Source organism: Bombus huntii, chromosome 10 (genome assembly GCF_024542735.1).
Source record: "Bombus huntii isolate Logan2020A chromosome 10, iyBomHunt1.1, whole genome shotgun sequence".
Taxonomy (NCBI): Eukaryota; Metazoa; Arthropoda; class Insecta; order Hymenoptera; family Apidae; genus Bombus; species Bombus huntii.
The window spans coordinates 13,998,118-14,070,206 of NC_066247.1; the positions used below are offsets into that span (position 1 = coordinate 13,998,118).

The following is a 72,089-nucleotide window of genomic DNA, read 5'->3' on the forward strand; positions in this document are numbered from 1 at the left end:
GATGCGGTCGGCGCCAATGGAGCTCCTTGGAAGAGATAGAGTGAAGGGAATCCTGGATGACCTCTTTGTCACCAGGCAGGACGATCATGAGAAGGGCGCAAAGGGCAGCGTTGATCCGTACGTCTACCGCCTACCGTACGGTGTCACATGGGGCTTTGTGTGTGCTTACCGGTAGCATGCCGATTTACATCAAGGCATGGTTGCGGTGGAAACAGTATGGAGTGAAGAGGCGGATCAACGAGAGCCCTGAAGAAATGGCACATGTTGGGCAAGAAGAAATGAAGGATTTGGAGACGGAGGCAGAGGACAGGTGGAGATTGGAGTGGGCGCTCCACAGCCCTTACAATTAGATTAAGAGACTCGTAGAAGATCTGCTGATCTTCTACAAAATAAGGAGGAGGATCAACTACCATACAGATGCAGATCCTTACGTAACACGGTATCTTTAACTGTTACCGTCATAGGATCGGCAAAGAGTCGCACACCAGCTGTTGGGATTACGGTGCGGTGATGGATGACGCCGAGCATGTGCTAGTTTGGTGCCCTGGATGGACGGAGGAGAGAGCGGAGTTGGAGGTCGAGATTGGTGAAGATTTTAAATTGGGGAACCGAGTCGTTGAGAAGATGGCAGCAGAGGAGCGGCTGTGGAACAGGTTTCATGACTTTTGTACAAAGGCGATGAAATGCCGGCTTTCTAAGGAAAGGGAGGTGGAGGACAGAGGAAGAAGGGAAGGAAGGAGGAGAAGAATGACCGGAGTCGAGGAGAGAGGATAAAGGATTGGGTACGTGGTATAGAGGCCAACCTAAAGTAATGTCGAATGACTGTACCGGGTTGGTGCCTCGAGTACCGTAGCATAGGGAGAATGAGGAGGGGTTTTTAGTGGGTATGGCGATGTCATCTGCAGAGTCTTACATAACCCGGAGACGTGGGTCTTTGGGTATGTGTAAAAGCATTTTCCCCTCCTCCCTAAAAAAAAAGAAGGTTATATGTCCATATCCATAGAACACAAGGTATGACAGCCAACTGAAACAAATGGAAGAATTAACTTCAATTGTTTCAATATAAAACATAATACTACTAAATGTTTATAACAATATTGTGCTTAAACCAAAGGAAGTGTGACAGCGCTCTCATGCAGATAGTACAAAATGTAAAAGAAAAAGGAGAATTACTATATGTGTGTTCTAACCATCATTTAAATACTCAACATGTTAATTCAATAAAATAGTTGAAAGCAGTGAAAGTTAAAAGTATCTGGTGCACAATTAATCATCGCAGAAGGAAGCGTACATGCAGGCATTTCACAGAAACAAGTTGTGGACCCACTCCATAGAACATAGTATACGACTGTCAGCAGAAACGAATGGATAAACTAACCTCAATTGCCTTAATATATATGGAAGAGAATAATACTATTAAAGACTTACAATAATATCTCAATTAAACTAAATGAAGCACGATAACAATCAATAACTGATGCTCAACAACAGACTTACAGTTGGCCAATGGAAAATAAAACTGAAAAAATCAAGAAAATTAATGACATTATAACGAAATAACTCAGCGTTGATACAGTAGTCTTTAATAAGAAGAAATAAAATCAGTTAATAAGTGCAGAAAGAGTCAAGAAATAACTAAGATAGGTTAAGTGAATGACAACGATAATTCACTACTCACATCGAAGAAGTTTATACAAGGGTCAACGCAGTTATGAGAAACCAACTACCAAATTGGAATAAATGTGTACGAAGAATCGAAGTTGATACTACCGGAATGGTCTTAGCAAACAAGAAAAGGTACCTTATAAGTTAACGAGGTCTGTATGCAACCAATCATCGTAGAAGAAAGTGTACATGCAGGAACCCCACGAGAATTGGCTACGGATCCAACTTTGCAAAACATAATATACGACGGTATGAAGATATCGAAGGTAATAAATACCGAGGTAACCAATCATAACCTAAAAAGGGGAAGAATGTTGTAAACCATCTTGGAATAGAAATTGATAATAATAAAAAGCTTGTTACTCACATCTGAAGATATACATTAAAGCCGACACAGTTACAAGAAGCCTACTACCAAACTTAAGTGAATACTTATGGAATACTGAACCAGATACTACCGAAACAGTCAAGGCTGCAACAGGAAACTGGAAAACCAAGGAAATATTCTGACACTATAGCAAAACAATTTGATGCTAACGAAGCGGTCTTAGCAAACAAGATAGTGGACGGACTATTTTACTATACAGATATTTATAAAAAATATAGTGTTTTATATATATCTATATATATACTTACAATTCTAGGATAAGTAAAAGTAGTCCTGATAAGTGTTAGACATGTAACGAAGAACCAGAAGATACCAAACGCGCACCATGTAACCGTTCTAAGTAAAGGACTCAGCGTTGAAGGATTAGAATTGTAGAACCAATAAACAATAAAGATTTTAACTAACAATGTATAGATTAGCACCAAAATTCTATGTAAAGGCGGCAAATTACACTCACAAGGTAACGACAACTTCATAACAAAGAAACAGAAAATAGCCAATAATATAGGAATAGGTTAGAAATTAATCAAGACCGATTAACCGAGTATCATCGATAAACACGATTAAGATAAGAAGTTATTATATTGTACTAAGTTATTATAGTATAATTGTATTAAGTCTGGCATAGAGAAATATGGTTATGTTACGCAGTAGAACTGGTAATAACATACTATGCACATATTACTATCAAATTAATTAAGCGAACACTCTATAAAAATAGACCACTCGAAACACAACAATAAAACAGTGTTATTTATAAATTATAAAATTTAACAATAACACAATCCACATGTTATTATATTAAAATAACACATAGTATATATACACATTATAATGATTACACAAACAATACCATTGTCATTTAAAAAATTCTAACTGCGCTAACATAGAGGAAACTAAGCGACGGACGAATAATTATTTCTGTATTAAACAAATTAAGAACGCGTCACTATACTTTTACTGGAGACATTCACGAGCGACCATCTTAGATTGTCATGAACATAAGATAGCTCTTACACGTGCGCATCGGAATACATGCAATAATTATACACATCAAATAAATGCAAAATAATATTATTCCGACTTCAATTATACGTCAAATACTAAAATAAATCACAAATAATTAACAAATAAATAATAGATTCGACATCAATAAAAATCACCATATACTAAGGACATTCACAGGCGGCCATTTTGGATAATCAACACATATAGTAACTGTTATGCCTTACAAAATAAATTATATTTTCGATGAAAAAGCAAATATTTAATACAAATAGAAGATCGTAACGAGAAAAGAATAAATAATAATTAATACAATATAACACATTATTATATGGTAACAGGAATATTAGAAATTAATAGAAACCAGCCGTGAGAAACAAATCATGAAAACACATTATTACGATTAATTAACATTTTTAAAATTTGAATAAATCCTATGTGTAACTACATTATCAACTACAAATATATATATATATATATATATATATATATATATATATATATATATATATATATATGTCGGAGATGAAAGAACACCGGAGTCTGTAATTGAATAATTGTAGTTATTCAACCCGATTGTAATTGTTCGAGAGTTGTGATAATGAGCTTGGGCTCGAGGCGACAGTCAGTCGCCGAACGTAGCCGCGGTCACGGGATGAACGCTTTGTCTAACAAAGGTATGGAGTAATTCTATAGCTCTCCTTAAAAGAGATATTCGTGGCGACACGCGACAGTAAACATTCCAACGGTTTCTGTCCTGTGGCTCGCCACACGCAGACCCTATTCTTCGAGTAAGATGATTGCCAGATGTCGATGCGTCTCCGCAGTACATGTTCGGCTAGCTCGAGGGCCCGTTATAAATCTTAAGATTTAGTCAACTAAAGTCCTTCAAACAGACAAACAGTCTTTGTCCCAACTACAGGAAAATAGGGGAGACTTATTTTTCAACGAGCGGCGTCTCCCACTAGCAACTTTCCCTCGAGGGCGGCTAGCATCTTTTTCTAACCACCGATATGGAGATTGACCAATTAGCAGCAACGCCAATTTCCCTTACTTTCTGAACGAAGGCTTTTCTCGACGAATCCGATGATCTCGTGTCCTTAGACACACCCCATTATAGTTTTCCTCTGTGGCATCATCGGGGCGGAAAAGACATTCTCGCTCGCGACCTCATTGATGAAAGGAGTAATTCTTTACGACCAGTGAATATTACGCGTCCGACTTAGATTTTGTGAGTACGTTCATCTAGCATCCCGTCGACCGCGGATTCGTTATTGAACCTAGGATCATTGTCATTAGTTTCTCGAGCACCTAACTACCGCGGTTACTTGTCCGGTTCTATAATAATCGTATTTGCACTAGTCAATGTCTTCTCCATTGCATAATGACAACGTGTAACCCAAACGAAGATTCGTTTCACGCCCCTAACCCTAATTCTAATGTAAATATATATATATATATGTCGGAGATGAAAGGAAAGCCGAAGCCTTTCCTTGGAAATTTTGGGAACATCCTCTAGTACCTTAGCCTAGATTTTATTATAGTTGTAATTGCTTAAGATTTGTAATAAGCGAGATTGGGTTCGAGGTGACAATCGGTCGCTGAACGTAGCCACGGTCACGGGATGGATGTTTTATCTAACGGAGGTCTGGAGTGGTTGTATGTGTTTTCCGAGAAATGTGGTTGTGGCGGCATGCGGCCTCGAGAGCGGGCCGAGCCACGTGTGATGTTGCCTCGGAGGTGCCGATGCAATGGGACATACATTGTATTAGTAATCAAAACTCCAGGCAGAAACTGCCTAGCAACGGCGTTTGGAACTTTCTCGATGCTTCCAACGAGTGTGCCTAGCAACGGCGTTTGGAACCTTCTCAATGCTTCCAAACGGGTATAGAAAACAAAATGCAATCGTACAGGGAGAAAAATCTCCACGAGGCTGGCATTCTTGCGACTGCCTTGGAGAGTGATACATCGAGCATTTTCGACGATCGCATTTGCGTCTAAGTTAGTTTCGCTTAGTAAGGAGTTATCCCGGTGACCGTGGATTCGTTTGAACTCAAACATTGCTAATAGTATTATTTAATTTAATTATTCGTAGATCGTATTGTTCATTAGGCTTAGTGTTTGTTAGACTTATTATTAGTTGTACTTATTATTTGTTAAGCTTAGTGATAGACCTGTATATACGTGTAAATAAAATCTCGGCTTTGTGAAACGATGGCTAGTCCACATGAAGAGTCGTCGCGCGCCCAAAATTCGAATCGTGACCCGACATCAGAAGTGGGATCAGAACCGTTTAAAGTGCTACAAGAGCAAATGGTCCTTATGCGCGAGTTAATTCAGACGCTAGCGCACAAACCGGAGGAGCAAAGACCGAGTACGGAATCTAAGGATACAACGTTACCACGTTTTGACCCCGAAGGTGCGGGCGCCGATCCATCCGCGTGGTGCTCTCATGCTGATTTGATTTTGAAAGACCACCCGATGCAAGATAGTGCGTTACTTTCCGCTCTAAATCGCGCCCTAAGGGGTCCTGCTGCGCATTGGCTTTCACAAATGGTGCGCGGTGGAAAGCTTACCTGGCCAACGTTTAAGGAACAATTTCTTTCGCGTTTTGGTGGCAGAGAGACAGCCGCTTCGGCGTTAATAAGGATATCCAGAGAACGACCGTCGGAAACTGAATCCCCGGGAGCGTACGGTAGTCGCCTCCGCTCCATGCTGCAGATGAAGTTGCAAGATCTAACGATGCCCGAAGTGATCAATGCCCTCGCCCTTTATATACTGAGTTCACAAGATCGACGCTTTCGGCGACTAACGCTCGCGAATAATATCAGGACGGAGGACCAATTTCATGATGAAATGAGGATTCTCCCTTACAACGATCAGCCGACATTTTCGCCAAGAAATTCACTAACGGAACCTGAAGCTAAACGAAGCAGGCTATCAGTTCCTCGGATTAAGTGCTACCGCTGTGGTGCTCTCGGACATAGGAGAACGGAGTGTCGCCTGCAAATACAAAAGGGGAAGGAGCAGAATATACGAAACCCGAAGGAAAAACGACCAGCCGCATCGTCGAAGGTGACCTGCTTCAAATGCCACGAGGAGGGACATATCGCGCCTAATTGCCCATCATCGCGGAAAAGAAACTACGATTCCATTGACGAACGCCGGATCGACTCCTGTGTAGTGGAAGCTCCGGCTGGTAGATTAAGCCATCTGGGTGAGTCGTATCCATTTTACTTTGATTCTGGGGCCGAGTGTTCGTTAATCAAAGAGTCCCTAGCCTCGAAATTTTCGGGTAAAAGAATAACCGATGTGGTAGTGATGCGGGGGATCGGGAATACTTGTATTAAGAGTACACTTCAGATTTTGTCCACTGTTTGTATTAACGGTCTTACATTGGAGATAGTTTTTCATGTCCTTGCCGACGATTACCTAAAATACGACATCATGATTGGTCGCGAGATTTTGAGCCAGGGATTCGACGTAAATATCACGCAAAATAGCCTCGTTATTTGTAAAACAAAGGTCGTTAATGCTTGTGGTAAAGTCGCGGAAGATGCGGTCAATATTAACGAGGTTGACACTGATGTGATCGGTAACGACAAAGATCGATTAATCTCTGTTCTCGAAAAATTTAAAGAATCATTCATTACGGGTTTCCCGCGTACTCGCGTCAGTACGGGTCAGTTGGAAATACGGCTAATTGATCCCAACGTCACCGTGCAGAGAAGCCCTTACAGGCTTAGCGAGGAAGAGCGAAGAATAGTACGCGAGAGAATAGACGAATTAATGAAAGCACAAATCGTAAAACCTAGTAATTCGCCGTTCGCGAGCCCTATGATACTCGTGAAGAAGAAGGACGGCTCAGACAGATTGTGTGTAGACTTTCGAGCGCTGAATAAAAATACGGTCGCGGATCGGTATCCCTTACCCCTTATTGCTGACCAAATCGCGAGATTGCAGAGTGCGAAATACTTCATTAGCCTGGACATGGCTAGCGGATTTCATCAGATTCCCATTCATCCTAACTCGACGGAATATACTGCGTTCGTTACCCCCGACGGTCAATACGAATACGTGACGATGCCGTTTGGGTTGAAAAATGCACCAGCCGTTTTCCAGAGAGCCATTTTCAAGGCCTTAGGCGACCTCGCTTATTCGTATGTCGTTGTTTATTTGGACGACGTTCTAATAATCGCCGACTCAATAGATCAAGCTCTAGAAAGGTTGCACACTGTACTAAACACTCTCGTAAACGCCGGATTTTCTTTCAATTTCGCTAAATGTTCTTTTCTGAAAACGTCGGTACTTTATTTGGGATATGTAATTCGTAACGGAGAAGTTCGTCCAAACCCGAGAAAAATACAAGCTTTGAATTCTTTACCTGCACCGTCGACCGTCACACAGCTTAGGCAGTTTATAGGTTTGGCCTCTTACTTCCGAAAATTTATTCCTAAATTTTCACAAGTGATGAAACCCTTGTACGCACTCACTTCTAGTAACAAGCACGTAACTTGGACGGACAGGCACGAAAAGATAAGACAACAGATAATTTCCGTTCTGACCGACGCGCCGGTGTTAATGATATTTGATCCCAATCGTCCCATAGAGCTACATACCGACGCTAGTTCGGAGGGGTATGGAGCTATTTTAATGCACAAAGTCGAAAAGGAAAACAGAGTCATCGAATATTATAGTAAAAGGACCAGTCCCGCGGAATCTAGGTATCATTCGTACGAACTGGAGACACTAGCAGTAGTAAGCGCCGTCAAGCATTTCCGACACTACTTACATGGACGGAAATTCTTAGTAGTTACCGACTGTAATTCTTTGAAAGCCTCCAGCAACAAAGTAAACTTAAACGACCGGGTTTATAGGTGGTGGGCTTATTTGCAAACATTCGATTTTGACATCATGTATCGAGAGGGTAAACGAATGGCCCACGTAGATTTCTTTTCGCGAAACCCCGTAGACTTGAATCGCCGTATGATAGACAAGGTCGCAGAGAAAGAGATTAATCTGGCCGAGATCTCCGAAGATTGGCTATTAGCGGAACAACGTCGCGATCCGCAAATCTCCGAAATCGTTAATAAATTACAGAACGAAGAGCTCGCGGAAGATGTCGCGAATACCTACGAACTGCGATCCGGTACACTTTACCGTAAAATACAACGAAAGGGCAGAACCCTTTGCTTACCCATTGTTCCAAGAGGTTTTAGATGGTCCGTCATCAACCATGTGCATCAGTCAATTATGCACTTAGGATGGGATAAAACGCTCGAGAAGCTCTATGAGTATTATTGGTTTGAGGGAATGGCGAAGTACGTTCGCAAATTTGTCGAGAACTGCCATGCTTGTAGAGTTTCGAAGGCTAGTTCAGGTAAAATACAGGCTGAACTGCACCCTATACCTAAGACCGGCATACCGTGGCATACGGTGCACATGGACATAACGGGCAAGCTGAGTGGCAAGAATGACTCGAAAGAGTATGTCGTCGTCTTGATCGATGCCTTTACGAAATTCGTGCACTTACATCACACACGCAAATTGGATTCGCTTAGCGTTATCAAGGCACTTAAGTCCGCCGTGTTTTTGTTCGGTAGTCCCTGTCGGATAATAGCAGATCAGGGTAGATGTTTCACGGGCCGGGAATTTCAAGAATTCTGTGCAAGCAAACAAATCAAAGTTCATTTGATCGCGACCGGTGCAAGTAGGGCCAATGGCCAAGTAGAACGTGTTATGAGCACGTTAAAAAATATGTTCACAACGGTAGAAACGACCGGGCGTTCATGGCAAGACGCGATCGGGGAGATGCAATTGGCTTTGAATTGCACCATCAACCGCGTAACCAAATCGAGTCCTTTAGAGTTATTGATTGGTAGAGCAGCAAGACCGTATGACTTATTACTACCTGATAACATCGAGGAAAAAGAAATAGATATCTCCAGTGTAAGACAACAGGCAATAAAAGAGATGGAAACTAGTGCTAGGTATGACAAAGAGAGATTCGATAAAACCAAAGCTAAAGTAGATAGGTTTAATCCCGGTGATTTGGTACTACGCCAAAATGAAGAAAGGAACCAGACAAAATTGGATCCAAAATTCAGGGGTCCGTTTGTAATATCGGAGGTCCTGGAAGGAGACCGATATACCCTGAAAACACTGGATGGGAAAAGGTCATACAAGTACAGTCATGACAGGTTAAGGAAAATGCCGGATAGTTGCATTCCTGCGGAGTTGGATGTCTGTTGTGATGACGAGAACAGTGACCATGGCGATGTGAGTACCCCGATCCCAGAGGATCGTAGAATTATATGAGCCCAGGTGCGGCCATGGGATGGAGTTCAGTGCGGTCAGGCACTGGAAGTGACGATGTCACGAAGCTGGGAGCCGGTTTAGTACCGACAGCGACGATGTCACGAAGCTGGGAGCCGGTTTAGTACCGACAGCGACAATGTCACGAAGCTGGGAGCCGGTTTAGTACCGACAGCGACAATGTCACGAGGTTAGAGCTGGTCTAGTACCGACAGCGACAATGTCACGGATTTGGAGCTGGTCTAGTACCGACAGCGACGATGTCACAAGGCTGGAGGCGGTCTAGTATCGGCAGTGACAATGTCACGAGGCTGGAGGCGGTCTAGTGTTGACAGCGATCGTGTTACGAAGCTGGTTACGAACTTTGAGAGTATGTGCGATTCGAAGGATGAGACCCATTTGGGTGTGAAATCGAGAATGGTCCGTCATGTCATTACGACCCGACTGAAAGCACGCAGAATGCAACTGGCACTTTGAATGCTAATCACAATGATACTAATCCTGTTTCCTTTTGTTTTGTTGACGAAGGTACACCCGAGGACGTGTGATAGTCAGGATGGCCGTGTCGGAGATGAAAGGAAAGCCGAAGCCTTTCCTTGGAAATTTTGGGAACATCCTCTAGTACCTTAGCCTAGATTTTATTATAGTTGTAATTGCTTAAGATTTGTAATAAGCGAGATTGGGTTCGAGGTGACAATCGGTCGCTGAACGTAGCCACGGTCACGGGATGGATGTTTTATCTAACGGAGGTCTGGAGTGGTTGTATGTGTTTTCCGAGAAATGTGGTTGTGGCGGCATGCGGCCTCGAGAGCGGGCCGAGCCACGTGTGATGTTGCCTCGGAGGTGCCGATGCAATGGGACATACATTATATTAGTAATCAAAACTCCAGGCAGAAACTGCCTAGCAACGGCGTTTGGAACTTTCTCGATGCTTCCAACGAGTGTGCCTAGCAACGGCGTTTGGAACCTTCTCGATGCTTCCAAACGGGTATAGAAAACAAAATGCAATCGTACAGGGAGAAAAATCTCCACGAGGCTGGCATTCTTGCGATTGCCTTGGAGAGTGATACATCGAGCATTTTCGACGATCGCATTTGCGTCTAAGTTAGTTTCGCTTAGTAAGGAGTTATCCCGGTGACCGTGGATTCGTTTGAACTCAAACATTGCTAATAATATTATTTAATTTAATTATTCGTAGATCGTATTATTCATTAGGCTTAGTGTTTGTTAGACTTATTATTAGTTGTACTTATTACTTGTTAAGCTTAGTGATAGACCTGTATATACGTGTAAATAAAATCTCGGCTTTGTGAAACGATGGCTAGTCCACACGAAGAGTCGTCGCGCGCCCAAAATTCGAATCGTGACCCGACATATATATATATATATATATATATGTCGGGTTATCATTAGGATTTAAATCAAGTAATGTTTCTTCATTTGAATTAGCCATTGTTTTACAAAACAGAGAATATATTTACACGAATAAACAAGATTTTACAAAATATTATGAATAATGAATTTTATAAATGATATGATTGATTAACAAATGATAAGTTAAATTAATAATTAGGTTAAAGAATAATAAGTTTTATCGAACAATAAAAGGAACGAATAATATATCTTACCAATTACTAATTTAACGAATAATAAAAATTAACGATTGATAAATTTTACAAATATTGAATTTAATTTACGCTATTAACAATGATCCGGGGTTCAAACGAATCCACGGTCAACGGGAAAACTTTAAACAATTTTATAACACAAAAATACGTTCGCTGAATCACTCGGTAAATTACTCGATGTATCACTTTCCAAGGCGATCACATGAATGCATAACTGATTAAAATCTTTTTCGTTATACGACTGCATTTGTTTGTTATATTCTCGCTGGAGACATCGAGAAGGTTCCAATCGTTGTTGCTAGGCAATATCTGTCAAAAGTTTGTTGTATACTTGTTACGACGCCTAAAACATCTGCACGCCAGCCCGCGCGACCGGACAACAACCGACCTGCGTAACGGCACTTCGACCCTCAATAAACCTAAGGACCCACCATAACTTTCACTTCCCTGCATTGTTTCGCCATATGTCTTCAATCCGATTGTCTTGAAGAATTGCTAAAGCCTAAAAATATGCTCGAAACACAGTCGGTTTTAGAGGTGTCCTTGGGTTTATTAGTCGCCTTTAAAACACGGAGAAAGCGAGTATGCACCCATTAGGAAAATCCGAATAGCCCTGTAATAAAACAGGCTAGGTTTTTCTCACACACACAGTCATTTACGCACCACGATGGTAGAAGACTCCCTACTCATCCCTTCGTGCAGTAGTGCAGCATGACCAATCGACACCGCGGTTCGTTACCCTCACTTTTCCTAACGAAAGTGGGACCAACGAATCCGCGTTCTTTAGGCACAGGGGCACACCCACACCGAACTTTTCTTCCGTATTAAAAAAAGAGCGACAAACAGTCTACCAACTAACGCCTAACGCGGCAGTCTACACATATCGCGAGAGTCGCATACTTCACGCAAATCTTTTTGTAACTAAGTGTTTGGAAATATATACTTTATAATACTGTGAATCCCAGTGTTATACCAACTCAATCACCCCTTATTATCTCAACGGAAATCAGGGGATCGATCAATTCGTGGCGTCGATTGTTATAATCGTAACGGGGATTTACGACCCCCGTTGACGTTTCTCCTAGCGACTACGTCTCCCCGCGATTGGTCGAACAAACAATACTCTTTGAAAACATCGAGAAACATCCAAACGCCGATACTAGGCAATTTCTGTCTGGAGATTGATTCCAAATACAACGTGTCCCATAATATCAGCATCTCTAAAGTACAATTCTATGTGATTTCTAGGGAGAACAATACAGCCGATCCACACCTTCATCAGGCAAAACGTTTATCCCGTGACTGTGGCTACGTTCGACGACCAGTTGTCACCTCGAACCCACTTTCGCTTTTCACAAATGTCAAACAATTACAGATGACAATTACTTAATTACAGTTATGATAAAATCTAGGCTAAAGCATTAGAAGGCTTCCTCAAAATTGCATAGGGAAGGCTCCGGTTTTCATTTCATCTCCGATATATATATATATATATATATTGAACACAAAACAAAATACATCTAAAAATAATAATAATAAGGAACATCAAACAGTGTACCAACGAAATTGAAGCAGCTACACTAAATCAAAATCGTAGCAAGGAGCTCCGGGACAAAGTTCGCTGAACTCACGCATACACCAATAACGCACAACAGGGGAAATTCCCTTTCACCCAGAAGCATGGTAACGAAGATATGCCTCCAAAACCTCTCCGGGAATTTCATTTGCAAAACGAACTTTCACACAACGATCGGTATCAACGATTTCAACCAGAGGGGGTTCCCACTCCAATACGACGGTCTCTGCATCGAAGAAACTCTCATCAAAAGTAACCAAATCGTCAAAGCTCAATTTCGACACGGCCTCGGCACCAATGTTGAATAGTTCCTCCAACCACTCTGATACTTGTGGTTTATCACAGGGCCGCAATGCGTTTGATGGGTCTTCCCGAGTCGCTCATGGGTTCTTCGGAATCCCTCTTTCGCTTGCGCTGAAAACAATACAGTATATTTTAAATAAAACAAAACAGAACGAATCAAGCGGACTAAAAACAAGACTAAATACGTACCAGGGAAGTCTGGATAGGAACCTCTGATGGAAATGACTCCGCAAACATAGTTCGAACGACGATTGCCGAAGCCTAGGGAAATAACAAAAAGGAAAAACGATCAAAATCACAAAAACAACCATAATATGAAAACATTCAAACTTACGCAAAACGACTCGAAAGAGGACGTCCTTGTTATGGGAGAGCAGCGGAATTGTGCGTGTTGCCCGAGCAAACATTGAAATGATAATGATGCTGCAGCCACCAGCCCTTCCACGCGCCGAAGAAACACCGGTAATTCCCACGGTACAGCACGTGGAAGTCTTTCGCGGAAAGGACTAGATCAGCGTGGAATGCTTCAAATCTCCTAGACGCTAGCTCAGCAGAAACACAGGACCGATAAAAACTAAGTCGAAATACGGAACTTACATTTTGTCACGTACGATTCCAAGAAACCCAAACTGCAACATCCCGATTCCCACGGAAGCCTACCCCCAGCGGACCACCACCCCGTGGGGGATGGTATTATAAATAAGCGAAGCAACATAGAGCAGCATTCATTCTTTACGGCTCATTAATTTGGTGTTCGTTCTTTATTATTGCGATCTTCGGTTCATTATTATTTTGTTACTACGTTCGTTATTGCGCTCATCATTGCGTTTAGAAATTTTGTATAGTATTTTGCGTTTCGGGGTATTTAGTTTTCCGGTAAAGAAAAGAGAGTCGCGATTAAGTAAAAGAAAATTTTATCTTTGAAGTCCTCATTTCATCGCTTAGACACAAACGCGCATTGTAATTGCGGTATTAATCCAGTTAGTAAATTGTCCAGTCTGTATCGAAATAGATAAATAAAGTAAAAGTTGATAGAAAACTATATTCGAGTTCAAGTAATAAACCCAACAAAACTTCGACGACCACCGGAGCAGCTGAGGTAATGGCACCAGACAGCACCTACTCCTCAAGGTAAGAAAATTAATTTTGAAAATTTCCTTCTTCTCTGATAATCTCGTTGCCCTCGAGAATCGAATTAGAACTTCCTATCATTGATCTCGTTCTATTTTCGTGAACGGTTTTGAAGATAGAATCATTGTTTAAACTTTAAACAAAGGAGTTGTCCGCTGTGTCGGCTTGTGCGAACGGTGTTTTCAGCTACTGAAACATCCACTGATCTTCGCATTCTTCCTCCCACTGTTGGTAAAATATTACCCGTCTTTGGGCAAGGCTTGCGAAATCACACGAGTCCCACACAGAGAGGATCGTTAGAATCATCCTCGATTATTAAACTCAAAATGCAAGAAAATCGTGGTAACAGAATCCATCGTAGTAAATGAATTGAGTTTCGGTTCTAACGGCAAACTACTACAGCGAAATTAAAAGAGACGAAGAAGTCAAACGTAAAAATAAATTTATATAAAACAACGAAAAATCTCACATTCCTATCCAATCCAGCAACGCTAAAATATATATATATAGCTAATAAAATATATATGGGTAATAAGCTAAACAATTCTACATTCAAATAAAAATCCGTTCAACGAGGAAAAATATTTATTGTACCCAGCTTTAATCCTCTCCCGTGCTAGTATCCCTGCGCATAGCAGGTTAGCCGAAAAGTGCGGAGGTATAAATATATATATATATATATTTTAAATATGATATCTATTTCATGTTTGTTAAATATATGTATTTTAATTCTATGTTTCCTCCTTTTTAATTGATTATATATATATTTTTACATTTGTAGTTGCGCACATTTTTATTAAAGAAAAGCGTTAACAATATGTTTTCATGATTCATTTCTCGCGCCTGACTTCCATTAATCCTTAATATTCCTGTCGCCGTGACGCGTGTAAATCTAACATGGCTGCTCATAAATGTCATCAGCAAAGTTATAGTAACGGGTCTTTAAATTTTGTTTAATATCGAAGTAATTGTCTGCCGCTCGTTTTCCTTATTCTACCGCAATTAAACATTTACTTATTAATACTGCTTTAAAGTATTGTTCGTGTGAATATACGCATATATATATATATATATATATATATATATATATATATATATATATATATATATTGTAATATCGTGATATAATGTGTTTACAAAGAGTGGACAATAGAGATGTTAATCAGACAGAAAAAGACGATTGTTGTTGGGACAAAGACTGTTTGTCTGTTTGAAGGACTTTAGTTAGCTAAACCTTAAGATTTATAACGGGCCCTCGGGCTAGCCGAACATGTACTGCGGAGACGCATCGACATCTGGCAATCATCTTACTCGAAGAATAGGGTCTGCACGTGGCGAGCCACGGGACAGAAACCGTTGGAATGTTTACTGTCGCGTGTCGCCACAAATATTTCTTTTAAGGAGAGCTATAGAATTACTTCATACCTTTGTTAGGCAAAGCGTTCATCCCGTGACCGCGGCTACGTTCGGCGACTGACTGTCGCCTCGAGCCCAAGCTCACTATCACAATTCTCGAATAATTACAATCGGGTTGAATAACTACAATTGTTCAATTACAGCTATAGTAGACTCTAGGTTACAATGTTGCGGGGTTATCCAAAATTCCAAAGGCTCCGGTGTTCTTTCATCTCCGACATATATATATATTGTAATATCGTGATATAATGTGTTTACAAAGAGTGGACAATAGAGATGTTAATCAGACAGAAAAAGACGATTGTTGTTCAACCTGAACTATTCACGCCAAATGTACAGAAAACAGCGCAATCCACACTCTCTCGGCAACGCCACTCGCAACCTCCGTCTCCACGAGGGGCGAGTCCATGGGGCGAGCCACGAAGGAACGATACGCCGAATCGCCCAAGAGTACAGGCGGCAATCGGGCGACCGGCGCCGACGGCAACAAACAGAACAAGGGCAGCCACCCACGCGAGATCGACTCCACCACCCATAACGAGAGACAGAGCGAACGCAATGCCGACTATAAGATCGAACGAACAACCACTAAATACTGTGGGGGAGTCATCCCACAACCAAACAAGGTCACAGACAGAGAATCCAGAATCTCAAGACAAAAGGGAAAGAGTGAAGCACAAGCAACCGGCGAAGGAAAATCATCAGGAGTTGAATTCAGATTCGGAAGGCGACCTCTCCGAATTATTTCAGTAAAATTTAACGATTCCCCAACGACCCCAACTGCACGAATAGTTTCCCCAAATCTAAAAACTAAGACGAGTTTATTATTAGACTCTGGATCGGAAATCAATATTATCAAGAAACCTGCTTTACCCGATTCAGCCATCATCGACGAGTAGGAATCAATCGAAGTGCGAGGAATTACGGCAACGAGCCTGGTCTCCCTAGGGCAGACGGTAATACAGGTTGCGGGCCATCCGGTTGTTTTTCATGTAGTCGATGATTCATTGCTAATCGATCAAGACGGAATCCTAGGATCCGAATTTTTTGCAGGTTGTAAGGCTCGTTTAGATTATGAGGGAAAACATATCAGATGGGGAAATATTTATATTCCCTTCGATAGTAAAGAAAAAATAATTATACCGAAGCGAAGTTCAATAACGTGTTCAATTAATATCGCTAATCCAGAGATAAAAGAGGGATTTATTCCAAGAATCGAGCCGAGCAAGGGAATCTATTTTGGAAATGCAGTTGTGAGGAATCATAAAGGAAAAGGCTATATAAGAGTAATAAATACTACTTCAAGAGATTACAATACCGACGATGGTAATTAAGGAATTTGAAAATCCCTCCCCGCTTCCTAGGACAGCGTGTAATACAGTTCTAAAATCGAAGGAAAGTAGATACGAAAAAATAAATGAGTTACTACGACTCGAACACTTGAACGAAGAAGAAAAGGAAAATGTTAAAAAATTGATTCGTAATAATCAAGATAGGTTTCATATTCCAGGAGATATATTGGAAGCAACCGATGTTCTAGAACATAGAATAATTACTACGGATAATATACCAATCAATACCAAACAGTATCGATATCCACCAATACATCGAGAAGAGATAAATCGACAGATTCAAGAATTACTAGATACGGACGTAGTGGAACCATCAATATCTCCATATAACTCCCCGTTATGGATCGTACCCAAAAAACCCGATTCTCAAGGAAATAAACGCTGGAGATTAGTTATCGATTATAGAAAATTGAACGATAAAACGAAAGGCGATGCCTGCCCACTACCCAACATTACAGAAATATTGGATCAATTAGGAAGTGCAAAATATTTTTCCACGTTTGACTTAGCATCAGGCTTTCACCAGATCCGTATGTCACAGGAAGATGCCCACAAAACTGCATTTTCGACACCATACGGACATTTTCAATTCAAAAGAATGCCCTTTGGATTAAAAAATGCCCCAGCAACATTTCAACGTTTGATGAACTCAGTATTATCTGGTCTGCAAGGAATAGAACTATTCGTCTATCTGGATGACATAGTGATTTATTCCAGGTCTCTCCAAGAACACGAAATTAAATTTAATAAATTAATGGAAAGACTGAGGACAGCTAAATTACGATTACAACCTGATAAGTGCGAATTTTTACGACACGAGGTGAATTATTTAGGACATATAATTAGTGAGGATGGCGTGAAACCCGACCCAAAGAAAGTCGAAGCCGTATCAAAATTTCCACGACCAAAGAAGGCGAAAAATATCAAACAATTTCTGGGACTAGCAAGATATTACAGAAGATTTATACCCGATTTCTCCAAGGTCGCGAAACCATTGACACAACTACTAAAGAAAGATACTCCCTTTAAATGGACAGAAAATCAAGAAAATGCATTCAATAATTTAAAGACAGCGTTAATGACGAAACCCATTCTACAATATCCAGACTTTTCTAAACCCTTTAACCTTACCACAGACGCATCAGGATATGCAATAAGCGGTGTACTGAGTCAAGGGCCAATTGAAAAAGATTTACCGATTGCGTATGCCTCAAGACTATTAAATTCCGCCGAACAAAATTACTCTACCATAGAAAAAGAGTGTCTGGCAATTGTTTACAGCGCAATGCACTTCCGACCGTATCTTTACCATCGTAACCGATCATAAACCTTTAGTGTGGATGCATTCTATCAAAGATCCTACTTCAAGAATTTGGAAATGGAAATTAAAATTATCGGACTTTGAATTTGATATTGTATACAAAGAAGGCAGGGCGAACGCAAACGCAGACGCATTATCTAGGAACCCTCCGGAAGTTTGTTTACCAATCAGAAAGAGAGAGGAAGTCTCACCGATTCGCTATCCTGTCTCAAAAAGATTCGAAATAGATACGTCAACGGAAGACTCTCCCATATTCGAAGCCAAACCACGCGTCTTACCTCAATCCACTGATCTTACAAAACAAGGAAAAATTTCTACTCGAAAGCATCTTACACTGGAAGAAACATCCGTAAAATATTTTGACGAAGCACTAACCGAACTCGATGTAAACACAAATAGAAAAATAACTGATCAAGGAAAAAGGCGCATGGACACAACAGGCGAAGAAGAACCCTCCGCCGTAATTCCAGAACTAACTCCACAACGAGAAAAGGATACGCATGTCTCAAAAAGATTTAAACTGGATACGTCAACCGAAGATTCTCCCATATTCGAAGCTAAACCACACGTCTTGCCTCAATCCAGTGATTCTAAAAATCAAGGAAAGGGTTTTACCCGAAAACATTTTACAATAGAAGAAACCCCTATAAAATATTTAGACCAAGCATTAGCAGAAATCGATGTAAGTACAGATAGGGAAATAACCAATCGAGAAAAAGAAGACACGGATACAACAAGCGAAAAAGAGACCTCCACTGTAATTCCAGAACTAATTCAACAACAAGAAAAGGACACAAGACCTACGATAATTGCGGAACTAAAAATTTCAGAAACCAGAGACTCAATTGCGAGAGTAAATGACCATAAAGTAGTATTTATAGATATACATGGCAATCCGATAGATAAAGGAGCCTTAGAAATGAAGGAAACGGGAAAATTGCCTCACTATGAAGATTTAATGTTAGAAAAAGCAAGATTGAATTACGATTCTGGAAAATACATTGTATTCCTACCGATAAAGGAAAATAGAAATATTCCAATAACACCAGAAAATTTATTAAACTCGCTAAGGTCTCTATTAGACGTAGTAAATGAAAAACAGTTAAATTCGTTTAGCATTAGCAAAGGAAACTTGGAGGAAATACCCTGGCGATATACAATCAGAAAATTAAAGGAAATGTTTATGGAAAAAACCTTAACCATCACCATTTGCACCAGGGAAGTAATTACCCCACCTGTGGAAGCGCGGAACAACATAATACGGGAAAAACATGAATCAAGCGTAGCAGGACACAAAGGAATTACAAAAACTTATCAAAGAATACGACAACACTACTATTGGGAAAATATGAAAAAGGAAATTCAAGATTACGTAAGAACATGTAAGGAATGTCAATTGAAGAAACTCACAAGAATAAAAGCAAAACAACCAATGGTACTTACAGACACACCAGGTAAAGCGTTCGATAAGATTAGTATGGATATTGTAGGTCCATTACCAAAAACTCAAAAGGGAAATGAATATATATTAACTATCCAAGATTTATTAACAAAATACTCAATCGGGATTCCACTAGGAGGAATCTCTTCAGCCGAGATAGCGGACGCTTTTGTAAAGCGATTTATTTGTCGTTTCGGGTCACCGAGAGCTATTCTCACTGATCAAGGAACGAACTTTACATCATCACTAATGAAGAAAGTAGCAAAGAGATTCCGCATCAAACAATATACTACGACGGCATATCATCCACAAAGTAACGGTTCAATCGAAAGATCTCACCACGTGCTGATAGAATATCTCAAATTATACATTGAAAATTCCAAAAATTGGGACGAATGGGTAGAATTAGCTATGTTTTCCTATAATACCTCTGTACACGAAGGAACGAAATTCTCCCCGCACGAATTAGTTTTTGGACATCTAGCCAGAGAACCTACTGGTGAAGTAATAATCGAAGAGAACATGGAACCAACTTACGCAGAATATCTCGAAGATCTGTTCGATAAAATTAACACCGTACAACGAATGGCGAGAGAAAATTTGATAAAATCCAAACTAAGGTCAAAAGAATATTACGACCGACGAATCAACCCCCAAGATTTTAAAATAGGAGATTCGATATATTTACTAAAAGAACCCAGTAAAGGAAAATTCTCCGATCAATATACTGGACCATACAAAGTGCTAGAAATCTTGCAGAACCAAAACGTCAAGATCGAAGTAAAAGGGATTCCGCGAACGGTGCACTTAAACAAGTTAAAACTAGCGCATAATCGAAATAAGCAATGAATAAAGCGATTTCAGTGGGCAACGTAGTGCAGTAGTGTATGTTGTAGTGCTGTTCGTCGAATAATACAGATATCGAACACCTAAAAGGAAAAAGGAAAATTATTATATGAGTTTCAATTATTGCTTAATTATAAAACGTGTTAACTCAATGAATAACTAGTGAAAGTGAAAGTTACCTTGTGAACAAGTGATCAACATACAAGAAGGTGTACGTGCAAGTATAGGTTATGGATCGTTGTTCGTGGTACATAATGTACGACAGCTACCTAAAATAAGTGAATAAATTAGTTTCAATTGTCTCGGTGTAAAATACAAGGTTACTAAATGTTATAACTATATTGTGGATAAATCAAAAGGAGGTGTGACACTGTTCGTCGAATAATACAGATAGCGAAAACCTAAAAGAAAAAAGGAAAAATTATTATGTGTACTCCAATTATTGTTTGAATATAAAACGTGTTGATTCAATAAATAATTAAAAGAGTGAAAGTGAAAGTTACCTTGTGAACAAATAATCATCATACAAGAAGGTTTACGTGCAAAATAGGTTATGGATCTCTGTTTGCGGAACACCATGTACCAGCTGAAAATAAATGAACAAATTAACTTCAATTGCCTTAATGCAAAATACAACAGTACTAAATGTTATAACAATACTGTGGAAGCATGGCACTGTTCATCGAACAACACAGGTAGCGGAAACCTGAAAAGAAAAGAAGTTTATTACGAGTGCTCCAATTACTGTTTGAATGTAAAACGTGTTAGTTCAAAGAATAACTAAAACAGTGGAAGTGCAACTTACCTCGTGAACAATTAATCACCATACAAGGAAGTGTACATGCATGAATGTCGCAGATCAACAAGAAGAAATAAAATAGCCGATAAGTGTAGAAAGTGGTTAGAAAATAATTAAGATAGATTAATTGAAAGTAAAAGGTTATTTTATTATGTATTAATCTACGTAGTATTGTTATATTATTATATCTAACATGTAGAAGCGGATTTTGTAATGCACAATAGCGGTCGCACACACAATGCATTATACACATATTAAATTAAATAAATTAAACAGTACCTTTATAATCACAGATATAAGACGATTGAAGGCAACCGTAGTAAGTATCCAAGGCATATCGAAGAATCGGATGATGTGGGAATTATCCAGGTAAGTGACGCAGCATCGAAAGAATAGAATCTGAAGAATTACAGACAATGTTAATCTAACAAATAGATTTTAATCACTAATAAGAAAACTAATTCATATCATACACAAAATAATAACAAGTAGCAAGTACAAGCAATAATAAATTAATAGGGAAAATAAGAAAGGTCAATAAACACAGGAATAGGTTAGAAGTTAATCAAGATAGACTAACTAAATATTAACAACATGACTGAACTCGGTGCAAAAGAATAAAGTTATGCTACACAAAATAACTAGTAACACAATACACAAAAACATTAACTAAATTAAACAAGACTTATATAAATGCAAGTCACGTATAATCAAAACAATGACTATTGAAATTCGGTAACAACACAATCCATGCTATCACATTAAAGTAGCACACGGTATTGACACACACAATATCATGAAACACAAAACAATATTACAGAAACACTACTAGATAAAATTATAATGATTAACAATTAATTAGCTATTTCAACAACACGCTACTGTTGACATTAAACCAACGCCATACCAAAGAGACACGCGAGCGGCCATGTTGAAAAATTCGTCGCGCGCACATATACATAATAGCCAATACAATGTAATACATCATAATAGCAATGTTAGGTACTGAAAAAAAAAAATATAATAAAAAAAAAGAAAAAAGAGAGAGAGATAAGGAAAATATATATAATAAACAACAACTAACATAATCATAACACATTATATATATTATACTACATACAGGGGTACAGTATTCGTACAAAGGGTCCGAACGAAACTTATAAAAATTATAAAATATATATATTAACTGTTTTCGTATGTATGTACAGAACAGGTGGCGAGTTCATCAACCCTAACATAGAGGACCCAGACGGGCCCGTACCCGCATTCAATCTGGAAGCGACGGAGGATGTTCAGTCTTGCCTCTGTGTTCGGTTGATACGTTCCGTCTACCATTTAGATAACGGTCATCTTTGTCAAGACTGTTTCGATAACTTAGATCCAGACGAACAGGACCTATGTGACGACCCACCCACTCATTTCATATGCGGAGTATCTGCAAGAACACGAATATCATACTGTCGTATGTGTGATATAAACCTAGCGGACCTACAACCCGCTATATCATGCCTCCAATGCATGATCGTTTACACTAATCTAACTCACCTTGAAAGAAACCTTTTAGCTCAAGGAATAGCAATCTGCGCCGTAGAACTATAAAGCACTTGTATGCTACGCACAAAACCAAATACTGATGCTATCCACCTGTAAACAAACAACATTTATAACTATGCATATAATTTTCACTTATATTTACCAATATATATATATACACGCATGTTGTAAAGTAGGCGATATCTATGATACTCACTTCCATTGATAATGCAAGTGACTCGTAAAATAAGTCGTCATATTTACCATTACACACACACACACACACACACACACACACACACACACACACACACACACACACACACACACACACACACACACACACACACACACACACACACACACACACATACATACATACATACATAGATATATATATATATATATATATATATATTCAAAGACAAGCTATATTTGTAATATCTATTCCTATTAATGATATATATACTTATATATTTATAACAATAAAACAAATCTCATCTATACTACTTACCAATACGTATGCATATATGTATATAATTATAACCCAGGTAGCATTCATGATATTTATTTTCACCGATAACATGTACGTAAAACCTAAAATAAAACAAGGTCTTAACAATAAAAAAAAAGGGAGAAAAAAAAAAGAAAAAAGAGAGAAAAAAAAACAAAAAAAGAAATATACATATAAATATAAAATTTTTTCTTTTCTATATATATATATTAATAAAAGGTTATTCTTATTTCCAATAAACTCGAGAGTAAGAAACAATTTAATAAATTGTTAATAAGAAGATGAATCGCCTGGTCATCGTACTTACCCTCATCAAAATAGCATACGGCCTGGTAGGATATGACTGCAATGGCAACCACCTCAACGTTACCACTATCTCTCTAAACTCCATCGGGGACTGCAGCATACAGCCTGCGATGACTGAAACCCAAGATATTTATATTCAACTACTCTCAGAATTCGAATTTACCAGCGTAAGGCAATGTAAATAACTCGAATTATATATTACTGTGGCATGCACTCCCACACGTCGGCAGTGCATAACGGATTCGCCGAATACCTCCATGAAACAACCGCCCAACAATCTGCAAGGATGCACCAAGACGGCACGTTTTCACTCGGACCACAAAACCTTATAGTTGGTCTAAAGGATAATGCAACAGAAACAAGGTCGCTTGTCCTAGCCGGCAAGTTAACAGACGACGGCAGCTGCCAGGGAACACAGTATGTAGACCCATACGGGAGCGGGGAAAAGGTCGTCGTACAAGCAACAGTGAGGATAAGTATAAAATCAGCAGTCGTGCCAGTACGGATCGAGGCGAACAAAATTCTACTGAAATCAGGAACGGTATGTACCTTTAGCGAAGGAAACTGTCTAGACGCTGAAGACGGATACACTTATTGGCAACCACAACCACCCTCACCATGCAAATTTGATCAGTACGATGTGCTATATGAAGGAATTGCTACAAAGATCCAGGAAATAAAAACCAACAGGGAATCAGCACAACCAGTTTACGCACTAACAACGCAGGAAGTAACATTTGCATTGACTAAAACTGGAGAACAGTCACTGTATGGATATACCCTACTATCCACTGAACACCCCAAATTGTTCCTGTTAGAAACGACAAGAGGAAATACGTTTATCTCCAAAAGCAAGACAGCAGTCGAAAACTTGGACATATTCGCATACGTCAACTCAAAATTCATTTACGTAGAGAAACATATTAAACGACAAATGACAACATTATACCATGATATACTGACACAAAGATGTACCACGCAAAAGAAACTAATAGAGAATGCTTTAAGCTTAGCAATCTTACTGCCCGATGAATTTGCATACACCATAACCAAAACCCCAGGACACATGGCTCTGATCGCAGGAGAAGCAGTCCATATAGTCAAATGCATTCCGGTACAAGTAAAAGTACGATATACAACAGAATGCTACTCGGAGCTACCCGTTCGGCAAGGGAATCGCGCCGCATTTTTAACGCCAAAAACATACATCCTAACGCAACACGGAAACCACAGAGAATGTAGCACGGTACTACCTACGCTATACAATATCGACGGACTCTGGCACAAATTCATACCAAAAACCATGGAAACAATTGCACCACAGGAACTCCGCCCGGACGTGCGCCAAACGTGGCAATATTCAGCACCATCGTCGTTGGCAACGAGCGGAATATATACCCAAAAAGACCTCGACGCACTACGGGACCACGTCATGTTCCCGGCAGAAAAATCTGCAGTCTTGAACACATTGGCCAGAGGAGCAACAGGAAAAACAATCGTCCCTGGAACAGTAAACATCTTGGGAATGATGGACGAAAACACATTAACGACAATAGCGAAAAATACCGTATCAAGCTTATGGACTGGTTTTATGGAATTTGGAACTGTCAGTGCAGCAATATATGGAATACTTGTAATATTTAAACTAATCAAGATGATAATAAATATAGCCATACACGGATACCAGTTACGTGAAACTTACGGATGTGGAATCGCCCTATTAGGAGCAATATGCGGCTCAGTCACCCACCTGCTACTATACCTCAAAAGAAGACGAAATATCGATGATCAAACAGCACAACCTCAAGGGATATCGATAACACCGGTAGTCACTCAATAACCAACGCCATCTACGTCCGCCTTGAGCGAACTCAGAGACACCATCAGTCAAATTTCCTTTGGAAATTTGAACTCCAAGGGCGGGGGTGTCACGTCCCGCGCTCCGCACGTGCCGTAACAAGAACAAGAACACTATTCTATACAAAACGCGCGAATAAAGATTTGAATGCACAAACGAACACACGGCGCTACGAAACTAAAGGAAGGATTAACAAAGCGAGGGCGACTAATAAATCCAATCAGTATAAAATAAAATAAATGAAACCAGCTAATGGATTGAACGAGTTACGAACCAAACAAATAAACCAGGAAATAAGAATAACTACAAAAAGGGAAATAATTGAAACGCCAGGAATACATGTATATATAAATATATTTTAATCAATCAACTTGGAGGATTACATATAAATATAAACATATATGCTAGACATGTAATAAACTAGTAAATATTAGAGTTAGTGCTTATAATACTATGCAACAAATACAATATTATCAATTTATGAAATATAAGTATATACGAAGTTAAAACTTAATAGTCTAACGAATACATAAAAGATACAATATTGTATTATTATTAAAGAAATAAAAGTTACATTGTCAGAAACATATATATATGTGTGCGCATTCTATTAAACAGATACATACTTGAAACTAGCCTACGTTCCGGTAAAGAATTATAAAATAAGAACTACATTACAAAACATGCATGTCTATATATAAATATATAAATTATATTCTAAACTAAACTACTATTAATGTATGCTCTTTCTACATTATTGATTCAAATCGACAATCTAAAATACATACTTAAAACTAGCCTACGTTCCGGTAAAGAGTTATAAAATAAGAACTACGCTACGAAACATGCATGTCTCTATACAAACATATAAAAATCTATATTCTAAACTACTACTAATCTATGTGCATTCTACAATCTAAGATACATACTTAAAACTAGCCTACATGCCGGTAAAACATTATAAAATAAGAATTACATTATGAAACATGCATGTCTCTATATAAACATATAAATAATCTATTTTTATAAACTAAAACTACTATTAATAATCTACAAAAGAAATAGAACACACAACGCAACACTTGGGACTAAGCGACAACCTGTCGATAGCCCAACGCTCAAAATAATTAACACCGCAACGATTTGAGGAATTACATACAGAAATTCTACCATCAAACACAAATATGTAAACACACATTAAACGCACAATAATCTAGAAACAAAACCTTCAATACTATGTTGTCACAATACAAGATATATATGTATATATGAAATCAAATGATTGACACATAACCTCAAATACACAACACTATATCGCTAAAGAATCTGAATGAAAATCACTTTGCCAGAAATATATACATATATACGTGTGCGTGTGCGTGTTTTCTCTTATTAAAAGAAGTTAATATAAAATAAATAATTAACATTTTATTTCGTATGAATACTACACGGCCAGGAGAAATATGCATATAAATACGTATATAAATATATATATATATATATATATATATATATATATATGTGTGTGTGCGTATGTTTTATATTATCAAATACTCTATAAAATAAACTACTCAAAACAATAAATAACGCAATCGAAGAATTACAAAACATTAGCCATATTGAAATGACACACAACATAAACATATATATATATATACGTATATTCACACGAATAATACTATTGTCACTTTAAAACAATATTAATAAATAAATGTTCTAATTGCGGTAGAATAAGGGAAAACGAGCGACAGACGGAAAATCACTTCGATATCAAACAAAACTAAAGACCCGTCACTATAACCTTACTAATGACATTTATGAGCAGCCATGTTAGATTTACACGCGTCATGGCGACAGGAATATTAGGGATTAATGGAAGTCAGGCGCGAGAAACAAATCGTCAAAACACATTGTTAACACTTTTCTTTAATAAATTCTATGCGCAACTACAATTGTAAAAAAATATATATATATATAATTAATTAAAAAGGGAGAAATATAAAATTAAATAAATACACATATATTTAACAAACATAAAATAGATAACCTAACACTATCACATTTAAAATGTATATATATATATATATATATTGAACACAAAACAAAATACATCTAAAAAATAATAATAATACGGAACATCAAACAGCGAACCAACGAAATTGAAGCAGCTACACTAAATCAAAATAGTAGCAAGGAGCTCCGGGACAAAGTTCGCTGAACTCACGCATACACCAATACGCACAACAGGGGAAATTCCCTTTCTCCCAGAAGCATGGCGACGAAGATGTGCCTCCAAAACTTCTCCGGGAATTTCATTTGCAAAACGACTGGATAGATAGATTTACAAAAGGACTAGATCAGCGTGGAATGCTTCAAATCTCCTAGACGCTAGCTCAGCAGAAACACAGGACCGATAAAAGCTAAGTCGAAATACGGAATTTACATTTTGTCACGTACGATTCCAAGAAACCTAAACTGCAACATCCCGATTCCCACGGAAGCCTACCCCCAGCGGACCACCACCCCGTGGGGGATGGTATTATAAATAAGCGAAGCAACATAGAGCAGCATTCATTCTTTACGGCTCATTAATTTGGTGTTCGTTCTTTATTATTGCGATCTTCGGTTCATTATTATTTTGTTACTACGTTCGTTATTGCGCTCATCATTGCGTTTAGAAATTTTGTATAGTATTTTGCGTTTCGGGGTATTTAGTTTTCCGGTAAAGAAAAGAGAGTCGCGATTAAGTAAAAGAAAATTTTATCTTTGAAGTCCTCATTTCATCGCTTAGACACAAACGCGCATTGTAATTGCGGTATTAATCCAGTTAGTAAATTGTCCAGTCTGTATCGAAATAGATAAATAAAGTAAAAGTTGATAGAAAACTATATTCGAGTTCAAGTAATAAACCCAACAAAACTTCGACGACCACCGGAGCAGCTGAGGTAATGGCACCAGACAGCACCTACTCCTCAAGGTAAGAAAATTAATTTTGAAAATTTCCTTCTTCTCTGATAATCTCGTTGCCCTCGAGAATCGAATTAGAACTTCCTATCATTGATCTCGTTCTATTTTCGTGAACGGTTTTGAAGATAGAATCATTGTTTAAACTTTAAACAAAGGAGTTGTCCGCTGTGTCGGCTTGTGCGAACGGTGTTTTCAGCTACTGAAACATCCACTGATCTTCGCATTCTTCCTCCCACTGTTGGTAAAATATTACCCGTCTTTGGGCAAGGCTTGCGAAATCACACGAGTCCCACACAGAGAGGATCGTTAGAATCATCCTCGATTATTAAACTCAAAATGCAAGAAAATCGTGGTAACAGAATCCATCGTAGTAAATGAATTGAGTTTCGGTTCTAACGGCAAACTACTACAGCGAAATTAAAAGAGACGAAGAAGTCAAACGTAAAAATAAATTTATATAAAACAACGAAAAATCTCACATTCCTATCCAATCCAGCAACGCTAAAATATATATATATAGCTAATAAAATATATATGGGTAATAAGCTAAACAATTCTACATTCAAATAAAAATCCGTTCAACGAGGAAAAATATTTATTGTACCCAGCTTTAATCCTCTCCCGTGCTAGTATCCCTGCGCATAGCAGGTTAGCCGAAAAGTGCGGAGGTATAAATATATATATATATATATTTTAAATATGATATCTATTTCATGTTTGTTAAATATATGTATTTTAATTCTATGTTTCCTCCTTTTTAATTGATTATATATATATTTTTACATTTGTAGTTGCGCACATTTTTATTAAAGAAAAGCGTTAACAATATGTTTTCATGATTCATTTCTCGCGCCTGACTTCCATTAATCCTTAATATTCCTGTCGCCGTGACGCGTGTAAATCTAACATGGCTGCTCATAAATGTCATCAGCAAAGTTATAGTAACGGGTCTTTAAATTTTGTTTAATATCGAAGTAATTGTCTGCCGCTCGTTTTCCTTATTCTACCGCAATTAAACATTTACTTATTAATACTGCTTTAAAGTATTGTTCGTGTGAATATACGCATATATATATATATATATATATATATATATATATATATATATATATATATATATATATATATATATTGTAATATCGTGATATAATGTGTTTACAAAGAGTGGACAATAGAGATGTTAATCAGACAGAAAAAGACGATTGTTGTTCAACCTGAACTATTCACGCCAAATGTACAGAAAACAGCGCAATCCACACTCTCTCGGCAACGCCACTCGCAACCTCCGTCTCCGCTCAATTCGCACTCTGCTTCTCGACTCGCACTCTGCTTTTCGACTAACGCTCTGGCCGTTGCCGCATTCTGTTGTCTTTTTCCTAGGCCCACCGCACACGTGTTCTGCAGGCGCTCGTGGCCAGGGTCACGTAGGTCTTTTCCACGAAACTATGCACTTGAAAAGACCGATGACACATTGATGGGCCCGACGACGCCTCGGCTCTCGCGACATTGTTCATAGTTCGCCCGATATTTCTTAGGCCTTTCGTCCACGATACTACACTCGGCCATCCTGCAATAACATCTGCCCTCAGATGTTGCCTTCTATCTCGCTGTCATCAGATGCGTCACTTTCGGCGTTTAGGACCCAAGGTTTCATAAAATCGAGGTGTGTGCGGGTCCTTCCTTCGGTACTGCTTCGCACGCTTTCTTCTTTTCTTGTAACTTCGACGATTCTCCTCTTGAGTTGCGGCGATCTTCTTCTTCGCGTCCTCACGTAGCTCGCGACGTTGTTCTTCAAACCTCGCGGCCCACTCTTCGTCGATCAGCTTTCTAATCTTCGCCTCTTCCCTGACTTGCATTTCGACCCCGACCAGTAGCTGGAAAGGAGTCTTCCCTGTGCTTCTGTTTACGGTGGAATTCAGGTATTTCTGAACCTGGTCGACATGCTGCCCGTTCCCCCTCGGCGCCAGTCTTCGCGGTCTTCGCGCTACCGGTTTGTCGCTTTTCAGAACTATTTTCGCGGTTATCCCGACGTCTCTCTTCTTCTCCGGCCTATACCCTTTAATAATATCCCGAATCGCTTCACGATAATGCGGTTCCTGTACGTGTGTTAGGTCTGTTTCGTCAGTCTGTTCTACTACGTTAATTCTAAACACATCCGACACGTCTTTGTTAGTCTGTTCGTCAAGCCGCAAGAAAGTCACTTCGCCCCGTTTAACCCGTAACTCTACCTGATCCAGAAAATCAGTGCCTAACAACAGGCCGTGCTTCGTCAATATTTTGTTTGAAATAACGTGCAAAGTGATTGGCAGTTTACACCCATCAACCGTCATTACCTTAATGAATTCACCCCAGGTCTCATTGCCAGCGGAACCAAAACCGTCGAACTTAAACTTGCATTTACCTAGCGGTGGTGACCCTAACCTCGCATACTCGTCTGATCGGATGAACGTGAGATCACTACCCGTATCCACTAATGCCACAAACCTACAGTCATCTATCGCCACTTCTTTCACATACTTCCCTTTTTCGGATCTTGACACTACGCAAGTCTCTTTCGGTCGTGCCGTACACCTCGCTGCAATATGTCCAAATCCGCTGCACTCGAAACACCTAACACCTTCTCCCCTCTCCGGACACTTAACACTTAGATGATCCTCACTATCGCAAATGAAGCATCTTCTTTTCTTCATTGCGTCTACAGATTGACTGGGCTTCCCGTTCTTCTGGGTTTTAGCCGGCTTCACAATCGACTTTGCTCTGCGACTCTTCTGCTCTTCGTACGTCACTAACCTCTTCCTCAACTCTTTGATTGACGTAGCGCCGTACAATATAGCCTTATTGTTCTCGTCGTCTATTATTCCATCCACTATGTATTCCACCTTTGCTTCCTCCTCCATGTCCACATGGCTGGCTATTTCGAGCATGCGGTACATGTAAGCCAAACATGCTTCATCACTCTCCTTTTTTGTTTCTTCAAGTTTCTGATGTACTTGCCTACTGTTGACTTTCCTCGAAAATTCTTTCACTAGCCCCCTCTTCAACTCATGCCAAGTCCTGGCATGACACTCGAAGCTCGCAAATATTTTCGCTGATCCCTTCAGCAGCTTCCTGGCATAGACTGCCTTCTGCCCATCCGACCACATGCACGTATCAGCGACTTCCTCGAACGACTCGAACCATCGTTCGACATTTTCACCTCTGTTGCCACTAAACGACTCTAATGCATCTTCGACGTCTCTAAAACTCAGTGTCGAACCAACGCATGTCCTTCGACAACATTCGTCACGATCCTGATACACCCTTCGCGTATCTCTCTTGTATCCTCTTGCGTTTTTCTTGTCATCTTCATCCTCACTTTCGTCGTCGCTTTCTTCTTCCGACGATATGTCGTTACCATCCATGGCCGCTTGTAGCCGTGTGCGTAATTCTACTTTTCTTCCCGTCGTTTTTAAACCCAAACTAGCGAGGCGCTCCTTCAACTCCTTCGTATTCATTTTCTCTACATCTTCATCTTCGTTACAATCACGCTCAGCTCTCTGTACATTTTCTAAATCTCGTTGACCGGTTAGCTCTTCACCGCCCGTCGATCCCTTACGATACGATTGTCCAGCCCTACACGCCCGATTCAGCCTTGCAATCAGCACTGACCTCGCACCCGATATAGGGAGGTTCATTCGCGCGAGCTTACTCCTCAGCTCCTCCAGCGTCGAACCCTCTTCACCCGACAATCGTTCGTTCCCGACGTTTGCCATTTTTCACACTACACGAACTTAAACCGTCAACGATATCGTCTTTTACCGCACCGCGTACCGGTAAATTCACAACTAGCTCGAATAGCTCTGTTAAACCGTTTCGTTTTCTGTCTTGTCCAATCCCGGCTGAGCCCCGAAAAATATGTAATATCGTGATATAACGTGTTTACAAAGAGTGGACAATAGAGATGTTAATCAGACAGAAAAAGACGATTGTTGTTCAACCTGAACTATTCACGCCAAACGTACAGAAAACAGCGCAATCCACACTCTCTTGGCAACGCCACTCGCAACCTCCGTCTCCGCTCAACTCGCACTCTGCTTCTCGACTAACGCTCTGGCCGTTGCCGCATTCTGTTGTCTTTTTCCTAGGCCCACCGCACACGTGTTCTGCAGGCGCTCGTGGCCAGGGTCACGTAGGTCTTTTCCACGAAACTATGCACTTGAAAAGACCGATGACACATTGATGGGCCCGACGATGCCTCGGCTCTCGCGACATTGTTCATAGTTCGCCCGATATTTCTTAGGCCTTTCGTCCACGATACTACAATATATATATTTTATGTTGTGTGTTTGTAATTCTTCGATTGCGTTATTTATTGTTTTGAGTAGTTTATTTTATAGAGTATTGGATAATGGAAAACATACGCGCACACATGCATATATATATATATATATATATATATATACGTATTCATATGCATATTTTCTTGGCGGTGTAGTATTCATACGAAATGAAATGTCGATTATTTATTTATCCTTTACCGGAATGTAGGCTAGTTTTAAGTATGTATCTTAGATTATCGGTTTGATAGAATTAGCACACGTATATATATTTCTGACAACGTAACCTTCATTTATCTAATAATAATACGATATTCTATGTTTTATGTATTCGTTAAACTATTAGTTTTCGACATCATGTATACTTATATTTTATAATTTGATAATTTTGTATTTATTGCATAGTGTTGGAAGCACTGCCTCTAATATTCACTAGGTTATTACATGTTCGGCATATATGTTTTATACTTATATGTAACTCTCCAAATTGATTGATTGAAATACATTTATATATATATATTCCTGGCGTTTCAATTATTTTACCCTTTTGTAGTTATTCTTATTTCCTGTTTTATTTAGAATTGTTTGTATTATGTATTTTATTTATTGGTTGGATCTGTTAATCGCCCTCGTTGGTTAATCCTTCCTTTCGTTTCGTGATGCCGCGTGTTCGTGTGTGCATTCAAATCCTCACTCGCGTGTTTTGTATAGAATGGTTTCTTATTCTTGTTACGGCGCGTGCGGAGCGCGGGACGTGACAACGGCAGTGCATTATATTTGCAGTGTAAAACGAAGTGAAATGAGCGCTTAAACGTCGAAATATCTCCAACGGGAAGGAAGTGACGGCTATTTTTCGTCAAAATCGACGAAATCTTTGCGATTTGCGATCTATTTTGCTTGTTTCGACGCTTAAACGGTAGTGCATTACATTTGCAGTGTAAAACGGAGTGAAATGAGCGCTTAAACGTCGAAATATCTCCAGCGGAAAGGAAATGACGGCTATTTTTCGTCAAAATCGACGAACTTATCGCGATTTGCGAGCTATTTTGCTTGTTTCGACACTTAAACGGTAGTGCATTACATTTGCAGTGTAAAGCGGAGTGATATGAGCGCTTAAACGTCGAAATATCTCCAACGGGGAGGAAATGAGGGATATTTTTCGTCAAAATCGACCAAATCATCGCGATTTGGGAGCTATTTTGCTTGTTTCGACGCTTAAACGGTAGTGCATTACATTTGCAGTGTAAAACGGAGTCAACGAGTGCTTAAACGTCGAAATATCTCCAACGGGAAGGAAATGACGGCTAGATATCATCAAAATCGACGAAATATTCGCGATTTGCGAGCTATTTTGCTCGTTTCGACGCTTAAATGGTTGTGCATTGCATTAGCACTGTGAAATGGAGTTCAACGAGTGCTTAAACGTCGAAATATCTCAAACGGGAAGGAAATGACGGTTATTTTTCGTCAAAATCGACGAAATCATCGCGATTTGCGATCCATTTTGCTTGTTTCGTAGCTTAAACGGTAGTGCATTACATTCGCAGTGTAAAACGGAGTGTAATGACCGCTTAAACGTCGAAATATCGCCAACGGGAGTTAAATGGGGGCTATTTTTCGTCAAAATCGACGAATTCATCGACATTTGCGAGCTATTTTGCTTGCTTCGACGCTTAAACGGTAGTGCAATACATTTGCAGTGTAAAACGGAGTGAAATGAGCGCTTAAACGTCGAAATATCTCCAACGGGAAGGAAGTGACGGCTATTTTTCGTCAAAATCGACGAAATCTTTGCGATTTGCGATCTATTTTGCTTGTTTCGACGCTTAAACGGTAGTGCATTACATTTGCAGTGTAAAACGGAGTGAAATGAGCGCTTAAACGTCGAAATATCTCCAGCGGAAAGGAAATGACGGCTATTTTTCGTCAAAATCGACGAACTTATCGCGATTTGCGAGCTATTTTGCTTGTTTCGACACTTAAACGGTAGTGCATTACATTTGCAGTGTAAAGCGGAGTGATATGAGCGCTTAAACGTCGAAATATCTCCAACGGGGAGGAAATGAGGGATATTTTTCGTCAAAATCGACCAAATCATCGCGATTTGCGAGCTATTTTGCTTGTTTCGACGCTTAAACGGTAGTGCATTACATTTGCAGTGTAAAACGGAGTCAACGAGTGCTTAAACGTCGAAATATCTCCAACGGGAAGGAAATGACGGCTAGATATCATCAAAATCGACGAAATATTCGCGATTTGCGAGCTATTTTGCTCGTTTCGACGCTTAAATGGTTGTGCATTGCATTAGCACTGTGAAATGGAGTTCAACGAGTGCTTAAACGTCGAAATATCTCAAACGGGAAGGAAATGACGGTTATTTTTCGTCAAAATCGACGAAATCATCGCGATTTGCGATCTATTTTGCTTGTTTCGTAGCTTAAACGGTAGTGCAATACATTTGCAGTGTAAAACGGAGCGAAATGAGCGCTTAAACGTCGAAATATCTCCAACGGGAAGGAAATGACGGCTATTTTTCGTCAAAATCGACGAAATCATCGCGATTTGCCAGCTATTTTGCTTGTTTCGACGCTTAAGCGGTAATGCAATACATTTGCAGTGAAAAACGGAGTGAAATGAGCGCTTAAACGTCGAAATATCTTCAACGGGAAGGAAATGAGGGATATTTTTCGTCAAAATCGACGAAATCATCGCGATTTGCGAGCTATTTTGCTTGTTTCGACGCTTAAACGGTAGTGCAATACATTTGCAGTGTAAAACGGAGTGACATGAGCACTTAAACGTCGAAATATCTCCAACGGGAAGGAAATGAGGGATAATTTTCGTCAAAATCGACGAAATCATCGCGATTTGCGAGCTGTTTTGCTTGTTTCGACGCTTAAACGGTAGTGCAGTACATTTGCAGTGTAAAACGGAGTCTCCAATTGAAAATCTTCACCGATCGCGACCTCCAACTCCGTTCTCTCCTCCGTCCATCTAGGGCACCAAAAGAGCACATGTTCGGCGTCATCCAGCACCGCACCACAATCCCAACAACTGGTGTGCGACTCTTTGCCGATCCTATGACGGTACCAGTTAAAGATACCGTGTTACGTAAGGATCTGCATCTGTATGGTAGTTGATCCTCCTCCTTATTTTGTAGAAGATCAGCAGATCTTCTACGAGTCTCTTAATCCAATTGTAAGGGCTGTGGAGCGCCCACTCCAATCTCCACCTGCCCTCTGCCATCCATCTCCATCTCCGAAACCTTCATTTCTTCCTGCCCAGCATGTGCCATTTCTTCAGGGCTCTCGTTGATCCGCCTCTTCACTCCATACTGTTTCCACCGCAACCATGCCTTGATGTAAATCGGCATGCTACCGGTAAGCACACACAGACCCCCATGTGACACCGTACGGTAGGCGGTAGACATACGGATCAACGCCGCCCTTTATGCCCTTCTCATGATCGTCCTATTTGTTTCTCTTCCCAGGGAGGAGGCCCATATCGGTGCGCCATATAGAACCACAGACTCCCAGATACCATAATTCAGTCTCCTGACTAAATCGTTGGGCCCGCCGACGTCTGGGAGTAGGCTCCGTATGGCGCCCAAGAACCGTTCCGCTTTATCACAAACTGCTTTGAGGTGGGGGAGAATCCCCTAGCACTGTCCAACACTACCCCTAAGTACTTCACAATACGGCTAGTGGAAATCTCGCCCCCATCCCCCAAGTCGAAGTTAAAAATCGTCGGTGTCCTCTTCCTTGTTAAGAGGATAACCTCCGTCTTCTCCCTGGCCAGGTGCACTCCAGGCTCGCAGCACCACCTAGTGGCCAAGGCTATGATCGCCTTTATCTTCTCATTGACGCCGTGGAACCCTCAGAGCTTGAGTAGAACCGCCAGATCGTCGGTGAACGCTACTGCTTCGGTATCCTTCTCCCGGTCCAGCGCCTCCAGCACCTCGTCATACACGAGATTCCACAGTAACGGTCCTAAGACCGATCCCTGCGGAACCCCCGCGTAGACGTTCCTCCCTACGACACCGTCACGACAGTGTACCAGTATTCTCCTCTCAGCCAGATAGTCCGCTAACAACTCCTGTAGCCGTCCCGGTAGCCGTCTCCTTCGATCCTTCTCCATTATCCTCTCCCACCTTAGAGTGTAGAAGGCGTTCTTCACATCAAGGGCGACCAGAACACACGCCAGGCCCTTCCTTCTGCACTCTTCAGCAACTGCGACCGTCCTATCCAGGGCTTCAAGAGTTCCCCCTCCTTTATGAAGAAAGCCATACTGGTCCCTATGAAAGGGATCCAGACCAACGCTCCTCTCGATGAGCATTTTCAGCGTGTGCTTCCACACATTTCTCAACGCCGACAGTATGCTGATCGGCCTATACGCCGATGACGTCGCAGGATCTTTGCCAGGCTTGGGTATTAGTACCACCCTAGCCTATTTCCATACCGCCGGTATTTTTCCATAGGTATTTATTCCGTTGAGCACCGTCAGGAGAACGCTAGGCTTTTGCTCCGCCAATAATCTCACTACAGTGCCAGGAATCCCATCCACTCCAGCCGCCTTCCTGGAATCGCATTTCCCAACGGCCATCCTCATGTCTACTTCCTCGATGCCTAACCCTCCTTCTTCGCCAGGTAGGATCGATGTCTCTTCCTGTGCAGTTCGCTTCTTCCAACTCTCCTCCTTGCTACGCCCGATCGCCCTTTTCAGCCGCCTCCTAGCATCCTTGAATTCGGCCACCAGGACCTCGGCATCATCCTTGCGGGCCGCCACCGCTCGCTGGGCTCTTTTTCTAGCTCTTAGAGTTCGCTCCTTAACGTAGCGAGCTCATCGCTCCACCAATAGTTGGCGCTCCTCTTCGCACTCGCCGGGTATCTCCTCTTCAAGTCCACGGCACACGTATGCTCCAGACTCATGTGCAGCCTCGCGATCGCGTCCGTTTATTTATACTGGTCGGGGGAGAACCGGAAAATTTAAATTCGTCTACGTTTGACGATTATATGTAGCGACGACATTGTTTTGCCCGGAGTTTATTTGTTCTTACATTACTTGTAACCTAACGGTTTTGATACTTCGAAGCAAAACAACAATAAGATTTGAATTGTCCTGACTCGTGTGCCGCTACACCAGGATGATTTTTGCCAGAAAAATCCACGCCAGAAATTGAGATGGTTTTAAATAGAGCACCACCTCTTAGAGAGTCCCATATTTCCCTCTATTTTTATTACTATTAGGACAAGACTCTGGGAACGCTCGCTTGCCGATCAAGTGTTCAGCTTGATTGACCTCAGATCATTGGAGTACAAGTAAATATCTCCGGATCTGCGATTGCCACAAAAGCTTGTTAACCAAGATGTGATATGGAAAGGAGATACTTATATATTTGTCGGGTTTACATTAGAATTAGGGTTAGGGGCGTGAAACGAATCTTCGTTTGGGTTACACGTTGTCATTATGCAATGGAGAAGACATTGACTAGTGCAAATACGATTATTATAGAACCGGACAAGTAACCGCGGTAGTTAGGTGCTCGAGAAACTAATGACAATGATCCTAGGTTCAATAACGAATCCGCGGTCGACGGGATGCTAGATGAACGTACTCACAAAATCTAAGTCGGACGCGTAATATTCACTGGTCGTAAAGAGTTACTCCTTTCATCAATGAGGTCGCGAGCGAGAATGTCTTTTCCGCCCCGATGATGCCACAGAGGAAAACTATAATGGGGTGTGTCTAAGGACACGAGATCATCGGATTCGTCGAGAAAAGCCTTCGTTCAGAAAGTAAGGGAAATTGGCGTTGCTGCTAATTGGTCAATCTCCATATCGGTGGTTAGAAAAAGATGCTAGCCGCCCTCGAGGGAAAGTTGCTAGTGGGAGACGCCGCTCGTTGAAAAATATGTCTCCCCTATCTTCCCGTAGTTGGGACAAAGACCGTTTGTCTGTTTGAAGGACTTTAGTTGACTAAATCTTAAGATTTATAACGGGCCCTCGAGCTAGCCGAACATGTACTGCGGAGACGCATCGACATCTGGCAATCATCTTACTCGAAGAATAGGGTCTGCGTGTGGCGAGCTACGGGACAGAGACCGTTGGAATGTTTACTGTCGAGTGTTACAACTATTTCCTTTTTAAAGAGAGCTATAGAATTATTCCATGCCTTTGTTAGACAAAGCGTTCATCCCGTGACCGCGGCTACGTTCGGCGATTGACTGTCGCCTCGAGCCCAAGCTCATTATCACAACTCTCGAACAATTACAATCGGATTGAATAACTACAATTGTTCAATTACAGCTATAGTAGACTCTAGGTTACAATGTTGCGGGATTATCCAAAATTTCAAAGGCTCCGGTGTTCTTTCATCTCCGACATATAAATAAGCGTAGCGACATAGAAGAGAGAGAGATAATTCCTTAGTTCAGAGTTCCTCAGTTCCCCAGTTCTTGTTAGTCTTGTTAATCGACGTGTTTGCATTTGTCAATTTGTAAATTATTGCAAATCTATCAAATTAAAATCTTGTAATTAATAAGAGTGAAAACATATTGCGAACGATTCGAGTAACTTCGAGTATTTGAAATTTCAACGACAATTCTGTCAATTTCCAATTAGGATATGAATAAACATTTTTTGTGAAGAATATTTGTCTAATAATATAATAGGATTAAGCGAACATTTATTTTCACCAACTTTAATCCTCTCCCGTGCCAGTACTCCTGCGCGTAGCAGGTTAGCCGAAACGTGGAGTTTAATTGTCAATCGCATTAAATAACAGACAACACTACAATTTAATCTGAATTCAAAAATTAACGGCAACACAACCAAAACGAATCAAACAAAAACGTAACAATATTGATTTCTGATCCGGAGTCTAATAGTAAATTTGTCTTAGTTTTTAAATCTGGGGAGACTATTCTAGCGGTGGGAGTACTTGGAGTTTCGTTCATTTTTATTGAAACAATCCGGAGAGTCCAAATCTGAGTCCGATCCTTGGTGATTTTCTTTTGTCAATTCTTCTCGTATTTTCTTCTCTTTTTGATCCAGCAGGAAGGTTTTCCCACAGTATTTGGTGGTGGTTCCGTTGGTTTTACAGCCGGCTTTACATTCGCTCTGGTTTTTGTTGTAGATCGTGTAGTTGATTTTACGGGGATCGCTGCTCGTGTTTGTTTTACTGGCGTAGGCGCCGGCTTTCTTGCTACTGCCTGTACTCTCGGGCGATTCGGAATATCGTTCCTTCGTGGCTCGCCCCATTCTCTCGAAGGACGTGCCCGGTTTCCCGATTGTTCCGATGCATAGGGTACGATTATCCTAGCGTCTACTCTGGCTTTGAATGTATAACAATCTTTTATCAAATGCCCAGGTTTTTTTGCAATAATTGCATGTTAGCGCATTTTGTCTCGGAGCGTTTGGGCCATTTTGCGGCGGCGATATGGGGCTTCGATCCTGGCGGTTGTTTCCGATGTTTTTACTATTGCTCGGGGGACGAACGTTGTTACGATTGTAATTGTTCGGAGGTGTCGGACGTTGGTATTGCATTCTGTCGTTTGCTCGTTTTAATTCTCGCGTTGCTTTAACGGCTTGGCGATACGAGTTCTTCTAAAGAATGGTATCCCGCTATTTTTACTCGCAAATATACCTCGTTTGGGAGTCCCTTAACGAAGGCCTCCCTTGTGTCCCGATCTATTGTGTCTTGAACATCCTGAGATATAATACCGTAATCACATCTTTCTCCGTCCATTATTGCTAACCTAAGGTTTCTGACGCGATCTATATAGTCTAGTATGTCTTCCCCCGGTCGTTCCAATATTGTTCCTAATTCTCCCTTATATTCGTTAAGGGATTTCCCTGGGCCGAACATATCCTTTAATTTGTTCCCGAAATCGTCCAAACTGTTTAGCTGACTGTCCTCTACGGCGAGGTACCCGTGCCCGCGAAGCTTATTCATTAATAATTTTACCAATTGAGGCTCCTGATGCCGCGGAATCATGTTTCGTGCGCGCTCGCATGCTCTTAAAAACTGAAATACTGAGGGTCGATGTCTGTCGAATATTGGTACTGACTCGATCGCGTCTTTTAACTTGATTGGTTGGGGGCTACCGTCTGTCGGTATTGTCACCTGAGGAATTATCGGCAGTGATACGGGTGTCTCGATTTCCTTTTTTGTTTTGAGTGAACGCATGTCGTCTTGTAATTCATTGGTTTTTGTACTCATGTCGGCTCATTACTCGAAAATTTGCATCACATGCTCTTAGTTTTTCTGACAATGTCAAGAGCATGTCTTCGTTCAATGATTCTAATGGAGTTGCCATATTCTCTATTATATTTTGTCAATAACCGTAAGAACTTTAATCCTCTGTGGAGCGCATCCCACCGCTGCCACGAAAAAAATATTTTAATTGTTATTGTTACGTTTTCAATTGAGTTGTTGTTTTAGTTTTTCTTTTTTTTTTATTCTTACTTTCTTGGGCCCGTTACTATAGTAATTTACAATTATATGTATGTCGGGGATGAAAGGAAAGCCGAAGCCTTTCCTTGGAAATTTTGGGAACATCCTCTAGTACCTTAGCCTAGATTTTATTATAGTTGCAATTGCTTAAGATTTGTAATAAGCGAGATTGGGTTCGAGGTGACAATCGGTCGCTGAACGTAGCCACGGTCACAGGATGGATGTTTTATCTAACGGAGGTCTGGAATGGTTGTATGTGTTTTCCGAGAAATGTGGTTGTGGCGGCATGCGGCCTCGAGAGCGGGCCTAGCCACGTGTGATGTTGCCTCGGAGGTGCCGATGCAATGGGACATACATTGTATTAGTAATCAAAACTCCAGGCAGAAACTGCCTAGCAACGGCGTTTGGAACTTTCTCGATGCTTCCAACGAGTGTGCCTAGCAACGGCGTTTGGAACCTTCTCGATGCTTCCAAACGGGTATAGAAAACAAAATGCAATCGTACAGGGAGAAAAATCTCCACGAGGCTGGCATTCTTGCGATTGCCTTGGAGAGTGATACATCGAGCATTTTCGACGATCGCATTTGCGTCTAAGTTAGTTTCGCTTAGTAAGGAGTTATCCCGGTGACCGTGGATTCGTTTGAACTCAAACATTGCTAATAGTATTATTTAATTTAATTATTCGTAGATCGTATTATTCATTAGGCTTAGTGTTTGTTAGACTTATTATTAGTTGTACTTATTATTAGTTAAGCTTAGTGATAGACCTGTATATACGTGTAAATAAAATCTCGGCTTTGTGAAACGATGGCTAGTCCACATGAAGAGTCGTCGCGCGCCCAAGATTCGAATCGTGATCCGACATGTATATGTATGTATGTATATGTATGTATATGTATAAATATGTATATGTATATGTATTTATCCGTGTAAGTTGTCGATAATGATATTGTAGTCATCTAGGGGGACAACGGGGCAAGTTATCTTTCCAAAAGCCAGAAAACTTTTTTCAGTTTCTGTAAGATCCATGTAAGCGTTTATACACTCAGTACTGGATGTCGCGGGTTGTATTTGTGACATATCTATATCGCACATTCGGCAATGCTTTGCTGTAGTCCGCTCCGGTACTCCACACAGCAAGTGTGTTGGCGTATATTCGTGTAATTCTTGATCCTCCGGATCCAATCAGTCTTGACAAATAAAAACATATTGGAACTAGTAAGCAGAGCGGATTAGATGGACGCACCAACTGAATAACAATTCCTCGTAAGCATCCGGGTAGTCCGTAGGTAAGATTCCATCCGGAAGGTATAACAATTGGTTCTTCTGATTGTTAAATTCAACGCCCATTCTGTGTAACAGAACAAAAATATTTTATTATTAACATGTCTCGCTTTATTATGAAGTTTTTGTTGATTCATTTTGTCAGTGCGTCACAATGGGATTTTCCTTTCAGGGTATTGCCTTTATCTTTCAGTGTTTCATATATTCCTTCTAATTCGTCAATCATGGACGGGTTGATAGCTGATTACGATCCAGTTTTCCTTTCTCGCGACTGTTCGTTAACAGATTTTAACATTTTTGCTACTGTGTATTGTATTAATTGTCATTTATTATTTCTTCTTAATCCGTTCACCATGAGTAGTTAAGGGTTTAATAATTTATTATAAGGTTTTAATCCATGGTTTGTTTCTCGTGGCTGGTTACAACCCCTCTTCTTCTTGCGCTGAAATACTACTTGCAGTGAATAAAAAATGAACGAAAAAGGATAAACTAAATAAAAGAAAACAAAACAAGATATGCACTGGAACAGTCCGCATGGGAACCTCTGACGAAGATACCTCCGTATGCATCATTAAACGTTAATATCGAAATGACCAAAACCTATGTTCATAACAGTAAATCAAATCAAACACCGGAGGCAACAATCACATAGAAATAGTAATCAAAATCTACATAATACAAATCTACAATATACCAAATCAACAATCAAGATGCACAACCCGTCATCCGGAAGCCGACGCTACTCACCGCGTGTCAATGCAAGGGAGAAAAACAACAAACAAAACATATCTTATTAAATAAAATATAAGAATATAGACAAAATCACTCCAATAAAATAACACCCGCTGGGAACACATTTAGGCATGTATACACACATGAATAAATAAGGCACTGTTACCAAGTAAAGTCAAAATCTACACACGGAGCATCAGGATACATTTCACGAAACCTATCTAAACACCATGAGAGTACTTCAGGACAAGTACCCCCCTTGATCTGAGGAATGGTGGCGTAGGAAAGCCTCCAACACTTGATCAGGAATCTCCTCTGAGAAACGAACCTTCGCGCTGGCATCCGTATCAACCACCGCATGGGGGGCGCGGCGGGCCCAGCGCGCTCTGCCAACGCCACACGGAATCCCAGGCGATCACCCATCCAAGTACTATCCGTGCCCGGCGCTGCTTAACTTTCGTGATCTAACGGGAACGAGTGCACTCAGCGCGGCCAGGGCATTGCCTACTTTCACTTGAACTGGAATGCATTTAACTATGTGTACTGCTTCTCCTGCGACCAAAGCCATGTGTCCTGGAGTTTTGGTTATTGCATACGCAAATTCATCAGGTAATATAGTTGCTAGACTTAATGCATTCTCTATTATTTTCTTTTCCGAGATGCATCTTAGTGTCAATATATCCTGATAGAGTGCCGTTATTTGTCTTCTGACAGTTTTTCTACGTAAATGAATTTTGAGTTAACGTATGCGAATATATCCAAATTTTTGACTGCTGTTTTACGTTTGGGTATAAATGTATTTCCTTTAGTCGTTTTTAGGAAAAAGAGCTTGGGGTGTTCTGTGGATAACAGGGTGTATCCGCACAAAGGCTGTTCTCCAGTCTTGGTTAGCACAAAGGTTATTTCTTGAGTCGTAAAGGCAAAACCCGGTAGCGTCGGGTTGCTATTGGTTTTTATTTCTTGAATTTTTGTGGCGATTCCTTCGTACAAGACGTCATATTGCTCGAACTTACATAGGAATAGTGGATGTGGCTGCTAATAGGTGTATCCATCTTCTAAATCCAAACAAGTTCCTTTATTAATAGCGCATTCATTGAACTATTCATTAGACTTATTCATTAGACTAGCACTATTCATTAAACTTATTTAACGAATAGTAAGTTTAATGAATAGTATGATTTACGAATAATAAGTTTAATGAATGCTATTAACAACGTTTTTGTGTTTAAACGAATTCACGGTCAACGGAATAACTCTTTACTAAGCGTAGACTAATCTTAGACGCAAAAATACGATTGTTGAAAATGCTCGATGTGTTACTCTCCAAGACAATCGCACGAATGCCAGCCTCGTGGAGATTTTTCTCGCTGTACGATTGCATTTGCTTTCTATACTCGTTTGGAAGCATCGAGAAAGTTCCAAACGCCGTTGCTAGGCAGTTTCTGCCTGAATTTTGATACATACTCGTTGGAAACATCGAGAAAGTTCCAAACACCGTTGCTAGGCAGTTTCTACCTCAAGTTTGATTATTAATACAATGTATGTCCCATTGTATCGGCACCTCTGAGGCAACATCACACGTGGCTAGGCCCGCTCCCGAGGCCGCATGCCGCCACTACCACATTTCTCGGAAAACCCATACAACCACTCCAGACCTCCGTTAGGCAAAACGTCCATCCCGTGACCGTGGCTACGTTCGGCGACCAATTGTCACTTCGAACCCAATCTCGCTATCACAAATCTTGAACAATTACAGCTAGGATAAAATCTAGGCTAGAGTAGAGGATGTTCCCAAAATTTCCAAGAAAAGGCTTCGGCTTTCCTTTCATCTTCGATATATATAAAAAAAGATAGGCGAATGAACAATACTTTATTCAAAAGGTGAAGTTACACTTCAGTAGCAAAATACAGATTGACTTACTTACTAAAGAACTGGAATCTTTGCCTCCTCACTATGATTCATATATCTCACGAGTGGGAGTTCGGTTACTGTCTATTCTCACCGCTATCGCATGACCAGGTGTTGTATGCATATCCTGAGGTCGGCGGATTCCTGGCTTCTGGGCGACGTTACAAACTGATCGATCCACTGATTTCTGTTACGATAATAGGGGTGGTTCAATTGAGTTTACACTAAATTAACAGGTATAAATTAATGTTTATTTCAACAACTTCGTAAAGAGATAGTTACGCTGGTGCGTATGTACAAGTTAAGTAAACGATTGATTTAAGGGTAGAAACCCGATAAAGGTATGTTGACTATTCTAACGATGAAAAATAAGTAAAGTTCTGTGACGATGCTCTGTCGGAGGAAAGCTAGTGATAGGTGTGTCTAACCATCGGATTTGTTGATGATAATGTTGGTTAGGAGAGCGAGGACAGTAGACATTGCTTCTGATTGAAATTGAACTTCGTATAAGTTGATGGAAATTTTATTGTATAAATCCAACAGAGTGTCGGTTCAAAGTGTTACAACAGAATAATGTGTTGAGCGCTAATTTAGGAGGGTTTTTATATGGAGGTTTTAGTCCCTTTGGAGGGGCTGTTTTGTTATTATTTCGATAGCTATGGCATGCAGGATGTTTCGTCTACTTTATTACTGTTTCTGAGCGGGTGGCCTTTCTTGAGCGTGTGAGACTTCCACTTCCACTTCCATGTCGGTTGACGTCCACGGTTCGGCTAGCGAAAAAAGGAATAAATCGTAAAACTAAAGGATCGTTCAAAATTGACACTTTATACGTTCGTTCAAGTTTGTATAACGAGATTGCGATATTAATTACACTATGTTACGTAGATATTAGTCTATATTCATTATTTACTGAAACTGTAGTAAGACTGACTAAACTTCGATTTTGATGTTTTTTGCGTATGTCGTGCAAATCTATATTATGAAAAATCTTTTCCTATCCATACAAGGACTGAACTTGCTTAATTTCTTGCTTGAATGAATTCTGCCTATAGTTGTGCGTCCGTGCAACCTATGCGTAGGTTGCTACCGGATACAGTATTTTGTTCATAGTATATGTAGGTATGATAGAGGGAGATTGAAAGATTACGGGAGATTAAAAGATTACGGGAGATTGAAAGATTACGGGAGATTGAAAGATTACGGGAGATTGAAATATTATTTAACTGCCAGGTAAAGAGAGACGTCCGCTTGAACTCGCTGACTAAGCCCTCTTGTCTTCATGTAGGCATTCTCTGCAAACACACACATACATTCCTTTATGCAAAAACTGCCTAGGTCGAGTTCACCGTCAAGCCACAAAAACGCGTGTGCTCGGCAAAAACAGAATAAGCCGATGAACCACCAATCAACGAAATAAACTTGATCATTACAATAGACAATATAGAGGAAATTTATGTCGATTTTTCCCTAACAATAAATAATGTCAATGTTTGCGTACATTTATTGTACAATTACATTATTTATATAAATGTTCTTATGCTGTACAATTACATATATGTCGAATCAAAGTCCGAATCTGGGCCCGAGTCGTCCTCTTGGCGGAGGCTTGGGACAGGTAAGGATTCCTCACTGAAGCTATTCATTTTTTTACACTGAAGTTATTTTTATTGACACACACAAAAATGTTACAGAGTTGACACAGCTCACAATGATCACACACTCGCGACATCTGTGACGTCGTTCGTGGAAAAATAGGTCTCTCCTGTCTTCCTGTAACTGGGACAAAGACTGTTTATCTGTTGAAGGATTTTAGGTAACTAGCCGATCACGTACTGCGGAGACGCGTCGGCATCTGGTAAACATCCTGCCCGGAGAATAGGATCTGCGTGTGGCGAGCTACGGGACAGAAACGGTTGGAATGTTTACTGCCACGTGCCGCTACAAATCTTTCTTTTAAGGAGAGCTATAGGGTTACTCAATGCCTTTGTTAGACAAAGCGTTCATCCCTTGACCGCGGCTACGTTCGGCGACTAATTGTCGCCTTGAGCCCAAGCTCGTCATCACAAATCTCGAACAATTACAATCGGACTGGGTGACTACAATTGTTTAATTACAGCTATGGTAGATTCTAGATTACGGTGTTAAGGAATTTTTCCGAAATACCAAGGGGAAGGCTCCGATGACCTTTCATCTCCGACATATACTTTAGCCTGCCACGTGATTCTAACAACCTCGATTGAATTTATGTGCAAGTGCAAGTGCATTTTACGCAGTTTATCAATAGTTAGCGACTATCTCCACTCTAATAACTCTACCAGTGCTATACAACTCTCAGGGTGCATGCCGTGATCGCCCACTCCTTATAATAATATCAAACAATCCCATTATTTACATCTACAAATTTAAAGCCGTCGCAATAGAATACCCATCCACTAGGTAAACAAAACAAAATAATACACCCGCCAAGCACGAACGCTCTGTAGATTGTTATCATCTGTTCCATTCGTGCTTTATAGACTAAACACTCATTCGTTAGATATTTAATTATTAAATTCAAATTATAAACTGAATTTCAGCCACTGTCTAATAAATACTGCTCGCAAACCATCTATCATTTCTTAAATCAAATATAAGAATTGTTTATTTTATAAATTATGTTTGTGTCTAAACACAGCCCACTCAAACATTGTATCGACCGCGTGACATCGATTGTCAACAAGTCCTATAAACTAAGATCTTTCAAATTTCTTTTGTTTTTGATAGACACAACCGCTAGCCGATGAGTTATTCCGGTATATTTGGCTTGTTCTTTGTTATTATACAATTGCTGCCATTTTTTACGACTGACCTCCTTTCTTGTAGTGACACGACACTATGCTATATTTAATCAAAACTCATAATTGTAGCGATAAAATACTTCCTATCAATACAATATTATTTAATACAATAATATAAAATTTAAATATCCTGGTTTAGGGCTGTTAAAGGATATAGGTTTGGGTTTATTAATTAATCGATTCACGCAGATTCGATTTTCTCCAATATATTTGATCGCCTCGTACAACACGTCTTAACACACAGAATACACTCGGTCAATTAACACGTGGTCGACTTCTAAGACAAAAGAGCGTCGTTAGAAGTCGTACCAACTTAGCTTGTAGTAACTAGCGATCATGCCAACCTAACATTTTTCAACACTCCCCTTTGATCGTAGTTCCTACAAGCCCCATAGCTTTGGTGAAATACTGAGTCTTAACCCTATTTAAGCCTTTGGTAAGGATGTCAGCGTCATTCTCAGGACTAGGTATATACGTATAATCTAATATCCCCTATATATAATACGTATAATCTAATATAAAAGTAACGCACTTGAACGTGCTTAGAACTTTCGGCAGCTACTTCATCCTTTGACCATGAAATAGCTCCGATATTATCACAGAAGATCTTGCAAGCGCGAGGGCAATATGACAATTGGCCCAACTCCCTTAACAGTAAGGAAATCCACACTGTTTCCCTTGCTGCTTCCTGCATCGTCACGAACTCCGCTTCGCACGTCGATTGAGCTATGATCGGTTGTCTTTTAGACAACCAGGATATTGCACCACCAGCGAGTATGAAGACATACCCGCTCCTGGATTTCCTATCTACCGTACAGCCCGCAAAATCCGAATCGCAAAACGCCTTCAAAGGTTGTCCCGTTCTTTGGTATACTAGTTTTAAGTCTTTGGTTTTCAACCGGTACTTGAATATCCTCTTCACTGCCTTCCAATCGGATACAGTTGGATTTGCACACCTTTGACTTAGTTTTCCTATTGCACACGCGACATTAGGGCAACTTACAGTGGCGACATACATTATATGCCCCACAGCTTGTTCGTATAATTTATTGTCGAATAATTTATTTAGCTAGCGGTGTCGACACTCCAACCTCATGAGTAATGTCAAACAGATCCAGCATTTGATCTATCTGTATGGATTGATCAAATATCACAATGGTGCTGTTTGGCATGCTCAGGCGGATGGATAGAAATTGAGTGTCTACACCTAGCATTCTTACGTCTAATTTGTCCTTAATCCTAGTTTTGAATATTTCAATCCACTCCTTCGTCCCAAACACAAGAATGTCATCCACATACACAGCTACAATCAAATCTTTGGACGCATTCACATACACACATGGGTTCAGACTCATACCCTTTAAAATACTATTGATGTGCCTAAACCACATTCTCCCAGCTTGTTTCAGTCCATACAGGCTCTTTTTAAGTTTACACACAAATTGAGTTCTGTCCTTCCCTGGCTTGGGAAATTCTGGTTGCTCCATGTATATATCCTCATCCAGAGAACTGTTGAGATACGCACATTCCACATCGATGTGCTCATAAACCCACCCATTCTCCGCAGACAGAGCAAGCAGAATTCTTAGAGTTCTGCGTTTCACTATTGGACTGAAGGTTTCTGAGTAATCTACTCCAGGTCTCTGCCAGAATCCCCGAGCTACCAGTCTAGCCTTATAGCTATCAGGGTCTCTCTTTATCACAAGCACCCACTTACAGTCTATAACGTTTTTATTTAAGTGTCTTTGCACAATGTCCCACACATCTTTTCTTTTTAGATTGTCTAATTCTTTCCTTATTGCGTCAGACCGCTTTTGAGCATCTGGCCCCCTCAGGGCTTCGTACACATTCACAGGTACACACATGTTTTGAGTTTTACAAACGGTCGCAGTATGAGCACAATTATCACATGTTTTCGGTTTGTGCCGTCTTGCCGACCTCCTGGGCACAATCGGTACACTCACAGCCTCCACTGGATTATTCTCACTCGTTAAATTATCCATAAAGTAGTCAGTCTCCCCTTCGTCGTTTTCGCCATCACTCTGTGTTTCGACGTCAGTCTGGCCAACTCCCTTTCCAAGTTCAAAGGCTTCTACATCCCATATCCATTCTGAGGACCTACTTTTTATATTGCTCATCTCCGCTTTAGCGTTCTTGTAGGGGAACGTGTTCTCCTCGAACCTGACATGACAGGATATTATCACCTTCTTGGTCTTCGGCAGGTAAACTCTATAACCTTTGACCTGTTTGTCATATTCTACAAATATTCCCTCATCCACCCTGCTCTCGAATTTTCCTCCGCTTGGACTCTTCAGATACCAGACTCTGCATCCAAGCACACTCAGTCTGTTAATCTCCCCTTGGAGGTCACATCCCTTACCCTTCCATAATTCCAGTGGGATCTTGTCTCCGATAGCAATGAATGGAAATAGGTTCCTCATGTGACATGCCGTGTTCACAGCCTCCCCCCACAGATAGTCAGGGAGTCCTGATTGGATGAGTAAACATCTAGACATTTCGACCTATTTGCTCGTTCGGAAACCCCATTTTGTTCAGGGTTTCTAGGAACGGTCTTTCTGTGTAAGATGCCTTTCTCCTTCAGATATTTCTCAAAGTTTTCCCCCGTGTACTCACCCCCGTTATCAGTTTGGAGGGCACTTATTTTGGATTGGTGCAAAGCCTCCACTTCCACCTGGTACTCCTTGAAACATTTGAGTACTTCATTCTTCCTACTGATGATTCTGACGTGCATGAAACGAGAAAAGTCATCAATAAGGGTCTCAAAATAATTACCTCCGCCCAGCCACTTGCATTGAGTTCTGCCACTAATATCGCTGTGAACAATCTCTAAAGGGCGTTGACACATGTGGTGAGCTGTCCTCGGAAATGGTACTTTGGTCATCTTTCCTTTCACGCAGACTCTGCATGGTTCCTCATGTTTCCTCGAGTCCTCTTTCACACTACTTACAGGGATTTTCCTCATCGCATTCCCATGTAGATGACCTAATCTCTCATGCCATGATACGATACTTTTGTATGCCTTGGCTTCAATGACCTCAATGTCGTCGTCATCTTTCCCAGGTCTTTCCTGGTCATTCTCCACGGAAACGTTTGCTACATGCCTTTCAGATGGTATTGTCTCTAGGTAGTACACATTGTCTCCTGCCTTTGAATTGAATATTACATCCCCATCATCATGTGTACCGATGGCCTCATCCCTCGTACATACTGCCAATTGCCTGATTGAGATCAGATTCACATTTAATTCAGGTACCCACAGGACGTTCGACAAATATAGGTTCCACCCGCCACAGGCCTTAATCATCTTCACGACGATCGTTCCTTTTCCCTTGACTTCCAGGTACACCTTACCAATCCTGATCTGTCCAGTTGCAGGCACGAAATCCACGAACCGATGCCTGTCCGGAGTCATGTGATTTGAGGCCCCCGAGTCAAGGTAGCTGATCCTGTCCCTTTCCATGTGGCTGATAGATGATAGAGTTAGCGTGGAGATAAGTCCCTTGGACTTCGGTTTGTCTCCTGATTCTCTCTCCCTTTTGTCTCCTTGGTTTTGGTCCTCCTTATCTCCCTTTTCCTCTTGGCAGTGGTACGACATATGGCCTCATTTTCCACATTTGTAGCACTTCTTATCCTTTTGGTCTTTGTGCATTGGTTTCGCGCCATCTTTGCTTTGTTGAGGCTTGGGCCTCCATTGTTTCCAGGTCGCCATTGCGTTGTTCTTCTCGGATGAATCCATGGCCGCTTCGATCTGTTTTTCTTCAAGTAGAAGATCGGACTTCACGATCCTCATGGTTAGACTCTTATCGATTCTTATTGTTCTAATATACATTGCATAATTTGGATCCGCCACGAGGCCGGCCAAAACGAAACATGCCATCATATGGTCTTCAATTTTTAATCCTACGTTGGAGAGCTTGTCGCATAGGTCGTATATCCTCCCGCAGTATGTGGAGATATCCATGTTGGGGGTCTTCTCTATAGTTCCCAGTTCCCGTATGCATAAAACAGTGTCCATCGACGTAGACCTCCGGTGGACGTCCTCTAGCACCTTCCAGGAATCCCTTGCTGTTTTCAAAGTCCTAATTTCCCCAAGATATTCGGGGCGAATATGCCGGGAAGGTACGCACGTGCCATGTTGTCCATCCTCATGCACTCTGGGTTCAACCTTTCTGCTGCCGTAAATCCTGGCTCTATTGCTTTCCAGCAACCCAGGAAAATTAACGAGGCTTCCGTCATTGTCTTCCAATATTCGTAATTCCCCTTTCTTAGGGCCGGCTTCATATCGCTGTCCACATCACCTATTCTCTCCTGGTCGACCATGGCGTGGTCTCTTCTTGGATTATCTCAGAAAACACAAAAACTCAAAAGTAATGCCTTTTATTACCGCAGTTTACTGCCCTGGGCCCATAACCTGTTAAAGGATATAGGTTTGGGTTTATTAATTAATCGATTCACGCAGATTCGACTTTCTCCAATATATTTTGTAATAATATATCGCCTCGTAAGACACGTCTTAACACACAGAATACACTCGGTCAATTAACACGTGGTCGACTTCTAAGACAAAAGAGCGTCGTTAGAAGTCGTACCAACTTAGCTTGTAGTAACTAGCGATCATGCCAACCTAACATTTCTCTACAAGGACGACATATCCAGTGAATTAACGGCGCCTGAACAATTGCATCTCCTTAAAATTAACGGGTAAATCTATAACATAAGTAACAAAATTATTATCTAATTTCAATCTAGTACCCAAAAACTGTTCAACATAAATTCACTATGCTCAAAGTGCATTCCCTTACAAATGATATCGATGTTTATGATATTTATTTGCTATATTATTGTTGATATTATTTGTTATAGGGCCAGACCACCGACCTCGGCCAGGACTATCCTGATTCGCCTTCAACATGGCCACAACCAACATAATATTAACTACGATAAAAAACCAAAATTAATAATTTGACTCTAACTATCGCCGCTATAATACGACTGGCCTGTATACATATTAAATAATTTATAGTAAATAACTTGTTTATAAATACACCTTGTCATATTTATCTACACTATCCTTTATCTTACGACCTACACCCACCTTGACCTACACATTATCGGTATTCCTTTATATTGTTCACAAACCGTTATAGCGCAATATTTCCAAATTCTATCATGTTTAATTCGGAAATATTATAATGGAACTTTCGGGCAGCCGACTATATCAGCCCAACTGTCTCGGGGTTCAAAGTAATTTCCTGTGCTCCCAGGTTTTTTCTTGTAACGCGGCTTGGCAAGTAGATAGTTGTCACTGTACGACACTATATAAAATAAATTAGAACCTACTCTAATGTAGCTACAGCTACAAACTCACATCGAAATACTCGAGGAACGGCCAAATAGATAGAAATAAACTGAAAATACGGGTAAATGCAACCTCACTATATTCACATTAAGGAAAGGTACCACATCTCTTATTATTCTCAACCACCACATCATACAGCAAATCAAAACAGTTAGATAATCAGGTCTTTGCCCGGACCATCTACATCCAGACAAATTTGTTTGGAAACAACACATAAATAAAGAAATCGAGCAAATCAGACTCAAAAGGAAGAAAATGTACTGACTCATTGTAGACATTCTACCAGTGAACAATTACCAAAAAATAAACTATCGCTACATAAAACAAGTTTACTATGAATGTTCGTAAAAACCAGAAATTCGTTCGAAGAATAGAAAAGCACTGATCTGGTATATGGTCAGTTATGACCATAGAATAGGTGCTAATGGGTCGATGTAGATTAGCGGTGAATTCGCATATAGTACAGATATACACATTTATATTATACAGAGTGTTTTTTCAAATTATTCTTTCGGATAACCATTCCGATGAAAACAGTTCTTCTTGTACAAAAGCAACAAAGCTTTTTCGTAAGGTGAAAATGCGTCGTTCAAAAGACAATTTTTTTCAAACGATGAAATTAAATGCAAATTTATCTTCATGCTTCATGGTGAATTTCACATTGTTAGATTTGTAACCAATCAGGCCAAAGAAAATGCTGATGCTCTGATTGTAAACACAGTCAATCGATTTTCTAATGAAAATAAATCCGTTATCATTGTCGAATAAGATATTAATTTGTTAATGTCATTATGACGATCGATCAGTTCGTCGAAAACGACAGGACCGAGAAAAAACTGAAGCAAGAAAGAGAAAAGGATAATCCGAACTTATTTAGTGATTAAGCTCAATTAAGCGGTTCAATGTAACAGAATCCTTTATTTTGTTCTTTATTTTTCAAAATACTTCTAATTTCACAAATAAATTTGAAAGACGTATAAAATAATTATATTTAAAATAATATAAATTGATAGTCTCGTGATTATCGCATTCTCAATTTAGTTTTCGATATATTTATCCGCGAATCGACGAACTTTAGTGCAAATAAAATTATTATCATGTAACTACTGTGGGGGAAAGGGGCCGCGCCTTCGGCAAGCTTGAGAAGTGTTTATCCAGCGAATACCACACGCATGTAAATACACCATAAATAAGCCGCAATAATTACAAAAGATGAGGTTAGAAAGGAGTTAAGAGTGAAAAATTTGAGTGCACTCGTAGGTTACACGCGAAATGATTAGCATAAAATAATAATTGTTCTATTTCGAAAAATAATATCAATTATCAATTCGTTCAGTATTTGTATAATTAACTTGTTTTTATTTCAAGCAAGCTATTAAAAAGACTAACCCTAACGCAATACATTGATGACATTTACATTTAATTGGTTTACAATAGACATTTCTTACAACCTATGCAGTTATGCACGGGACATTGAGTTAGCCCAATTCTCGTTTATATATACTATAAACAGAAGATAAGAGATAGATTTGTGGTGGACTTGGGCAACCAATACTGACCCATACGCTGCCTCAGCACACAACTATAGGCTGACTACACTATAGTACTATCGACAGTTATTTGCGAATATCTCGGATACTAATATATTCAATATAATAATATATTCGGATAATATATTCAAAACCCATCGAAATCGAAGAGGAAGTAATTTTTTTCCACAAGTCCACTCATTATCATATGTTTATCTATGGTTTAATTCAGTACCTATATATATTCCTCTATACATATGTAAATAATAAATCTCTGAGATAGAAATACTCGTAGAGTTGCAAGCATTATAGATGTCCGACGTCCAATTAAAAAAAGTTTCACGCATCTCAATAAAAAATCAATAGATAACAACGTACTGCTCCCAATCTACATAGTCCAAGTATTCTCTCATAGCAATATTAGTAACTTACCAAAAATTAGCCGTCTGAATTACTTTAGGGTAAAATGGGGAAAAATCAGAAAAAATTACATGACGCAATGCCACAAATGCCAACTGTTATGTCATATCTCACAAAACTGTAACCTTAATTATCGGTGCGTAAAATATATTGAGTCGCATTGACCAGGCAAATGCAAAATAAAAAAAGAAGACGCGGAAACAAAGACAAAATCAAACCTGCGACCCCTCCTATCCAACATAAGCTAAGTATTCGAAATAGTCATAAACAACCCCCTAGTTTCCTTCCGCACAAAAAACAACGTAATCCAACACAATCAAATCGGCTTCCGACACAAACATTCCACACTGTACGCGATAAATAAACTAACGTCAGACATCTGGTGGGCTCCCAATGCAAAGCAACGAGTAGCCGCCTGCCTTGAAAAAGCATTCGATATAGTAAAAATTTTCGGCCTTATATACAAAATATGTATTTCTTTGGGCAATAAACGTTATAATTAAAATTAAAAAAGCACTCGTTTTCGTTTGATCACGAAAGTTAAGCAACGCTAGGCACGAATGGTACTTAGATGGTTCACCGTTTGGGAACTCCGTGTGGTATTGGTTTTTTCATTTTTACAATTTTTTTTTTTTTTTTGCTTTCCTTAGTAATCTATTTTTAATAATCTATAATATAAGCATCGAAAAAAAGAAATATTTTAGTACTACGCGACTATTGCCATACATTGTATCATTCTCATTTTTACATACATCTGTTTTTTTAATATTCTTTTTTTCTTGAATATTAAGAGCAAGTAACAAAACTACTTACTTCAGCCAACTCTCATACCACGTTGAGTGCACTCGTTCTCGTCCGATCTCACATCATCGTCATTAGCATCTCGAGTATCTAATTACTACGGCTACTTGTCAAATTCTGTAATAATCATATTTGCACTAGTAAATATCTTCTCTATTACATAACAACAATGATTAATCCAAATGAAGATTCGTTACACTCACCTAACCCTAATCATAATGTGAACGCGACATATATATGCTCGAAATAATATATATATTAAATATAGATACAAGCATACAAATAAATTAAAATAAACGTTCCAGCAAGTGTTTTAAGGAGACTGTGATTTGCCAAAGTTGATCTATCTTCGAATAAAAGGAGTTAGCATGATTTAGCTCACGATTAAAGCAATATGTGTTGACCGGTGTAGAATAAATTGTTGGTTCTAAGACATCTTAAAGGGACATTAAGAGAAAATTGCTGGTTGACATTAGAAGAAGAAATAATACCGTCTACTATTTTATTTACAGATAAGATGTCAAACATTATTCTCTTAATTTTATATAAAATATAAAAAAAGGATTTATATGTTTATGATACCAAACATACTTTTGCATGAATATAACGAAAACTAAGACCGAGCATTCGTATCTATAAGAAAATGTTGTTCAGAATCATGATCTCACGATATATTTCAAGGGCATCGAAATCGATGAGCAAGTAGCTCTTCGACAGGTTCACCTGCTCTAATAATGACATTTCATTAAATTTTTAAGACGTCGTATTAAGAAAACGAAAATTTGTTATGCCTATGAAGCGGAGATACACGTTCGCATAACACCGAAGTTATCTTTTTCAAAAAGCACTTTTTAGTTATGACTGATCAGAGAATATTTTCAATCGGAGAAAGGTTCATGCAAATTGAGCATTGAGCATGAGTCTGTACCATTCAGATTTCTATATAACATAACAATACTAAAAAATATGAAAGCAGAAGAACCGATTAAACACCGTATGAATTTGGACATTATTTTAGAAAATGAAAATCATCGAAATGTAGATAGAAGCGATATGCTTAATGAAATAAAAATATTTTGTGACATATACAGTAAAAATTTGTTGTATATAACAGCAATGCAATGTTCGAATATGATACATAAAATTAAGGATTTATTTTCCAATTTTATGTTACTTTAAGAATATTACTAATTATTCCAATCGCTTCTGCAGGGCGTGCTTTCTCTAGATTAAAATTAATTAAAAATTATATACATTATATTATATAAAATACATTATATTATATAATATATAATTATATAAAATTATATACTACTATGTCTCAGGGAAGACTAATCTAATTGATTATTTAATTTGAATAAGTTATGTGAAAATTGAAATTACGAAGATATAATTATTGATTTTGCACGAAACAAAGCGAGAATAATAAACTTTATGAAATAATTGTACCTCACTAAGTTTCAAAATAATAAACATTTCAGATACGGGTATTTTTGTTAATATGTACTCAATCATCGAGTCATTATTTTGTTATTATTATTACTAAAAACTTTATAATTAGAATAGGAATAAATTTTCGTCAAAGAAAGTTATGAGCTACAGAGGTACATGTCTTTTCTGTTTCTAATTTGTAATGCTATACATGTGTATAATAATATTATTTTGTCAGAGCGAGACTTTTAAATATAATGTATGTAAATATGTAATTTTAAAAATAAGATTTTGTTTACAAAAACTGTTTGTTATAGGACTAGAAACATTCTCGAGGACGTAAGGTTCTAAACAAACGTTCTCCTCTCTTATTGAATGTCAGAGATAGGGATACCTGACACGAAATATCAAGGTCTAATATCGACAGTCAATAAGGAATAACGAATAAAATTTTATCAGCTATTAGATTTTCATACCTTATTCATTTTTCTTCCTTTAGGAAAGACATTTCTTCTTCCGTTTTTATTCAAAATTATTATTTGCAATTGATTTTAGAGAAAAACTTTCCATTAGTCTATTTGCAATAAAAAGATCCTTCCCTTATGAATCTTATGAATCGATTTGCAACTGACAACTAAATTGTAATGAAAGAACATAATGAACGATAAATCCAAATTCGTAATCTAGAATATTGTATAACTGTTACGTGTTTTGAATGTAGGTACACACACATGTAATATATTTTGCATATGCACACATTTATATATTTTATTTTATATACATTTACATATTTTAACATACTATTTACACATAAAATTTCGCATTATAATAATCGTTATATATAGTAATCGATATTAAAATAATTATTAAATATTTGTTTAATTAATCCTAAAATTGAAGTATAATTATGAAAATGTTAACAAAAGAATTACGTTTAGATTTCATAAGCATATCGCAAAGTGACCGATTTAACCAGCGATCGTACAGAGGTCCCACATGTAGTCCTGAAGTATAACCAATCAGCAAACAACGCTACCTCATCGTCGACATTATATCATGCTAGCGCATCATCATAGAGTTCAGTACTGTTTAATCTGTTGAGATAAATGTCATGTTGGTATGATCACTAGTTCCTACATGCGAAGTTGGTACGACTTCTAACGACGCCCTTTTGTTTTAGCTTCTGCCACGTGTTAATTATCTGAGAGTATCCGGTGTGTTCATATGGCTGTACATGGTGGTGAAATACAGAATATAAAAACTGAATCTGTGTGAATCAATTAAATATCGAACTCCAAAACCTATTTAATAACAGGGGTAGTGCAGTAACCGAAATGGAAATTATTCTACATGCAAAAGTAAGTCGTAATAACAAATACAGTTTTCTTCTTTTATATTTTTTGTATTTTTACTGCATTTTTGATTTTCATATACATAACCGTCTTTCATTAAAAGAAGAATTTAATTTCTGAAGGATTTTTCATACAAATTTGAATAATAACTGCTATTTTTGTTGTCTTATTTCAACCTTTGTCCTTGTTTGGGCTACTGTATCGCTTATTTCTTTTTAATGTTTGCATTGTTCATAGGCTGTACTAATTTTGTGTAAGTAATTTAGAAATATATGAGGTCTTGCAAATCAAATAATTTGATGTAGGAAATTCTTGATTTTCATAAAATAGTTCTGAACTGCTATGACTGCGTGGAAACGAAGAAGTTCGGAAATGAAATATAGAGTAAGTAAACTTCTTCGCAATCGTATGTTGAGAGAATACGGTACATGTTTCATTTCTCCTTTCGTATGATCTTCTTGTAGACTAATCATGTTTCTTCTAATAATCTTTTATTTCACGTATCTGATTGGCCACAATTTTTTAAGAATAAATTTTTATAAATTTCTTTTTTGTTAAAGTTATTTTTTCTTTTTTAATTTATCTTTTATTACAGACTGTCACATTTCAATAAGAAAAGTTCTATTTATTTAATATTATTTATGTTTATTTCTACATAGAATTATTTATGGCATATTTATACTTAGGCTAAGTCTTTAAATTTGTTGGTTACTGCAAAACAAACATAACAAAGTATTTAAGTTGTTCTTAGATTATTATAATTTGTGAATTTGTCTGAATTGCTATTCTTCTATGATAAAATGATCTTAGCTTAATGCTGCTTTTGCTTTTTAATAAAATTTGTCAGTCCTTGTAACTATTTTTCTTTGTCAGAAAAAAAATCACCATCCTATTGTTGTTTTTTAATGAATTTTGTTGTAAATTCTTAATATTATCCAATATATTTTTCTTACACATATTATACATTTTGTTTTCATCTGTTTTGTATTTTATGCTATTTTCTGCATTCACTGATCGTTCCTGTCTCCCAGCTACTCTAACTATGATTATCCTTTTAGTTATTAATAGCAGTTTCATATGCAAGAAACTTTAATTATTTTTTTCTATATTTTTAGCATATTTATATACTTCGCTATAAGTAGATTATTCTATTCTTTCTTTCTTTTATCCAGCAAGTATTTGTGTTATTTCTTCTATTATTGTTCAGTTTAAATTTATTATTATTTCTGTACCATCGGCTTCATAACTCTATTTGAGTTTATTATGTGTGTATTACTTTTTGCAATGTTTTCCTGTCTAATTATGTGTTCTCCCATGTTTGCCAGTTTTAACATGTAGTTTATGCCTCATTTTATTATTTTGTGTTCCAAGACTATTCTTATTGCTTTTAATCACATAATCTGGCATTACATGGTATTTCAGTATGTATAATATTCTTTTTAGGAAATGTGTTTATGTTTTATCTATTCTTGTTGAGTAATGGAGAATCCATATTCTTATACCATATACCTACACTGTGTATGGTTGACTTTGTCTTTATGTCAGATTACCATTAAAGCATTAATTTCTGTCCATAACATGAATGTTTTTGCTATAATATAAGTTGGGTTATATATATTTTTCCCCTCGTACAAAATACCAAAAGTTGCCTTTGCCAAATCAATTTATATATTGATCACTACTTGTGAAACAATTGATCACTAAACTCAAAACTGTTATTTTTCGTTCTCATATTCATTTTCATATTCATGAAATAACATTAGAGGATACAAACAATGACCAGAAAAGAGTGATGCCCTGAAACAAAGTTTAATCTATTTATGTTCAATTTCATTTTGGGTTCTTCTACTTTATCTCTTATTTACAAGCTTTTTATAATAATAGTTTTTCCTCTCTTTTCTTCTTTTAATTTTGTCTGACTCTTCTATTACCTCACTTTTTTTTGTTAGTTTGCTTCTTTCTTCTGCCCATTTTGCTTTGTTCGTCTGCTCATTTTCTTTTCCTTTCTCCTACCTTTTTCTATATTCTGGTATCTTTCTATTATAATATAAAATCTCTCTTAATTAATGATAAATTTTTCTTACCTTCTTTAATTTGTCTTTCATATTCTTTGTTCCCTTCAACATTATATGTACTTTCTGTAGGATTTAAGGTTTGATTTAAAATCATTTCTTCATTTCCTTTATTGTATAACTTATTTTCCTTGCTCCTACTTGTTGTTTGTTTTTTGTCTTCTACTGCTATTTTACACTTTGTAATTTATTTTAGTGACCTTTCTCTTGTGTTTCTTTCTTATTGTTATGGTTACCGCTGCCCTCTCGAGCTTCTTTTATTTTGCTATAGTTTCCTAACGTCTGTCTTACTTTTTCTTGATTTTTTACTAAATTCACTGTCAGAATTTGTATTTTCTTGTTTTCCTTTTATTACACTCTATATTGTTTCCTTAATGTCAATGGCATGAATTTTGCAATTTGGCCAATTGTGGAAATTTACAACTAAACATGAAAAGCAATTAAATAACTCCGGAAATCAATGTATCTGAAATTTTCTTTCAAACCTTACTTTTCATACCATATTCAAGTGTAATTGTGAAATCAATTTTAATTTTTATATCCTTATTTTGCATTATACATCATATATATATATAATTCTTTGTATCATAATAATATAAGGAAATGACATTTTGATAAATAAACTAAGGAAAATGACTACTATTTTTGATATTTATATATGAATATATATTATTTTGTCATGAAATTCAATGCACACCTCAATTTAAACAAAAAAAGAAAAAGATGTAGAATTTGTTACAAAAGCGGAAATTTTTCACATTTATGCTCCAGGCATGAAACCCATGATATTTTCTCTTCACTTTTTAATTATATTTCCAATTATTTCGATTTTTCTAAATGCCCTTTCACGCATTTTTGCACACGCTATCTTTCCCTTGTTACTATTTCTGTTAGAATGTTAAATTATCTGTTAAAATATTACATTGCCTGTTAAAATTTAAAAAATTGAAAAAAAAGTCTGTTAAAATTCATTTTTTAGGAAATTTGAAGAGTTCTCGTTGCCAGAAATTTAAGGTGAATGGATTTTGTGATATTCAGGCAAACTGACTCCCGAGTAAGATAAAACTTCATAAATTCTTTCCTATGGTGCTTTGGTAAGTTCGTTTCTTTATTCGCTTTTAATTATGGAATGCATTATACCATTTAAAGAAGGTGATAAACTCCATGTATGCGTTATGTTTTCTATGCGTTATTTAAAATTACAAATGAAAAGAATACGTTTCATTTTTGTTTTGTTATATACATATTTGTATTAATGGGATCATAATTCTTGGGATCATAAGATACCAATATTCTGTTTTGAGTGAACCCAAAAAGAAAACAGTTTACCTCACGACGTTTATGAGGTTGAAATTCTGAAGGTAGGTCTCTTTTATCTTTTCTTGTGGTTCTTACAGCTGAGACCTTTGGATTTTAACTCGTAAACAAGTTCGCTTAATGTGCGATTTATAAATATTTACATAGAACTGTCCAGTCAATAAAGTTGTTTTCTTCCTGAAAGTACAAACTGGCACGGTCGAATTACGATTAAATTCTTAGCTCGCGTGCTAACGTCGAAATATCTGCACACGCGAGGTTTTTGAATAATTTCTATCGAATTCATTTTCTTTGAAGATTCTCCACCGGTACAATATTTTGGGACCAACATTTATATTTGATAAAATATTACCAACGCTACCGTATAACATGGCTAAGCGCAAAGCAAAGATAACTTTTATATTATCATTGTTTGAATTGTATGTATTGGGAGAAAGATTATTTATTTCCATTATTACCTTCTTCCCTAACCAATGCCTCATTTTCTTTCATAAATACAAATTTAATAGATCAGCAATAAAATATTGACGAGGGTTCAGATTTTGACCACAGCACTTAATTATATTCATCTAAAAAGCAAATACAAACAAAAGCAATTACAAACAAAAGTTCTGTTTCAGATGAACTTTGTGTAAAGTGACTTGGAATCCAGCTTTAACTGGTTTAAAACATGCATGGATTATACTCTTCGCTATTCCTAGGACATTTACAAATTATTGTGTTTGTCCTTCTCAAGTTAGAAATTCCACTTTTTGTGAAAACGCTATTGTAATTATCCGAAAACAGTTTATTTAACATTATTTGGCGTCCTTTAGCCTTGTGCCTATTCGTTTCTATACATGACCAACATATTCTTTCTTTTAAACAACAATGTCTTCGTATGGATTAATGTCTTTATGTGTTTCGCTATCTCCATCTCCAATACATGTACTATACTTGGCATGATGTTTCTTTCCTGATCTCATAAACATTTCTGTGATGACATAAGTTTCCACTTTATCAGCACTGATATGGTTTATAGTGCAATTATCTTTGTCACCTTCATACTAATCATTGTGCTGTTCTGTGCCCGTTTTATTCTCCCATGCAACGCTGCAAGATTGGGAAACCTAGATTTTACAATTATATCAAGCACATTCTTACTGTGTTTCCCGAGGAGTGTAGCAAGCCCGAACGAAAAATTCAATTCTCTCATTTTCCTGGCGTTCTCTCTTCCGAAACGCTAACTTTTCTTCTGTCTTTTTCGGTAGCTCTCGAAATTGGACGATTAGATACCCGTAAGACAACAGAATGTAAATTTTCCGGACAGCCATAGTATCTATTGATAGCCGATCCCTGAAAAATATCCATTAGCCCACAAAATAAATTTATTTTTTTCCATTCCGTTCTCTAAAAGTCGCCAACACAATCCTGCGATTTATTTCAGATGACTTTTGGTATGGATTGGCATTGCCAATTAGTGGAGATGAGTTGAAAAATTTCATCCGGTACTCACACTTACTTGCAATTTTGGAACCTAAGCCGCGGTTTCTGGTTCTAGAAGATTGAATTTTTCTTTTGCAATTCTTGCAAATAACACTAGTCGCTATCATCGAAAATACAGCAACAAAGTTCAAGGGGGGACCACGCCCCCTAGCGCCTCGCTCCTGCCGCGTCATCCTGGGGACCCTGTCCCCTGACGCCTCTTCCTGGTTCTTCGCGCTCCTACGGTGGCCGCGGCGGCGCCGGTGGCGGCGTCGCGCCCCTGCGGCGCGTTGTATTTCTCGGGCGCTGCGATGTCCTGGACGGATCGCGAGCTCGCTCCCGGTTTCTTTCCGCCCGCTCCTTCGCCAGCATGACCTGCTCGCAGTAGGTGCGGATGGCGGCGAACTCCTGGCGCCCTCTGAGCATGGCCGCGACGACCGCTTCGGGGGCTAAGCTCTCGCCGATTTCGAGCCGTAGGACGCGTCGTGGTTCCGCCCAGGCCTCCCAGTTGGGAAGCACGGCGCGAATGGCCCGGTGCGGCCGCACGGCGTCCTCCTGGATCAGCTGCGAGCGCCATCGTTCCCACGTCTCCTTCTTCGCCTCCTCCCGGATGTTCGGGGCCGGCTGGCTGGCGGTCGATGGCGTCGGGCCCCTCTGGTGTTCGTACACGCGTTCGAGCGCCAGGGCTTGCAGCTCGAACGGGGGGGATGCCGCCAGCACGGTCGCCGACGCGTACGATGTCGTCCTGTAGCCTCTCGCTATGCGGATAGCGGTCGTCCTCTGCAGCCTCCGCAGCAAGGTCAGGCTGCGGCGACTGGCCGTCAAGCTTCTGGCCCAGACGGGTGCCCGGTAGAGGACTCGGGACCAAACCACTCCCTCGTAGAGTCGGCGGATTCTCGATCCTGCTCCGCCGATGTTCGGTAGGAGGCCGCACAGGGCGTTGGCTGCGGCCGTCGCCTTCGGGACCAGTTGCTCGAAGTGCGGTCCGAAGGTCCATCCGCTGTCGATCGTGAGACCCAGGTACTTCATCTGGCGTTTCACCGAGACCTCTTCTCCGCCGATGTTCACCGACAGTCCGGGAGGAGGTGTTCCTCTTCGTCGCTGGTCGAAGAACCACAGTGCCTCGGATTTGGCCAGCGACACCGTCAGGCCGAGCTTTCGAATGGCGCGCACCGCGCACGTCACGGCGTCCTCCGTGCGATTCGCCGTGTCGTGCCACCACCGTCCCCCGGCCATGACCAGGGTGTCGTCGGCGTAGCACACCATGCCTGCTCCCGGGGCATCGGACATCGGAGGACGGAGTCGTAGGCCGTGATCCAGAGTATCGGTCCCAACACCGACCCCTGCGGAACGCCGCGCTCGATCCGTCCTCTTTCCTCCCCGTTCTTCCCGGCGTAGACGATGTATCTGTCGGTCAGGTACGCTCGGATGATCCCTATCAGGTACGCCGGGACCTCGAAGTGTCGCAGGGCTTCCACGATCCTGGCCCAGGGGATCGAGTTGAAGGCGTTGGTGACATCGAGTGGTACCGCTACTGCCACCCCTTCTCGAGAGACCTTGTCCTCGGCCATAGTCTTCACCCTCTTCACCGCGTCCACGGTCGAGCGGCCGCGGCGGAATCCGTATTGGCTGTCGTGCTATCCGGGCGCCCTCTCGGTCATGTGAGCCTCCAGCCGGGCGGCGATGATCCTTTCGAGCATTTTGCCCACCTCGTCCAGCAGGCATATCGGCCTGTACGCGGACGGCCCTCTTTCCGCAGCAGAACCAGTTTAGCCGTCCGCCATGACCGGGGGTAGACGCCCTCCTCTAGGCATCTGGTGAACAGGTGTCGCAGGCGGGGAGCCATGGTGACGATCGTCTCCACCCACGCTCGGCCCGGTATTCCGTCCGGACCGGGTGCCACGTCGCGGGATGCCATCCTCCTGGCTGCTTCGAAGAGTTCTTCTTCGGTCACTCGCAGTTCTTCGCTCCATCCTGTTGCGGTCGTCGTCGCTGTCTCCTCGTCGTCGTCGTCGTCGTCGTCGACAGAGGGGGAGGATGGCGCTGGTTGGCTCGTGTCCGTGTCCTCCAGCGGGAACAACGTCCCGATGACGTTGTCCAGCAACGCCGGATCCATGTTCGAGGTCAGTGGGGGCGCCGAGGGTCGTAGCTTCTTCGTAACTACTTTGTAGGGCCTCCCCACGGGTCGGATTCGACCTCCTCGATCAGTTCCGTCCAACACCGAGCTTTCGCGGTTTTGATCTCCCGCTGAAGAGTGCGTCTCGCCTCTCTGTACTCCTCGTAGCAGCTGGAGATCTGTTCCTCGTCGCGCGTCAGCCTGCGACGGCGGGCCCTTAGGAATCTTCTGCGGGCCCGAACGCAGTTCTCTCGCATCTCCGCGATCTCCGGAGTCCACCAGTACGTTCCTTGGTCGCGTCCCCCCCCCCCCCCCCCCGGGACTGAGCGCGGCATCGAGGCGTCGCACGCCGCGCACATGTATCTTCGGAGCTCCTCCGCCTCCTCGTCGATGCTTTCCTGCTCGGTTGTCCGTCGGGCGTCCCAGCTCCAGGCGGATACGATCGTGGCCGCCCGTAGCATCTCCTTGTCCCTTTCCTTGAAACGCCATCGCGGTGGCGGGCGGCGGCGGTTTTCTCCCGGTCGTCGTCGTCCTCCAGCGTCGTCTTCGGCCCCCAGGGCCACCTCCATCAGTATGTAGAGGTGATCGGATAGCGTTTCCACCCCCTCGGTCACCCTCCAATCGTGGATTCGCCTGAGTAGCTCCGGGGTGGCTCACGTGATGTCCACTACCGAGGATCCTCTCCATGCCACGCAGGTGCTCGCCGAGCTCCTGTTTGCCAGCAGGAGCCCCAGACCCGCTGCCCAATCGGTGAGCATCCTTCCTCGAGAGTTGGTCCTGGGATTTCCCCATTGCGTCGAGTGGGCGTTGAAGTACCCGAGGACGAGTACTTGGCGGGGGAGGCATCTTCCGATGCACTCGCCTACTCGATCCAGGAAGTCCCCGTACGCGGCCAGTTCGATGTTTGGGGAGACGTATACCGCCACCACCGCTGCTCCCTACCACTCGTCCGCGACGAAGCCGCTGCCACGGTCCAGCAGGACGCCCGGGGCTGCCGTCCACGTTATCCCTGCGGATCCGTCCAGGTCCCCGACCCAGTTGGGCGAGTCGGGAATGCGATGTGGTTCGGCCACCGCCGCCAGGGCGACCTCGTTCTCCCGGATGGTCTGAAGGAACAGATCTTGCGCCCTTCTCGACCTACCGAGGTTGCATTGCAGGAGGCGCTTGAATTATGTGGTCACCTCCATGGCCTCCTCCCGGCCGTCCGCCGCTGTTGGTTCGGCGGCGCTTCCTGGTGTCCCTTCCGCGCCTGCTGCTGCTGCTGGTTGGCGGATCGGTCGCTTTCTCTTGACTTTCGGTGGGGTGCATGCCTCTGCGCCCATTTTGTGGTTCGCGGGCGCCCCGAGCGACTCGCACAGGGGGCACTTGGGAGTGGAGGCGGGACAGTCTCTGGCGCGGTGTCCGTTTCCGCCGCACCTGTAGCACAGGTGCCCTCGGTCTTCGCTGGATACGCAGGTGGCGCGTACGTGTCCCAGTTCCAGGCACCTGAAGCACTGCAACGGCCGCTTCGGGATGGCCTTTATCCTCGCGGTTGACCAGCCGATAGCTATCTCCTCTGCCTGGGCCAGCTTGCGGGCTCTTGCTGCCGGACACTTGATCCATGCCGTCCCGAGGCCGCCTTTGGTGGCGCCGATCTCGCCCACCTGTACCTCCGCGCTGCCGCATCCTGCCGCCGAGGCCAGTGCTTCCTGCAGCTCCTCCCTCTTGACCGAGATGTCTATCCCGGTCACTCGTAGCTCCGCCATCCTGGTTGGAGTGGCGATTCTCACCGGCGTCGGGTCCAGCGCCTCGGCCAGACGCGTCGCCAGTAGCGTCGCCTTTCCTCTGTCCTTGTCTCCAGGGACTTTGATTATGATGGCCCCCGTCATCGCCTTTTTCATTTCTAGACGTTCCATTCCGAGCTCCGAAAGCGGGGTCCTTGTTCTGGCCGCTTCCAGGACGTCGGCGTACGACATCCTCGCTCCCTCGTTCAGCGTCAGGGTCACCGCGGATGTTCGCGGTGCGCGAGGGGGCGTGGCCACCTTGGGTGTCTTCAGTGGTCCTTTCTGCGTTGCGGGGGCACTCTGTTTCGGTGCGCCTGCCGTCCTGCCGGGCTGGGGCTGTTGCTGCCGTGCCCGCGTCGGTGGTGGCGCGGTCGGTCCTCTTCTTGCCGCCTCTCCTTCGGCGGCGACGGTTGTCCTTGTCCCGTTCGCCTTCCTCCTTCTCCTTCTTTTCTTTTTTGTTTCCGCCAGTTCCCAGCCCCCATCCTCCTGTTCCCTTGGGGGCGACGTCGGTTGGGCGGCGCGGGGATCGACGGAGTGGTCCTTGCTCGGTCGTGCTTCGGGGGGGTGTTGCCATCGCGTGTCCCCGAATCGTTCCTCTATGGTCCTAAGAATGGAGGATCCCAGTTCTCGAACTACTCTTTCTAGGGCGTCTAGGCGTGTCCTGTCGTTTCCATCTTCTCGTGGAGGACGGTCGTATTCGGGCGTCGCGTTGGCGCATCGCGGGCATTCGCGGACTCGAGCAGCCAGTCTCCTTAGTTCCTGGCGGAGGGCTGCGTTCTCCTTTTCCAGCACGGACAGCCTCGTGTCTACGTCGTCGGTGCCTCGCGCTGGTCTCGTCCTCCTCGAGAATTCCGTGTTCCAGGCGGCGGTGATGTAACTCGCCGCGTTCTTCAGGGATCTAATGTAGGTCCCCTTGAGGTTTGAGGACGTCGTCGCGACGTACATTATTTCGGACACGTGCATCGTCAGGCCCGCGCTGATGTCTGCCGGGGAGCTCGTCCTCATCTCCGCCTCTAATTCTTCGGACACCTCCGGAGTTGTGGCTGCTATTCTCCTCTTCTTCCCCCTGGATGCCGCCGAAGCCGAGCGCGAGGTGATCGAGGCGGTCGGATCCTCGTCGTCGGACCTCGCTCGCGCCCGTGATCCTCCTGCCATCGGTGACGTGCCATCGTCCAGCCTCGCTGGTGTGAGAAAGACGCCCTCCGGCCTGTCCGCGGCTCTTAGCGAGCGTCTTGTCACCCTCCTCGGAGATTCCTCCGCCGTTTCCATCCTGTTGTCCTCCCGTTTGTCCTCCGGTTGTCCTCCTGTTGTCCTCCTCCTGTCTCCTGTTCCATCGCCAGGCGTAGAAACACGTCCGGGGGCCTGGCCTCGAACGGCCGTGGTCGCGAGATGTCGACGCAGTGGGGCCCACTTCACTACCCACGGCTGCGCCGGTACTGGAGTATCCCTCCCCTGCACCGCAAACTTTGTTACTTAAGTTTTCTATATCCATGTTTCTTGTTTTTGGTTTTTTTTTGTCGAGGTCGTCAACGGTGTTGTCCTGTCCTGGTGCCGCTCACTCTTCTTCACACCCTGATCCGGTCAGAGCTGGTGCAGGTGTGCCAGGGAGCCCCTTGTGATGAGGTGGTGAGTGGTCCTAACAGGCGTGGGGGCCACCAACTTCTCCGAAATTTCCGCACCGGATCGGCGAACTGGCTAGTGCCGCGGACACCGGCCAGCCGCCACCCGACTATAAGAAATATCAGATCCATCGGTGTTTCCCAGGGTAGTCCTGTGTCCCGGGGGCTTCTGCCTGCCTCGTGCTCCTTGGATAGTCCCAGAAAAATGGCTTCGGTGCGCCTCCTTCCTCTTCGTCAGCGCCCGCCGAACGGTCACCCATCCTTGTCCGTGCCGCGGCGACCATTGCTTAACCTTCGTGATCGATGGGAAACTAGCGTTTCCACCGCGGCTAAGCGGGCGCTAAGAGCTCGTTACCTACGATACGTCTGAGATGTGGTTTGAAGGATTTCACTGCAGCCTCCCACAACCCGCCGAAGTGATGTGAGTTGGGAGGAATGAAGCGCCATTCGATCCGTCGGTCGGTTAAAAAGGACTGAACCTTTACCTTATGATCGTCGGACTGCAGAAGGTTTCAGAGCTCTCGTAATTCGTTGTTGGCGCCAACGAAGTTGGTACCGTTGTGTAGATAGAGTAGTAAATCGGCCGATTTGAAAGCCTCGTCTCCGATGCAAGGAGGTAATTTTGTCTGTGTTCTCCATTGGTATAGTAGATTGTGAAGACAATGCAATAAACGAGCTTACCTCGTGGTTGTGAGTTTAAATGTTACTCGTCACCGCGTGTGTCTCGTTTGACGTGTAAGACGTGTTCTTGCGGAATTTGACCCTCTAGTTGTTGGCGCGAGGCTGCGTGGTTGCGTTCTTCAACCACCGGGTTATGCCTCTTCAAAAAACTGATGGACTCTGGCGTTACTGACTTCGCTGGAGTGGTAACGCTTCTGCTGCTGTTTGTGTTGGATTCACGTGGCACTGTATGGCAGTGGGTGTCACTGGCGTGCACTTTTCACTTGACACGTGATCCGGTTCGAAGGACCAAAATGATTCGACCGGTTACGTGTTCACACTTTTCACTTGCCACTGAATCCGACTCAAGGGACCAAAATGTTACGATCGTTCGCGGAGAGATGCGGTTGCTAGGAAAACGCGTCAGCGAGAGGCGTAAATTCTCGCTACGATTCGGTTAATCGACGCCGCGAAATAGTCGTTCCCCTGTTTCGATTAAGATAATAGAGGTGGTTCAATGAATGTAACACTGTATAATAAGTTATAAATCACAATTTATTCCAACAACTTTGTAAGGAAGATAGTTACGCTGGTGCGTATGTATAAGATAAGTGAGTGGCTGCTCTACGGGTGTAAGCCCGGTCAAAAGATGTTGACTGTTTGAAAGATGGAAAATCAGTGCAGTTCGGTGACGATGCTGTGGTGGAGGAAAGCTAAGAATGGGTGTGTCTAGCTCACGGGACCATCGGATTTGTTGGTGACGATTTTGGCTAAGAGAGTGAGGGAAATAGGCTTCGTTGTTAATTGGTTATTTACTATGGTGGTGGGTGAAGAAGGATGCTAACCACCCTCGAGATAAATTCCTGAGATTTACGGAGGGCACTTGAGACTATTTAGGGTACGCAGTAAGGATCCGAAGACATCTGGCTGCCATCTTGCCCGAGGTGTGTGGCCTGGTTTAGAGTGTTGTCCGACGCAACATCTTCTCTCTCCTCCGTTATTTTCTCTTCCTCTCTATGCCCCGTTTTTCTGCCCTCTTTTTGCTCTGTCCCTTCTAAAATTTCCATAAAGTGATTTTTCCACTCTTCTTCGCTTATATCCTCATCTATACCATCTCTACTTCTTTTGTATTTATTTATATATTTCCACGCTTCTTGTTCTGTTTTGATCCTCTTTATTTTCTACATTTCTTCTTCTTCGTGTCTTTCCTTTTTTTGTTTACACCACTGCTTGAATGGCTTTTTTCCTCTGTGAGCGCTTCTCTGCTGCATTTTCCTTTCATAAACTTTGTCATCTTCCTTCTCATCTCTCTTTTCCTTTCTTTCCACTCCTTGTCGTACAACACTTTCTCCCCCATGCCCCATTTCCTTATCTTTACTTTCTGCTTAGGCATTGCTTCATTTATCTTCTTTTTGATTTCAGTCCACATTTCCTCTACTGTTCTTCCCTTGCAGGTCCAGCCTTTACATTCCTCCAGGTATTTTTCCACATTTTAGTTTGTTCATTCCCTTTTCTCCTTCTCTTCTTCTTTCTTTTCCTTACTTTTTGTAATTCCGGCCCCCTATTTCTATTTTTAACGGCATGTGGTCCGACCCTGTTCTTTTTCCTACTTTCATGTCGATTATTTCTTCTGTCGTCTCCTGATTTCCAATCACATAATCTATTACTGAGTTTCCTCCCTCCCCATATATGTCCACTCCTCCCCTTCTTTATCTCTTCCAGTGATTATCATCCAGCTTCTCTCTTCCAGGTACTTTAGCAGAGTTGCATGCCCAAGTACTTTTCTAGTACTGTTCTGTCATTGATCCACGTAGGGCAGTGGTACAACGCATGCTCCGCATCATTTTCTTCAGCATTATAATCCCAGCATCTTGAGTGGGCCTCCTTATCAATAGCCTTTATTTATAGCCTTATTAATATTATTATAGCCTTATAGCTATTATAGCCTTATTAATATACGTTAAATATTCCATGTCCACTCAAGTTCTGCATGGTAAAGTCTTCAATATTCCTTCTGTACTTCTTTTAAAAATACAAGCGTCATTGATAAGTCTCCTTGTCCAATTATCCTCCCTGTAATATCTCCATTCTTCTCTCCACTTTTTCTCCATACGTTCTTTCACTGTCCTAATCCTTTCTATAAAAATTGAGGCGGTTCCTGACCTAGAACGGGTGTTATATCGCTCCTGTTATTCTACCCTTCTTATCTCATAGTTTTCCGCCTGCAGCTGTGTTTTAAAATATATCGATATAGTGCCCGTAAGCATAC

At 40.9% G+C, this 72,089-nt stretch overlaps 4 protein-coding genes, 3 long non-coding RNA genes and 1 pseudogene across 9 annotated transcripts; 3 read left to right on the forward strand and 5 right to left on the reverse strand.

Moving 5' to 3' along the window:
• Window positions 1–1,035: 1,035 nt before the first annotated feature.
• LOC126870269 (uncharacterized) lies at window positions 1,036–2,257 on the forward strand. The gene is made up of 2 exons (XR_007691260.1): window positions 1,036–1,777; window positions 1,810–2,257. It is a non-coding gene; the product is annotated as an uncharacterized LOC126870269 (long non-coding RNA).
• On the reverse strand, window positions 1,764–3,132 carry LOC126870260 (uncharacterized). The gene is made up of 3 exons (XM_050627799.1): window positions 2,302–3,132; window positions 2,033–2,150; window positions 1,764–1,961 (listed from the first exon to the last, which is right to left on the reverse strand). Exons 1-3 carry the CDS (start codon window positions 2,527–2,529, stop codon window positions 1,879–1,881), a joined length of 429 nt encoding a protein of 142 aa, XP_050483756.1. The 5' UTR covers window positions 2,530–3,132; the 3' UTR covers window positions 1,764–1,878.
• A 9,179-nt stretch (window positions 3,133–12,311) lies between these two features.
• Window positions 12,312–22,154, reverse strand: LOC126870261 (uncharacterized). Of its 3 annotated transcripts, XM_050627800.1 has the most exons (4): window positions 22,069–22,154; window positions 21,466–21,585; window positions 13,070–13,141; window positions 12,312–12,991 (listed from the first exon to the last, which is right to left on the reverse strand). In XM_050627800.1, exons 1-4 carry the CDS (start codon window positions 22,114–22,116, stop codon window positions 12,917–12,919), a joined length of 315 nt encoding a protein of 104 aa, XP_050483757.1. In that variant the 5' UTR covers window positions 22,117–22,154; the 3' UTR covers window positions 12,312–12,916. The 3 variants fall into 3 exon arrangements, 2 of the variants coding, with proteins under 2 accessions (XP_050483757.1, XP_050483758.1); XM_050627801.1 differs by lacking the exons at window positions 21,466–21,585; window positions 22,069–22,154 and adding an exon at window positions 20,891–21,444 and having other exon boundaries at window positions 12,316–12,991; XR_007691249.1 differs by lacking the exons at window positions 21,466–21,585; window positions 22,069–22,154 and adding an exon at window positions 13,215–14,670 and having other exon boundaries at window positions 12,317–12,991.
• On the forward strand, window positions 15,841–20,543 carry LOC126870246 (uncharacterized). The gene is given in 2 exon segments (XM_050627763.1): window positions 15,841–18,081; window positions 18,083–20,543. Coding segments are annotated over 2 exon segments (3,639 nt in total). The 5' UTR covers window positions 15,841–16,750; the 3' UTR covers window positions 20,391–20,543.
• Window positions 22,155–22,271: 117 nt separating the features above from the next.
• Window positions 22,272–23,764, reverse strand: LOC126870267 (uncharacterized). The gene is made up of 5 exons (XR_007691258.1): window positions 23,742–23,764; window positions 23,541–23,653; window positions 23,234–23,316; window positions 22,732–22,830; window positions 22,272–22,621 (listed from the first exon to the last, which is right to left on the reverse strand). It is a non-coding gene; the product is annotated as an uncharacterized LOC126870267 (long non-coding RNA).
• A 19,773-nt stretch (window positions 23,765–43,537) lies between these two features.
• On the reverse strand, window positions 43,538–43,655 carry LOC126870799 (5S ribosomal RNA; annotated as a pseudogene).
• Window positions 43,656–58,298: 14,643 nt separating this feature from the next.
• Window positions 58,299–63,558, forward strand: LOC126870268 (uncharacterized). The gene is made up of 3 exons (XR_007691259.1): window positions 58,299–58,815; window positions 61,861–61,975; window positions 62,819–63,558. It is a non-coding gene; the product is annotated as an uncharacterized LOC126870268 (long non-coding RNA).
• A 3,158-nt stretch (window positions 63,559–66,716) lies between these two features.
• Window positions 66,717–71,249, reverse strand: LOC126870583 (uncharacterized). The gene is made up of 3 exons (XM_050628398.1): window positions 71,043–71,249; window positions 67,195–68,993; window positions 66,717–66,915 (listed from the first exon to the last, which is right to left on the reverse strand). Exons 1-3 carry the CDS (start codon window positions 71,247–71,249, stop codon window positions 66,717–66,719), a joined length of 2,205 nt encoding a protein of 734 aa, XP_050484355.1.
• Between the last annotated feature and the right edge of the window lie 840 nt (window positions 71,250–72,089).

Bases quoted from the DNA above. Each gene is read 5' to 3' on its own strand.
- LOC126870260 (XM_050627799.1), bottom strand. From the start codon at position 2,529: ATGAAGTTGTCGTTACCTTGTGAGTGTAATTTGCCGCCTTTACATAGA. The intron at 2,151-2,301 runs GTAAGTATATAT...TTGGTTTTCCAG, and splicing joins CTTTTACTTATCCTAGAATT to TTTCCTGTTGCAGCCTTGAC. The intron at 1,962-2,032 runs GTGAGTAACAAG...TCCCCTTTTTAG, and splicing joins TTTAATGTATATCTTCAGAT to GTTATGATTGGTTACCTCGG.
- LOC126870261 (XM_050627800.1), bottom strand. From the start codon at position 22,116: ATGGCCGCTCGCGTGTCTCTTTGGTATGGCGTTGGTTTAATGTCAACA. The intron at 21,586-22,068 runs GTAGCGTGTTGT...GTAATTCTTCAG, and splicing joins GCGTTGGTTTAATGTCAACA to ATTCTATTCTTTCGATGCTG. The intron at 13,142-21,465 runs GTACTGTTTAAT...TTATTTCCCTAG, and splicing joins TTATATCTGTGATTATAAAG to GCTTCGGCAATCGTCGTTCG.
- LOC126870583 (XM_050628398.1), bottom strand. From the start codon at position 71,249: ATGTGGACTGAAATCAAAAAGAAGATAAATGAAGCAATGCCTAAGCAG. The intron at 68,994-71,042 runs GTAAACAAAAAA...TTTGCGGTGCAG, and splicing joins AAAGCCATTCAAGCAGTGGT to GGGAGGGATACTCCAGTACC. The intron at 66,916-67,194 runs GTGCGGCGGAAA...CAACCTCGGTAG, and splicing joins CGAGGGCACCTGTGCTACAG to GTCGAGAAGGGCGCAAGATC.